Source organism: Oratosquilla oratoria, chromosome 19 (genome assembly GCF_046742065.1).
Source record: "Oratosquilla oratoria isolate Oo_2021 chromosome 19, ASM4674206v1, whole genome shotgun sequence".
NCBI lineage: Eukaryota > Metazoa > Arthropoda > Malacostraca > Stomatopoda > Squillidae > Oratosquilla > Oratosquilla oratoria.
The window spans coordinates 25,908,904-25,980,992 of record NC_134795.1 but is presented as its reverse complement, the minus strand read 5'-3'; the positions used below and the strand labels follow the sequence as shown (position 1 = coordinate 25,980,992).

General features: G+C 38.6%; 2 protein-coding genes across 4 annotated transcripts in view; one reads left to right on the top strand and one right to left on the bottom strand.

Annotated features, from left to right (window-relative positions):
• Positions 1-2,219, top strand: part of scu (hydroxysteroid 17-beta dehydrogenase 10) — a 13,528-nt gene extending 11,309 nt beyond the window's left edge. The window contains exons 3-5 of the mRNA XM_076202789.1: positions 1,200-1,364; positions 1,474-1,711; positions 1,893-2,219. Of these exons, the coding sequence (XP_076058904.1) occupies positions 1,200-1,364; positions 1,474-1,711; positions 1,893-2,083 (594 nt within the window). The 3' untranslated portion in view covers positions 2,084-2,219. The remainder of the gene's footprint in view (positions 1-1,199; positions 1,365-1,473; positions 1,712-1,892) is intronic.
• Positions 2,220-14,445: 12,226 nt separating this feature from the next.
• LOC143035810 (protein SCAI) lies at positions 14,446-52,912 on the bottom strand. 3 transcript variants are annotated; one of them, XM_076202792.1, is made up of 12 exons: positions 52,715-52,912; positions 40,540-40,722; positions 38,987-39,097; positions 37,691-37,787; positions 34,816-34,973; positions 31,294-31,387; positions 23,069-23,188; positions 20,325-20,511; positions 19,274-19,522; positions 18,278-18,451; positions 16,060-16,160; positions 14,446-14,591 (listed from the first exon to the last, which is right to left on the bottom strand). In XM_076202792.1, exons 1-12 carry the CDS (start codon positions 52,831-52,833, stop codon positions 14,448-14,450), a joined length of 1,737 nt encoding a protein of 578 aa, XP_076058907.1. In that variant the 5' UTR covers positions 52,834-52,912; the 3' UTR covers positions 14,446-14,447. The 3 variants fall into 3 exon arrangements, with proteins under 3 accessions (XP_076058907.1, XP_076058908.1, XP_076058909.1); XM_076202793.1 differs by having other exon boundaries at positions 20,325-20,508; XM_076202794.1 differs by having other exon boundaries at positions 31,294-31,381.
• Positions 52,913-72,089: the final 19,177 nt, after the last annotated feature.

Sequence of the window (72,089 nt, the reverse complement as noted above, 5' to 3'; positions counted from 1 at the left end):
AACTAGGGACCAGTGTGTCTGTATTTACCTAGTTGTATTATACGGGAAGGGAGCTATGCTCGTGGTGACCCATCTTTGTATCTTTCAGCATCAAGTTTGTTCTTAAATTCTTGAATAGTGTTTGCACATACTGTTGTCTTATCTAATTTATTCCAGGTATCCACCACTCTGTGTGTTTGTTTGTTTATATCTTTATACCAAGGGCATCTTCCCCCATGTAAAGGAGGTAGCCAGCCAAGGCATGCACCCACCCCTACTCAATTCTCCAGTCCATTACTCGCCTTATATGCAAAGGGGGACGGAGAGGGTGGGTCGCCGATTAAATGAAGCGGCCTCGCTGTGGATGTACTGTGTCTTGCGACACTGCTTCTGACCCAGGGCGGTGGGCAGGGTGCAGGGATGGCCCGTCATCTGGGAGGTGCTCAGATGAGAGGAAGGGTGGGAGGGGTGTGGAGTGTATTTAGGGATGAAATGGGTGGGAGTGTTTTTATGCCTTTCCCTTTTTGGCTACCTCCCGTGGAAGGGGGAAAAAGCCTTGGTATATGTATGTATGTATGTATTACTCATTTGTTACCATCACATCTTGGCTCCTTGTAGATGAAGGGTTGTTCTCATCTCCCACATGCTGCATGGGTCAGAAGCAGTGCACCAAGACACAGCACATTCGCAGCAGGGCCAGCAGTTTCATATACATGGTGACCTTCCTTTCTCGTCCCCTCATGTGAAAACTAGGGAAGCAGAAGTTGGGGGAGGGCTGCATCAAATTATTGTCCATTCATCTGTGTCCCCTACCTTCTCCCTTCCCTGTTCAACAGACATTCCTCTTTTGCTCAAAGCCCCTTTCACCTCATCCATCCATCTCACTTTTGGCCTTTCCTTCAATTTTATTCCATCCACCTTTACTTTCCATGCTTTGTTAATTTTTCATCACTTGCTAATTCCCACATGCCCAAAAAGACCCGATAATCTTTCCTCCGCCTTATCTCCTCTCCAACCCTGATCTCAGTATTTTGTACTCATCTCTCAAGGGATCATGGTTAAGATTGGTATGGTTAGTAAAATTGTTGAAAATACTGTATTGAGTTTTGGTGAATATTGATCATTAGAATTGTAGTTCATGTAAGTGTGCTTTGTTATTTGAAAATATCGGTGTTAGATTAACTCCCAACATTTCAAATTAATTTGATTCTACTGTGCAGGTGACTTCAGAAACAGATGTTGCAAATGCATTGGCCCTGTGCAAGGACAAGTTTGGTTCCTTGAATGTTGCAGTCAGTTGTGCTGGCATTGGTGCTGCAGTGAAAACGTACAACTTTAAGAAAAATATCCCACACAGTCTTGAAGAATTTTCTCGTGTTCTAAATGTATGTATGTTTTGAGAAATTTATGATTTTTTTTTTTTCATGTGTCAAATTATAGAAAGCAGATTTTGTTTATTGAGTATAATAAAAGGGTATTGAAATTTCTTAACAGGTGAATGCTTGTGGAACCTTTAATGTAATTCGCCTGGCAGCTGGGGTTATGGGTGAAAATGAGCCAAATGAAGATGGTCAACGTGGTGTCATTGTGAACACAGCCTCTGTAGCAGCCTTTGATGGTCAGATTGGTCAGGCTGCATACTCAGCAAGCAAGGGTGCCATAGTAGGAATGACTCTCCCTATTGCACGGGACCTTGCACCTACTGGTATTCGTGTTTGCACGATTGCTCCAGGTAATGTACCACGAGATTTCACGTCACATTAGATTTTTGTATTCAACTTTACATAAATTTTGTTACTGTTGTTTCTGTAAATTTTGAATTTGGTATTCAGCTTAATTTCATAATAAGTGGCTGTTATTGGTATGGATAGCATATGTTTATGGATTGATTTTTTTTTCTCCCAATTTGACAGGTCTTTTCCTTACACCTCTGTTAATGAATCTTCCTGAGAAAGTTCAGGCTTTTTTAGCAAAGACTGTACCCTTCCCTCAACGCCTTGGGCATCCTGATGAATATGCCCAACTTGTCCAAAGTATCATCACTAATCCAATGTTCAATGGAGAAACAATTCGTCTGGATGGTGCCATTCGCATGCAGCCTTGATAGTTGAAGAACTTGACAGTTGATCTGAAGCAGTGTGTATTCTATATTGTATCAAGATTTTTGTAAATAGAATTGTGGTATTTTTATAGCAATAATGTACTTAGTATTACAAATGGGTAAATATGAAAGAAGGAAACATTGTATTTTATTTAGCCTTTATAAGTGCATTAACCACTTCCATACGGTGACGCCTATGTAGGCGTCATGAGGAGCAAGTGGGTACGCGATGATGCCGACGTCGGCGTCTTGATTATATTTATTGTAGTCGTACCTATGTAACCTCCATTCTCTCTAAACTGGCTTCATCATATTTTCTATGGTTATCAAAATTCATGGGTGAAAGAGAACGAACGATTGAGCACTGACTTTATTTTTTATAATGCGATTATTATGACGCAACATCGCACATCGGGCAGCTAATGCTGCCAGACGTGCGATGTGCCCCGGAGTGAAGAGGTTAACCAAATTTTGTATGAAGAAACTTAAAATACTGTCAGTTATCATCTAAAATGTTGGGGGAAACGGGTGGATTTCAGGCCACCTTTCATTATCAGATATCTATCAAGAAGGTATGGGGATATACTGGAAGTCTGCCTGGGAATCTGTCATGGATCTGTCATTTCTTCACAAACTGCTCATAAATCCTTCTATCCCTGATAACAATATTGTGCTGGTGCCAATCGTAATGGTGCTACAGAGTAAGGTGGTAGGTGTGGGTTAATACTGTAGATTGTAAGGTAAATATGGGAGTTGTTATGGACAGTGATTAATTGGCATTTCTGTCTTTGTGGACAATCTTGTGCCAGTGTCATACATTATATATTGATCTAGGTGAGGGTGCCTATAGTTTGGATAACTTTTTTGTAAGTTGTATAGAAATGATGGAGGAATTGGTGTTTTGTTTCCCAGTATTTTGTGGATTGTCAATGTTGTTTTGAGGGTTAGATACCAGAGTAGGTGATTATTGCAGACTTTTGCAAGTTAGTCACAGCATCACGACACATCCCTGATGCAGTCCCACCTTTACCTCAAACCATTCACTCTCTCCAGTTCCAATTCCAACACAGGCTCTTCTTACATATACCAAAGGCTTTTCCCCCTTACAAGGGAAGTAGCCAAAAAACAAAGGCATAAAATCCACTTCCACCCACATACTCCACTCCCCTCCTTCCCTCCCTCCCTCTTATCTGGCCTCTCCTGGATGGCTGGTCATCCCTGCATTTCACCCATTGCCCTGGGTCATAAGCAGTGTTGTAAGACACAGCACATCCATAGCAAGGCTGCTTCATGCAAAAATGGAGATGGAGAGAAATCCCTTTGGGATGTGTCAATTAATTTTTTACACATGCTCCCCCCCCCCCCATCCACTCCCTTTCATGCATCACCGCATCATCCATACACAACCATTTTCCATTCACCCCTATCTTCTGTCTTCTGTTCTTCCTCAACAGACATTCCCCTCTTTCCCAATGCCCCTTTCACCCCATCCATCCATCTAATCCTTGGTTGACCCCTAATGTTTACTTTCTACCTGTGCCTTCCACACCTCCTTAACAAATCATTCTTCACTCATTCTTTCCATGTGTCCAAACCATTCCAATACTCTTTTGGAAAGTTAACCCTATCTCCCAACTCCCTTTCCACCCCCACTTTCCTCCTCGCCTCGCTTCTCACTCTGTCCAGCCTAGTAACCCCTGTCATACTTCTCAGGCACTTTATCTCAAACACATTCAAACTCTTTTCTCCCTCTATTATGGTCCTTCATACAATCTCCTCTTAGCATCCATTACTACTCTTGTAAAAACTCTTAACTGCTCCTAACAGCTTTTTGTCACTACCATATATCTGGAAAACCTCCCACAATGCCTCCCTGTATACCTGTCATGAGCCTTTTTGAAATACATAAATGTCCCAAAAAACGTGTTTGAAATGAAATGTCAGAGAAGTATGGTAGGGTTACAAGGTTGGATTGAGTGAGAGGCGAAGAGGATAGCAAGGGTGGAAAAGGATATGGCAAATAAGGTTGATGAAAGAGTATTAGGATGGTTTGGACACATACAGGGTGCATATGGTAATTGTTTAGTTTTTTAGGGTCACAAAAAAGTCATAAATTAGTTGAAAATGCATTTATTAAAAAAAAAAAAAAAAAAAAAACTACTCTGTATCAGCACATTTCTGGTGTCCTGTTACTCATTGAATCTGCCCTTGGCATCAATAATGTCCTCAACATGCCCTTGATACCTGGCATAGGTCTTCTTCACGACCTTCTTGGAGAGATTGGTGAAGACTACCTTGGTCTGACTGGTCAGACCATCCTTACTCTTGTATGGGGTGCAGTTAGTATCTCGTTCAACTGCGCCCCATACAAAATAATCCATAGGGTTGAGGTCAGGTAAGTTAGGGGCCCACACATCAGGGGCAACAAAGTAAAAAATTGTCAGAGAGCCATTTCTGAGATTTTCTAGAGGTGTGACATGGTGCTGAGTCCTGTTGCCACACATAGGGTCTACCAGCAGCTATTTCCTCAATCTGTGGCTTCACATGGGTCTAGGATGTTGATGCACACTTATGTGCTCACCCTGAACCCCTGGGGAAAGATGAATGGGGGTATGACATGGCCCTAGTTGCAGACTACCCCAAACACCATGACAGTTGCAGGAAACTTGGTCTTCATGACTGGCACATCCTTGAGACAGACAATCTGTTGTTCTGAGAGTTGTGGGTCTGGTCCTGGCAGAAGTTCTTTTCATCTGAAAAGAACCAGAGCATGTTGTTCTCCAGAGGGTACTTCAGTTTGTTAAGCATCTTCGTGCTCTTCTTGAAGCAGTTCTCCATATGCACATAGTGTATAAATTAGACATTCTAGTAATGTGTAGTATTGTGAAGGGAGCTTTAGATTGGCAGGTGGGAGAAGGGTTTACTGTCATGTGGTGACAATATGTGAGGTGGAAATATGTTGTTAGGCATAATAGTGATGTTTAAAATTTTCAGTTATGTTGACTTGAGGAAAGCCATGGGGGGAGTGATTGCTTTTAGGTAGCTTGTTGGGTGTTCCCTGCATGTTTAGCATGACTGGGTAATAATCTGATATGAAGTTGGTATCTGGATCATCCATAAATGGATTTTGTGGACCAGTGGGTGAAGATTGCTTGTAGGGGATTTTGTGAATCTGATATGATTGTGTAATAGGCAGAGGGAAAGTTATGAGTAATAAATGAGGCAGGGTGGTGAAAAGTTCAGCAATGATTGAGGTGGGGGGGGTGGAGGATCCAGATCTTGCTTCAACTGGGAGAAACTGCTGTATAACCCACTCCATGGGGGCTACCAGTATATGTTATTTATTGAATACATTCATGGGTGGGAGATTCCTGCTGGATGACTTCAGTTGACAATTTATCTTTTGATAAAATGGTTTAAGTGATGCAGGGGTGTATAGAAAATAGCCGGGGGCTTAGGTTTGGGAAGTCCATGTTTAGGGCACCTATTCTAGCCCCCTTCCCATATGAGGTGAACAGGGTGGTCCTCAGATAGAACTGCTCAGTCATGTAGGCTGCTGCCAAACTGTGGTACTTTCCATCTTTATGCAGTGCTATCACTGGTCCTACACTGCCTACTGTGTGGGTTGTGACTAAGGGCTTCCAAAGATCACAATCATAAAGAAAAAAAAAAAAAAAAGCTTTTCCCTTACAAAGGGGTAGTCAGTCAAGGCATGCACCTATCCCACTCCCACCTGTCAATCAGTTCCCTTTTATCTTAGTTCCTTGTGGATGAAGGGTCATCACTGTTTCTTGACCACTGCCTAGATCAGAACCAATGCAGCAAGATGCAGTACATCCATAGCAAGGCCAGTCACTTAATTTACATGGCAACCCTCCCGCCTCATCCCCTCGTGTGAAAATAGGGACAGGTAGCAACCCCATCAGGTGGCCCATGTGAATTTATTTTCCATTAACAACCATTTTCCAATCACGTATCTCTTGCCTTCTCCCTTCCATGCTCAACAGACATTTCCCTTTTGATCAAAGTCTCTTTTATCCCATCCATTCATCTTATTCTTGGTATAACTCATAGGTTCACTCCATTCACCTCTGCCTTCCACATTCTTTTTTGCTAGTCTTCATTCTTTGTACTCAAACCATTCCATTATTTCATCTGCACTGTCAGCTACCTTTGCACAGCTGCTCTCCTTATTTCTCATTATCCATCCTTGTAATACCCATCATACTTCTCAAACACATTTAAATTTCTCCTCTCAGCCTCCCGTAAATTCCAAGTCTGCCTTGTACATGTCATAGGCATAATCACCCCTTCATACAGTGTTCTTATCCCCAGAAATCTTTTCTCAAAACACTTTTCATTCCCCTTAGATATTTATTTGCTTCCTTCACACTACATTTTACCTACACCCCCACTTCTCCATTACCTGCTACACAAAACCCTAAATATTTAAAACTCCACCTCTAACCCTTCTTTTTTGAGACTTACCTCCAGCTTGCTGCCAGCCTCACCTCATGTCCACCTAATCAAATCATTTTGATCTTATCCACATTTACTTTCAAGGTGGATTTTAATTTTGGGAGGGCTGTTGCTCCCTATTGCTGTTGTATTGTCATTGTTATTTTTACCACATTTCAATACCCTTTCTAGGGGGTGGTTCTCCAGCCAGTTTAGGGCAGGGGGACCATATTTGGGGTACCTCTACTGGCCTCCCCATGGGGGCTGGAGAAGCTATCATGGATTTTGCCCCTAACTGCAACCAATTGTTCCAATGCCCCTATATCAATCCATAGCTGTACTACTGTTTGTTCACTACAAAACATTAAAAGTCACTGTTCTCTAGGAAAATTTATTAAGCATAATGGGAATAGAATCACAGCACTGAAAACTTTTCACATAAAATGAATAACTGCAAGGGCAGAACTTACATGTTCAAAATTTGATTCCAAATATTTCTTGTTCTTGTATAACAAGAAACAGTAAAGTTTATGAAGACATTCTTTCATCACAAAAAAGATAAAGTTACCTATTTACATGCTACAAGAGAAATTATTTGTACTAAAATCAGAAAGCATTATACCAAAACATCTTGATAACACTGTTGGCCCTCAGACCACAAAAAAATAAGTTCTAATGTATTCTGTTAAAAATGATATGCATAAGATATAAACTCATACTGATATTGGGACAACACATTCACATTAAAGCTCAATATAGGAGATTCCATACCAAACACAGTTGAGACACTCAATGGAGATGAAACACCCTCAGATGCACTACCAAGCACAAGAATCTATCCATAACATGTCAAGCACACCAAAAAACATGATTCATATACTTGCAGACATCCAATAGGTCAGCATGCTCAAGACAGGCTGTAACCATGCTGCAAATAGAAGCAGCTGGCTAGAGCAGCAAGACTAGAAGGCCTCCAAAAAAAGACCTTCAATTGGTATTGGCATGCGCAAACTTGCACAAGGGAAAAAGATGAAACCTGAACACAATATCACTAGAATCACTGCTACTGACCTTTGGCCATGACTAGTTTTAAAATTGTATCTACCAGTAACAACATAAGCACATGCTGTACTTGTTACCATTATAATTCTTAGAATTGTATTGCTGCCTCCAGACATACAAAACTTTTGAACGCGTGCTTCACATACCATACTCATCAAATGGAAAGAAAGTGAAAAAGAACTTGACATACTACGAGAATGACTAGTGGTGTTTGAGGTGGGGCATTAAAGGACCCCAATAATGGCAGTTAGTTCACCACAATGCTGCTCATTTGTTTAGCAACCTAAGCACACTTCTACTTTGTGTCACATGTAAGAATCTTGGAACTAGCTTGGAATAAAAATAAGTCTAGTAATTCTCGCTTCCCATGTGTTAATATATATATATATATATATTTATTTATATATTCATAATCATTTCTATATAGAAGACTTACTTCGCTTGCAACTACAGCTACTATGACTTTGTGCTCCCCATACCTTGTTGGCTAGTGTACTTGTTTGACTTTTCCACATGGGTTTTTACCAGTGACTTGTGCTATGACTGCTGTATAGGTAAGGATGGAGCATCAAGTTACAGCAGAGACTACTGTGACCCAATAATATAACTTCAACCTAATTAACAAAGACAAAGGCTGATCTACCCATCTTTAGCATCTTAGAATTATTTAGTTTTTTTTATTTACAGTAAAGAAAATGTACATTTTCCTACGCAAATCCATATTAAAAAAAAAAAAGTTCTAATCTTTGTGTACACACTTGTATTTCTTTTTTGTCATACATTAAATCTAAATGGGAAGTTGAAGTACTGCTCACTCTGATAAAGGTCAGTTGAGAAGGCGAAGTCATCAACAAGACAAGAGACAATCTGCCGAGTCACAAATACTAAAACGAAACAGAACTGAAATACTGGTTAACTCTCCTGATTTTGTATAAACTTAAATACATATATCTGATCGCGAATAAACTAAACAAACTTTTCTACAAGAAACTGATGTGACCCTAACAAGTGCGTCAAAGCAAGTCTTGCTGCCCCTGAGTGCGGAGGCTTGGCGTGGAGTTGAGGGAAAGATTTAAAAGAAAACGGAAAGGAAACAGATTCTCCTGCCAACCCACTGGTGGCATGAGCCTAACAAAATCCTCCTTTCTCTGGAACAAACCCTCAAGTCATCCAATAAAGATCAACCTAATCCTTTTTCCAAATCAATAAATCTCATCACTAACGTATAATGACTTACATACATATGCACCTTTGTCACTAGTCTGAAATATAAATCAAACTATTCATTTATAAATGAATACCTACTGAATATGAATCAAAATATTCTATAGCTATCACATAGTTTGAACAAAATATCTTGGCCAGAACTCCCCTTAACTGAAAGAACTTGCTCAAAAATAAACCCCTATCACTAAGGGAAGAAGTATTTTAAGTGCTAAGAGCATAGTATTCACAATGCCATACAACAAGGTGACATAAGTGTTACAAATTTTATAGATTTGCTTCACAAAAAATGAAAAATAAAAATATTTATTTAAAAACCTGAGATGTCTAAATACCAACTTAACTTTGAAAGTTAACCTTCCTACCCCACCCCCCAACCCCTACATAAAAAAACATTAAGTAGTGGCCAACTATGGAAATGCGGGGGCAGAAATGGCTCAGTGGCTCTGATGGCCTCCAAGATGAAATTGTCAAATAATCAATTGTTACTACCCTTTCAAGTAGCAGCTCCAGGAACTGCTCTTCAAGAACCAGAAATGCCCGAATGGTGCTTGTAATTTTTCTTAATAACAAATGATAACAACAAAAATAAATACAACACTAAATATCATTAACTCAAGGGGTGAAAATACTCTGTCATCAAAGTATCAAACTTGTCAGAATACAGAAGTTGGAAACACATAACAGTAAGGGGAGTAAAGTACCCCTTGTAAAACATAAAAGCTCAGCTAAACACCATCTTATTGGAACAAAAAATCGACTACATGCTCAAACATAGTTTTAAATGCCTTTAGTGATAGGTAAGTGTACATGGTTTCATAAAACCATACATGATATAAATATGTGCCAAATAATAGTTTCCTTGAAAACCTTGTTTATCTGAAGACCACAAAAATAAACATAAAAACATGAATACCCTCATGGGCAAATGACATCACCAATTTTATTTTCTTTATATATGTACAGTATTAATAGTATGCATAGTAATTACAACATTACTCACCCTCATTCCTTCTTGCCCATCACTACTGAAGTGGTACTCCTATATTCTTAGCCCCACCAATTAAGTAAACCTTTACTCAGCTGACATGCATATCCAAATGTACTCAATTGTCTAACATCAGCAATATAAAAGGTTTGTCTCGCTTCCTGTAACTGAGACCCAGTTACCAGCACCCAAAGTTTTGCTTTGCTGACACAATATTCCCCACAAAAGCACCATGAAATTCTTTGGTTCTATCTAAGCCATACCTTATAGATCTTTTCTCAAGACTGTGAGACATACATTTCAATTTCTCCTAGTCATTAACCTTTTAATCACATGTAAACCCAAGATAAATCTGATACTATTTGGATATTTGTTTACAATGTAATGATACCCAACACTACCAACTCTCTAAACTGCATTTCATCAACTTGTACATTGGACTTTATGTAATACTCTAGGGGACCTTCAGGCAATTGTGTGAAAATGGTGGAACAAGAGGGGTCAGCCATTTGATACACACAATGTATATACATGAATGCCCACTTTGCTGTCTTTTACCTCTGACCCCTCACAGAAAAGAAAAAAAAATACTGATGCTCTTTAAAACATTAGATCAAGATTAATAAATTTTCATAACAGTTGTATGTACATATCTATGTATATGTATGTGCATACTTAAAATATCCACACACATATCTGTATGTGTATGCACATGTTCATGGAGTCTTTGAATAGCGAAATTCCAATATTAAAAATGATCATAGCATATTTGTTCATATGAAAATTTAAGCTTAGCTCAGGAATTACAGGGTGATCCTGGGCCCTACATGGCCAAATTATTTGGTCTTTTGTAAAGTTATGACATATACAAGAAGATAAAGAAAGATTGAGAGGAAGCTGTACATTATGTTTGCAACATGAGGAAAATATGCACCCTCTGGCAGAGTCACTGCATCCCAAGTGACCTCAAGCTAATATCTACTGCCACAGTGATCAAACACCTATGTCACCTTAAATCTACCACCACTGCTCCATTGAACCCATATAACTGCACAACTCAGTCCATAACTACAGACACATGAATGAAAGCTTTTCGTGCTTTCCACTGAATACTCCTCACTTTGGTATGCCACCAGAATATTTATCCATAATCAAATATAATTCACTGTCAACACCTGATATTGCATTCAATCTTCATACATACTCAATTTGACACCTTGGAAGGAATTACTTATGTGATTAATGCAACAAACTTTAACACTGTCGCAGCAGTAGCAGAAGAAGAGATGAAAGAAAAAAGATGAAGAAGAAAGATGAAGAAAAAAATCAAGAACAGGAAAAACAAGGTGGAAGAAGAGAAAGAGATAGGGAGAGAGAAACGAAGAAGAAAAAGAAGAATTTCGTTGGCAATTATATAATTATTAGGGTTTCTATCCTTGGAGAGAATATTGTGTTTAAAAAATGGAGTTATAGAAATGGTAATGAAGAGAAAGGAGGGATGACAGAATTTACAAGAGACCAGCATTCTGTCTTCAATGGGGACAAATTTCTAATTACAATAGAATGCTACCTGACTGGATCATAAGAATGCCACTAAAGTTCCTAAAATATCAAGTATATAAATTTGATGTATTCAATACACTAAGGGTGGAAAGTCGGAGGAGGAGGAGGAGGCATGGCTGTTGCAGCACAAGAACAGCTCTTTTGCTCAGTGAAACAATGTCAATAAATTCCAATTTACATCTCAATAAAACCTGCTTTTGTGTCATCAAGATTTCTGGTTGCCTAAACCTAATTTGTCATCACTGCAAACTAACATCCAACACATGACCCACATCCTACATAAACCTGAAGCTAATAACTGTAAATCTTTCACATCAGTATGCACTTGCCAAAAATAAAGCTCTGCATAGAAATCCAATATTACATACATTATTCCAATACACTGAACAAATAAATGTACACATTTCTGTTTCAGCCTGGGACCTTGCCAGGAATTCACATCACGAGATGGCCAAATGCAACTATGCATTGTCTTGGCATCTGCTATTGCTTACAGATTTATTGATTTCAGGCTGAAAACCTAAACACAGCCTAATCCAACATTGATACAAACCTTATGCCAAAAAACATGCACATTCACCTACCCTATGTGCATACCTCAATCCAACACATTTCAACCTAACAGCCATGCTACGTCAACACAAAAATTATATGAAACTGGAAAGAAAAGAATTGGCATGTATTGAATGCTGTGGTGGTGCTAATCAGGTGTGATGATTATGGTGTGTGCTATGTTGTAGTGATGGTCCTTGTATGATGTCGCAAACAGGGTGGAATGACATTGATGGTATAGCTTCGCACTTAAATGAAGAACTGTGTTGTTAATAACAAGAGTGAAGAGGACTTGCTGTGATGGTAATATGGGACTGGCTGAGTGTGACAATCTATAGAGACAATTCTAATGTTGTTCAGTGTCTAAATTTACAGTGGGAAATGAAAAATAGCCATGTGTGGCATTGCCATAATACTAGCAACTAATGTGATTTAGTGGAACAATCTGAATACCAACTGGTAATTGTGAATTCCTCATACCATTTCAGTGATATGAGCACTATTTAGACCTGGTGCTTTTAAGTAGTGAATTCAATTACAATATGTAAGTTATAATTAAGTAGACTGGTTATTGAAAGCTTGTATGTAATAAAGTGCTTATGTTTAGCAATATGTATCATGACCTAGTGCTTGTAAGTACAGAAGTTGATAACAACACTGTGGGCGAGTAATAGTAATTGGTTACATGGTGTAACATAAAATGCTTATGTTTAGTATTACATAGCAGTCACCGGAGTGAGTGGTGAGGCAAAGATACATCTAGATATAGTGTACGTATTAATGGTATGTTAAATTGTGGTTCTATGCAACAATGATGTATCTGACAGTGGTGGTGTGCAGTGTAATGTTAGTGGCTGAAGTAATAGTAGGAAGCTGTGTGATACATCTGGGTGTGGTTGCAATGTCTGGAGATGAATGAATGAGTACTATTAAAGAATATGGTGGTGGTGTGCAAAGTAGTTGCATGTAATAGTATGACTCAACAATAAATACCTCACATTTGGTGATCCTGCGAGACAAATGCGCAGACCTGGCTGACATTCAGTCTCTCAATCAGGCCCATAATCTCTATCAACTCTGACTGTTTCTTTCACCTTTTCACATGAGAGCTGACAGCCAGCAAATATGCTCCTTCTCCTACTACTATAAGCTGGTGACATGGGAACAGATTCATACTCACGTAGCATAAACAACAATTCAATATTTCTTCCCGGAAGATGTATTGAAGTGCCCAAAGATCACTGCCAGCCAATGTGGAGCTGTGGATTTCCAGTCAGGGAAACTTGAAGCAACAATTACCATTATATGAAAAAAAAAAAAAAAAAAAAAAAAAAAAAAAAAAAGTAATGTGCACTGGTAATGTGCATAAGTAGTGGTGCTCAGTGATGAAGTTGTAAATTAATGGTGTATGATATACCCACAGTGAATGAAGATGTAATGTTGGTATGTAGTGACATGATAGTAACTAGTAATAACCTGGTAGTGTGCAGTGATGTGCTTGAAGTTTCTGGTAGCAGTAGTGGTAGTGGTGGTAGTTTGTGATGTGGCAGTTGGGCGCAAGAGAGGGTGTGGTCACCTGAGTGAATGGTGATGCAGGGAATAGCAGGCAAGAAGTACTACCATCAGGGTGAGGATGGACCAAATGACATGAACTTCCAGCACCACCTGGTCCTCAGGTTCCATACCATCCAGCCATTCTAAGTCATGGAGGGACTGTAGAGTAAGATCTGATGTTGAAACCTTGTGAAGGCGACGGCTTGGGGTAGCAAGAGCAGGGGGATGATGGGTGGGCGTGTCCCCAGGATTGGTGTACGGTTTCAACTGTCGGCAGGGATTCTCCTCCACACTCAAGGCACCACTCTGGGCATTGTGCAGTTTATCCTGAGAGCTGTGTGCCTCAATATAAGGTGGAAGATCCAAGCTCTGAGTTGGGCGACATCTCCTCCTCACGGATGTTAGTGGCGATGCTTCCAAGACATTCACCTCCCTTCCCATTTCCTCCACAAAGTCTTCATCCCAGTCATCATCACTAAACAGCACTGCACAGAAGTTGTCTGCTGTTGCTGCCCTTGGGGGCAATGGGCTCCAAGTGATACTTGGACTCACTGCACGGGGTGGACCAAGGCTTTCATGTGCTTGAAGGTTAACCTTGCCAGAGGTCTGACCACGAAGGTTCTTGAACCCTGCAATATGATTAGCACTGCTATACCTCAAGTTACAAGACTTGGGAACATAGCGTGGTTCACCTTGGGCTCCGACAGCACTTGGAGACCTCCCACGAGGGATAACATTCCCCATAACTCGTGTGTGTGCCAAGTAGCTTCCATCTCTCTTCACTTGTGTCATATGACTGGCAGCACATTGCATCACTCTCTCTCCCACCTGTGACTGCTTTACCCATGATGACCAAAACCAACTGGAGGCCCGGCCTATCTGACGCCCAGGAGAACCCATCCATGTATCGCCATCACTGCTAGATCCTTGTCCTCCTCTGCATGTAGGTCAGCAGGTGGCAGAAGGTCATTGGAGGTCGTGATTATCATAGTAGAGATGGGATACATCAAGTGTAGCAGCAAGGTCAAGGACAATAGAATAGAGTGCTGGATGGTCTAGTACCTCTGGCTCTGGCAAGGCAGGGTGGCAACGTGGGTAAAACTGTCGACCCTGAAAGGTACAATGAAGTATGTAACCTGATAGTTTTATTTGAGATATATATATATATATATATATATACATATATATATATATATATATATATATATATATATATATATATATATATATATATATATATATATACATATATATATATATATATATATATATATATATATATATACATATATATATACACATACACACACACACATATATACATATACCAAAGGCTTTTTCCCCCTACACAGGGGGTAGCCGAAAAGAAAAAGGCATAAAAAAAAACACTCCCACCCAATCCATTTCCTATATATTCTACTCCCCTCCACCCTCCTCCCTCCCTCTTTTCTTGGCACCTCCTGGATGACAGGTCATCCCTGCAACCTGTCCATTACACATACATATACCAAAAAGACCCCCTTATAGGAGGGGTGGCCAATTCAAAGCATACACTACTCTTTACCCATCCCACACCTTTTCAAAACCCATCTATTGTCCCTTCCATCTTAGCACCTCATGAGTGATGATCCATCCCTTTCCTCTTTCACAGAGCTCAGGTCAAATGCAATGCAGCAAGACAAAGAACCTTGACAGCCAAGCCTGACAGTCAGAGCCGGTTTTTCTTCACTGTTTCATTACACAGTGATCCCATCCCCACCTTCATCCACTTATAAAAATATAAAGGACAAACCAGTAGAAATCCTTTTGGGCCACATCAATTCCACTTCTATTTATAACCATTTTGGGCCACATCAATTCCACTTATATTTATAACCATTCTCCATTCACATCTATTTTTTACTCTCTCTTCCTTGCTCACCAGATATTCTTCTTGCATTAAAAGTCTCCTTCACACCATCCATACACCTTATTCTTGGTCTTCCCTTCAGGTTCCCTTCATTCACTTCTTCTATACTCTTTTTGCTAGTTTCTCTTCTCATTTTTTCTATACACCTAAATCATATACGTATTCTTTGATCACACCTACATGCCAGCTCTCCTCCTCACCTCTTCATTTCTTACTCTATACATCCTCATAACCTCCACATACTTCTTCATTTCTGCTTCCTTCAAATTCCAAATCTCTACTACATACAGTGCCATGGTATATAGATATAGATAGAGGTTCTCTTTGTGTGTTTTCCCTATACTCCTCTTACAACCTGTCAGGATGTCTTCACTTTCACTTTTAGAAATACTTGTACGGCCTTCAATGGACATCCTCATTTTCTATATATTTGTAACACTCCACAAACCTGTCAATCCAATCACATAAATTCTCAAAGTCCATGAAAGCCCAAACAACATCCTAACCTTTTCTTAGATACTTTTCACACACCTGTCTTACCACAAATAACTTTATGCACCTCTCTATGTCCCATACTTCTCTTCAATCATTCACTGTTTTGATCCTAATCTTCTCAATCATCACATGCTCATACAATTTACTGAACCCATACAAAACCACAATCCTTACCTTGAAGGCTCTGTGTGCTCTTAGAACTGACGAGCAGAATATAAACCTCAGTGTCAGTAGTCTTAGGAAATCATCACCAAAAAACTGCAAGAATACTGGATCTGAAAAGTGTACATGCAGAAATGAATACATACATACATACACACACCAAGGGCTTTTTCTCCCCTTACATGGGAGGTTGCCAAAGTCAAAGGCATAAATCCACTCCCACCCATTTCATCCCCACATACTCCACTCCCATTCACCCTCCCTCTTTTCTTGGCTCCTCCCTGCATCTTACCCTGGGTCAGAAGCAATGCAGCAAGACACAGCACATCCATAGCAAGGCCACTTCATTTAATCAGTTAGCCCCTCTCTCCATCCCCTCGTAAAGAAAAAGAGAAGACAGGGAGAAATCCCTTTGGATTGTGTCAAAATATCATTCACACATACTCCCTCACCACCCCCCTTCCCCCACCCACTCCCTTCCATGCATCACAGCATCATCCATACACAATCATTCTCCACTCACTTCTATCTTCTGTCTTCTCCCTTCCTTCCTCATCAGACATCTCCACTCTTTCCCAATGCCCCTTTTACCCCATCCATCCATCTCATTCTAGGTCGCCCCCTTATGTTCATTCCTTCTACCTCTGCCTTCCACACCTCTTTTACTAACCTTCACTCATTCTTTCCATGTGTCCAAACCATCCCAATATTCTTTCATCAACCCTATTTCCCAACTACCTTTCCTCACCTCACCTCCTCGTTTCTCACTCCATCCAGTCTGGTAACCCCCTACCATACTTCTCTGACATTTCATCTAAAACACATTTAAACTCTTCCTCTCTTATGTTTCATGTTTCTGCCTCATACAGTGCTGTTGGCACAATCACCCCTTCATACAATCTCCTCTTAGCACCCATTCATGCTTTTAAATCACCCCATGGCATTAACTTGCTTCTCTCAATCTACATTCTATCTCCACCTCCACTCCTCCCTTTTCCATCACATTTGCCCTGAAGTATTTAAAGCTATTCACTTCTTCCATTCTTTTCCCCTTAATACTCACTTCTAATTTGCTGCCATCTTCTCCCATTGTACATCTCATCACCTTATTTTTACCCATACTTACCTTCAACTTCCTTCTTTCACACACCTTCCCAAACTCTGTCACTAACTTCCTTAATCCCTTCCCTGATCCTGCTACAAGAGCAGTGTCATCAGTAAACAATAACTGGCTTATCTTCCACTTTCTTTTAACCATCTCCAATCCCCAGCCCATTACCCTTGCATTTACCTCTTGCACCACCCCGTCCATGTATAAATTGAACAGCCATGGAGACATGACACATCCCTGGCAAAGTCCCACCTTTACCTCAGACCACTTGCTCTCTCCCTTTCTAACTCTAACACAGACTCTACTACTGTAAAAACACTTGACCACTCTTAACAGCTTTCCTCCTATTCCATATACAGTCAAATCTCATTTGACGAGCACCTCACATAAAAAAAAAAGCTTTCCACACAGTGGTGGATGTCTGGAAATAACTGGGCAAAACAACAGTGTGTGCAAAAGCTGTACACGAATTTAAGAGTAAACTAGACACTGCGAGATACAAAGACGGGATACCATGAACGTAACTCCCCTTCCCGTAAGATACAACTAGGTAAATACATTCAAACTCTCACCTACCACTCCCAAACTCTGACTCGCCAACCCATACAATGTTTTATGATTATTGTAAATATCTGTCTCTATGAGTTTTTCTTTATTCCTTCCCTTAAAAAGGGATAAAAAAAGATCATAGAGACAGAGTGTCACATTAAGAGACCTAGGTGTACTTCCTTGAGTTACCTATAGGCCTGTTCAGTGGCTGTTGTCAGTTACTTGGGAACCATGGGTTTCCTGCAAGGGAGACCTGGGACAATGAAGTGATAGATAGCAAGAGGTATACACAGGACTGTGTGGCAGATGCTTACCTGTGTAAGTAGGTATGCATGTTACTGCACTGCATCAAAATGAATGAATTCAAATACCTCATTTACACAACTTTATACTGCCAGCTGTATGAATACTGACAAAAAGTGGTATATGGTAAGTCAATAACCTGAAGTGGAGTTCATAGTACATGCCAAAAACTCTCACCCCTTCTAAGGGATATATATATCTAAATGACAAAATACAATTTGTTTTTTAAGAAACAACACATTCAACATAACAATGTAAATGCCTTACCAACATTTCTCCCTCTTGAAACAAGCCTCGATGCTTCTGCCATAAAGCGATCTACTAACAGCTGGCATTTCTCCCACAGGTTCATGGGTACATCACAAACAGAGCTCACTAAACAGAGCCCCATGAGTGATGAGTGTAGGAAGAGTGTGAAAAGGCTGCCTCTATGATGTTGATCTGCCACAGGTGATAAAAAAAAAGCCATTTGAATACAAAAGGAAATGTTATCATAGTATATAAACATACTTAATTTTTCCCAACCTACATGGCATTTGTATATAGTAGAGCAAGTATGACTGAGAGAAGTTTCAATGCCTTTAATTCATATGTAACTTATCAAAATCACTCCTTCCTGCTTTAAACCATAAAAACAAGGATAAATTTTGATTAATGTATTCTATGTTGTGATTATGTTGACTCAATAGATCAGGTTTTTCTCTTAATTTTAGACATGGCCTTTTCAATATTCTCTCTGAAGATACTGCTGCAACATAACAGAACATACATACATATACCAAAGGCTTTCTTCCCCCTTACACAGGAGGTAGCCAAAAGATAAAAGCATAGAAACTACTCCCACCCATTCCATCCCCTACATACTCCACTCCCCTCTACCCTCTTCCCTCCCTCTTATCTTGGCACCTCCTGAACGAAATCTACTAATCTATTCTCAGTTTCTTTAACAGTGATGATGATATGGTTTAACATCACAAACTCCCCCCTATTGGAAGGCTAGGACAGTGCCCCTAAAAGAGGGCTTTGTAGCGTGGAATTTAATGAACCATGCCCTTGGTTCAACTTTGCTGGTGGCAGGATTCGAACCCCCATCCCCTCAACCTTTGCCACGAGTAATGACACCCTAACCCGCTCAGCCAGCGAGCTTCTTTACCAGTAATACCAGAATATTTTCAACATGCTTTGTGAAGCACCTTCAGAGTGACATACCAATTACTATTATATCCATTACCCTTATTATTTTCATGAACACAACTTATTCACCATGAAACTGTGTGGGGGTATCCTGTGGAGACATAAGTACAACCAGGGGCTGCCCAAAGAAGTGAGGCATGTTGGCAAAGACTGAAGAGTTGTCTGAATCAACTATGATGAAGAGTGGCTTGCGTGTGAAGGCGTACAGATCCCCAGGGTAGAAGCAATGCATATCCTTAAGCTGCATCACCCGCTGCTTGTTGGTTGGGTCTATGTCACGCTTACTGTTGGTCACCACACCTCCGTAGTCATAGCCAGCTGTAGGGGGGAACAGATTAATTTAAACTATTCCATATCATGTGGTATTTTCCCTTTTATTCTAGTTGCTGCCAAAGCAATTTCTTCATCTCCATGTTATTCCCTTAGTACCTAATGTGGGGGCATATGTGGCAGGGAAACAAGTGAAGGTAGAAAGTAGATTGAGAGAAGCAAGTATATGCCTTGAGGGATTAAAAAGTATAATGAGAAATAGACATTTGGGAGTGAGGGGGTAGGAGTGTCTTTTAGGAGTGTCTTTGAGTTTAATGTGAGTTAAGGTGAAACTGGGATGAATGACGTGGGTTTTCGCAAGTGTATAGGGTCTTTATGGTGATTAAAGTGAAGAGGAAAGGGAGGCTTTTTGGATTTATTTCAATGAATGTTTAGAGAGTTTTGGGAGGAATGTTAATGTAGTGTTGTTGGGAGATGAGCCAACAGATGAAGCAGTAGGAAGGTTTAGAGTGCCAGGTAAGAATCTTTGTGGAGAGATGATGTTGATGTGTTTACAAGGGAGTTGATGATTATAAACACAGTGTCTAAGAAGAAAGTCAAGCATAAGTACACATGAAAAAGGGTGGTGGAGGGAAGGGTTGTTTATAGGGCATTAGTGAACAATGTAGTGATACTCAAATGAAGGATTGGAAGTGTTCTGGACATTCATGTCCTCATGGTAAAGTGGGGGAGTGTTGTAACTTTTTGGTAGTGATATTGAGAATGGAGAAAAGTGGATAGGGAGGAAAAGGGAGGGAGGTAGTGTGTGCTAGGAGTAAACAAACACAAAATAAAACTTCTAAATACATACGATCATGAGGATGTTTTGAGGAAGTAAAAGCTCCATCTGCAGATATGTAAAGAAGCATTGCACCATTTGCTGGCAATTCTTTGAACCCAGATGCTAAGAACACCATCAATTGTGAGAAGGTTGGTTTGTATAAGAGATATTTGTGTGGATTCTCTCTCTTCACTGGTCTGCTGCTGTCCCCATTCTTCTGAAAATAAGGAAACAATTATTCATCTCAATATATCCTTACACACAAAGGAAAATTACTGTGGATGGAAAGGGGAAGAATATGAATGTTGTGTATTAATGTATGTAAGCGAAGGAAATGTAAAAAGCAACAACTAAGTCAAATATGAGGAAAGCCCTGGGTTTCATGGGATCTCCAACTGGATACTTGAGGAATGCAAAGAAAAATTACACTGGTCAACAACAGCAATTTTTCATCAGGGACTTTATGTGGTGTTTAATATGTAGTTTTGTCCGCTGATTTCGAAAATGTAATCGGTTTCCTTCTATCAGGCACAATTTTTCTGATGAGATAAGAGAGGCATATAACGCCGATCAGGATCATCGCTACATGTAATCGTCTTATACAGGCAAGTTCTGATTGGCATTTCATAACCAATTGTGTACATTATGTAATTTCATGTTCATCGTTATGATTTTAGATAGCTGGCCCCTGCGAAAATCATATGAACCGGGGGTTTCTAGCGTCCAGAGTAAGCCACTTGTAAACCCAGAAAATGTTCTCCTTCCCCCTCTTCACATAAAGCTTGGCCTCATGAAACAATTCGTGAAGACACTTGCCAGGAAAAACTCTGAAAGTTTTGAATACGTGAAGGCTAAGTTTACAAAAATCACTGAGGTAAAACTGAAGGAAGGCGTATTTGTAGGTCCGCAGATAAAGGAACTCCTGAAGGACAACAACTTCCTCACAACACTGGATGAGACTGAGCTTAAAGCCTGGGAATCTTTCAAATGGCTCTGTGAAAACTTCCTAGGCAACAAGAAATCTCCAGAGTTTAGAAATGGCGTGAAATGTCTTCTAGACTCCTATGCTGCAATGGGCTGTCGGATGTCACTGAAAGTACATTTTCTTGATTCACACCTGGACTTTTTTCCAGAAAACCTTGGGGCAGTATCTGATGAGCAAGGGGAACGCTTCCATCAAGATATTGCATCAATGGAACAACGGTATCAAGGATTTTGGAATGCAGGAATGTTAGCTGACTACTGCTGGATGTTATACAGGGATGACCCTCAGAAAAAACACCAAAGAAATTCCAAATCTCAAAAATTTTAAGTGGTAATCCTTTAGAGTACATTCTAACTTTGTTTTGTGCAAAACAGTTTTGATTTTGTACAATAAAATGCCATGGAAGTGTCATATCTTGTATTCAATATACCTTATAGATATGCTTTACATTCCCTGTACTTTAAAATAACAGGTATCTGTAACATTTAAATGTGACCTGATAGGGAAAAACGGACTTCAGATTCTTAATCAGCATAAAAAATTAACACAAAAAAGTTAGTTTGCAACTCTGATTATTAAAAAAGTTTCATTTTGTTGACTAGTGTTATGGAACAAGAGTCACAGATGCATTCACTACAAGAAGAAATAGTGCCTCAGGATGGGAAAAGGGTAAAGTGGATATACAGTAAGTCCTTGTTATACGGTACATATGCATTCCTGAAAACCTTACCGCAAATTGAAATTACCATATACCGAACCCATTATAACATGTAATAATAGGATATGGCAGACATACCTTCTCCCTGCTCTTCCTCTTCAAAATATCTAGCGGATACCGTATCTGTGAATTTTTCCTACCGTAAATAGAATCGAGGGTAGTAATTACCAAATACCATAACTATGAATTTACCAAATAAAGAATTACCATATAAGGAGGACTCATTGTACCAATCTTACCTCCATATGGAAATGTGGCCCTGAGGGGCTGGTATTTGGTCCCCAGACTGGGCACAGAAATGCACTTTACTCATCTTAAAATCTCTCCATGTATCTACCTTCATATCAATCAATCAATTGTTGCCTTGAGTTCACTTAGTGGACAACCCACAGCCCCTCAGTGGCTGGTAACAGTTCTTGGAACCTCCTACAGATTTCTTTGGGAAAATATTTTGGACTGTTGTCTATACTGTATCAGTGTGGAACTGTTTCTATGTCACTGGATCAAAGTGTTGGGGAGAGGAGAGCAGTTGCTGGTTGTCAGCTCTCCATATGTGAAAAAGTGCAAGAAATACAGTTGATCTTAGGCCAAAGAGACTGGAACTATGGACTAATGGATTGATTGATACATTAACTTTCAGATTCCTCCTCTAGTAAACCCTACCAAATTCACTCACTAACTTTTTCAAACTCTCTGTTAGAAGGAGTCTCATCTGTATATACTTGGCTCCTTAAAGTTAATTCTTGCATGTTTTCCCCCAATCTCCTTCTACTACTCATAATTATTGCAAGTCACCTTTCATATTTCCCACCAGATATGGGTTAAGCAGCCACAGTGGCACAAAAGACAACATTTAGCATATAGCTATAACACCAAAGGGCAAAGACTATGAAGAAAAAGTAACAATTGCAATATGAAGTGCATTTGAACAAATAAAATGTAAATTTGTTGAAGAATAAGCACAAGTTTGATATGAAAACCAGTAGAAAAATAAAGAAACTAAAGAGCTTAGAAGAAGAGTTTATCTCTTGTAATAGCTACAGCAGGCTAAGTTTTATTGACCCAACTTACAAAGGGAAGTTTGCTGGGTGCTGGTGAAGCATCATATATTTGTGCTACATCTTCCTGAGGCTCTCTTTCTAATGTTTGCAGCATTCTGAACATATCTATGGTCAATTCACTAAACTTCACCTGTAAGAAAAAGAGAAATAGTACAGGAAATTGTATCATATTCCCTTTTCTGTTGTGGGTGGTAGAGGTTAGCTACATAGGAAGAGGAAGAGATGGGAAAAAGTCTACATGGATTAGAGTTAAAAGAAGCAAGAGAATAAAAGGCTTTGAAGTTAAAATTGTGCTTATATATTATTCTATTTCATTTTGCCTAATTTATTTGAAGTAAATTGTAGACTGAAGGAATAAGCAAATACCTTGAGGGAATTAAAAACTGCAAAGAGGAGACTACATGAAAGGGTGATTTACTAACAGCACTGTATGGGGTAGAGACTTGGAATTTAAGTGAGACAGAAAGGAAAAGCTTAAATGTGTTTGAGATGAAATGTCTGAGAATTATGGTAAGGGTTACAAGGTTGGATAGAGTGAGAAATGTGGAGGTGAGGAGGAGAGCAGGGGTGAAAAAGGAGATGGCAGATAAGGCTGATGAAAGAATATTTCAATAGTTTGGACACATGGAAAGAATGATTGGAGAAAGATTAGTAAAAGAGGTGTGGAAGGTAGATGTGGAGTGAACTTGAGGTGACGACCAAGGATGAGATGGATGGATGGGGTGAAAGGCATTGAGCAAGAGGGGAATGTTTGTTGAAGGAAGCTGACGATATATATATATACATACATACATATATATATATATATATACATGCATACATATACCAAAGGCTTTTTCCCCCTTAATCGGGAAGCCAAAGACAAAGGCATAAAAACCACTCCCACCCATTCTATCCCCTACATACTCCACTCCCCTCTATCCTCATATATATATATATATATATATATATATATATATATACCAAAGGCTTTTTTCCCCCTTACACAGGGGGTAGCCAAAAAAGAAAAAGGCATAGAAACCATTCCCACCCATTCCATTCCCTACATATTCCACTCCCCTCCACCCTCCCTCTTATCTTGGCACCTCCTGGATGACGGGTCATCCCTGCAGGTCTCGAAAGGTCCACTGATCCCTACACGAGTGAAATCATCTCCTACATGTCCTGATGTCAATAAAAACATCTAGCTACGTATCAAATGGCTTCTTCCTCCTAATAAAGGAGGTAGCCAGGTAGCCAGCCAAGGAATGCACCCATCCTTGAACCATCCCACACCCATTTGTTTTCTCTTTTAACTTAAGTCCTTGTAGATGAAGGGCCATCTGCCTGGGTTAGAAGCAATGCAGTAAGACACAACATCTCCATGGTAAGGCCTAACAGCTGAAGTTGGTATACCCCCAACACTTCACTTACATGGCAACCCTTCCTCCTCATCCACTCATGAGTGAATAGAAAAGACAAAAGTAATTATTCTTTTGGGCTGCATCAAATCATCTTCCGTTCACGACCATTCTCTCGCACCTTCTCTTGCCCCCTTCCTTCTCTGCTCAACACATTCCTCTTTTACCCAAGTCCCATTTACCCCATCCATCTGTCTCATTCTCAGTCAATAAAATTAAAAAAGATAAATACATATACACAAGGGGAGGGGCAAGGCATCCACCCATCCAACACACACTTGTTGTGTATTTTTATTTTAACTCTTTGTGAATGAAAGGTTATCCTAGTCCTCTTCCCCACTGCTTTGATCAAAAGTAATGCAGCAAGACAACCTCCATAGCAGGGCTTGTGTATTTTTCATTTATATGTATATGTATGTGTATATATATATATATATATATATATGCACACACACACACACATAGGAGGAAAAATAAGGAAGGATGAGGTGAAGGCAGTTGTTAAGATGATGAAAGCAGGTAAGGCACCTGGTCTGGATGGATGCCATGCAGAATGTCTGAAAAAGGGAGGTTCAGTGATGGTGGACTGGTTGGTGAGGTTATTTAATGTTTGCTGGAGAGAGGGTAGAGTACCGGAGGACTGGAGAAGTGCCTGTATAGTTCCTCTTTACAAGGGAAAAGGGGACAAGTGTGAATGTAGTAGTTTCAGAGGGATTAGCCTGTTAAGTGTAGTAGGGAAGGCTTATGGGAGGATCTTGATTGAGAGGATTAGGAGAGGAACAGAAGGAGTAATTGGTGAGGAACAGTGTGGATTTAGGACAGGTAGAGGTTGTGTAGATCAGATCTTTGTGGTAAGACAGATATGTGAGAAAGCTATAGGAAAGGGGAAGGATGTCTTTTGGGCTTTTATGGATCTGGAAAAGGCTTATGATAGGGTAGACAGAAAGGCACTGTGGGAGGTTATGCAGATTTATGGGATAGGAGGAAAGCTTTTGGGAGCTGTCAAGAGTTTTTATGAGAGTAGTAGAGCTTGTGTCAGGATTAGAAATGGAGAGAGTGAGTGGTTTGAAGTAAAGGTGGGACTTCGTCAAGGATGCGTTATGTCGCCCTGGCTGTTCAACTTATACATGGATGGGGTAGTGCGAGAGGTGAATGCTAGGGTAGTGGGTCAGGGATTGGAGATGGTTAAAGAAAATGGAGAAAAGTGGGAGGTGAGCCAGCTGTTGTTTGCGGACGACACTGCGCTTGTGGCAGGGTCGGAGGAGGGATTGAGGAAGCTGGTGGCAGGGTCGGAGGAGGGATTGAGGAAGCTGGTGGCAGAGTTTGGGAGAGTATGTGATAGAAGAAAGCTAAAGATAAATGTGGGTAAAAGTAAGGTGATGAGATGTACAAGGGGTGAAAGTGGCAGTAGACTGGAAGTGAACATTAAGGGAGAGCGACTGGAGGAAGTGGATAGTTTTAGATACTTGGGTGCAAGTGTAGCAGGAAAAGGTGGAGTGAATGTGGAGGTACAATGTAGATTGAGAGAAGCGAGTAAATGCCTTGGTGGATTAAAGAGTGTAATGAGGAATAGACATTTAGGAATGGATGCAAAGAGGAGACTGTATGAAGGAGTGATTGTGCCAACAGCACTGTATGGGGCAGACACGTGGAACATAAGAGAAGAAGAGAGAAGGAGTTTGAATGTGTTTGAGATGAGGTGTCTGAGAAGTATGGTGGGGGTTACTAGGCTAGATAGAGTGAGAAATGAGGAGGTGAGGAGGAGAACAGGGGTGAAAAAGGAGCTGGGAGATAGGGTTGATGAAAGAATATTAGGATGGTTTGGACACATGGAAAGAATGAGTGAAGAAAGACTAGTAAAAGAGGTATGGAAGGCAGATGTGGAGGGAGTGAACATAAGGGGACGTCCTAGGATGAGGTGGATGGATGGGGTGAAGGGGGCTTTGGGGAAGAGGGGAATGTCTGTTGAGGAAGGAAGGGAGAGGACGGAAGACAGAGGTGAGTGGAGAATGGTTGTATATGGATGATGTTGTGATTGCATGAGGAGGAATGGGCGGGGGGGTGGGGTAGTATGTGGGAGTAAATTTTGACGCAGCCCGAAGGGATTTCTCCCCGTCCTCTCCTTATATGCAAGGGGGGACGGAGAGGGGGGGTCGCCGATTAAATGAAGCGGCCTTGCTGTGTCTTGCGACACTGCTTCTGACCCAGGGCGGTGGGCAAGGTGCAGGGATGACCCGTCATCCAGGAGGTGCTCAGATGAGAGGGAGGGTGGGAGGGGTGTGGTGTGTATTTAGGGATGAAATGGGAGGGAGTGTTTTTATGCCTTTCCCTTTTTGGCTACCTCCCTTGAAAGGGGGAAAAAGCCTTGGTATATGTATGTATGTATATATATGCTTAAAAGTGGCAGTCTGCCGACAAGATTGACTAGATAAACACCATATGAGGACGGAGCCTTTATTTGTAATAAGCGAAACGTCGTACAAATAAAGGCTCCGTCCTCATATGGTGTTTATCTAGTCAATGTATATATATATATATATGTATATATATATATATATATATATATATATATATATATACAGTACTACCTCTCATTAACGGACTAAAAGGGGGGTAACGGTGTCTGTTGATGTGAATAATCCGTTGATTTGGAGTGGTTTTTGGGTGGCATAGTGATTGCATGCACTAAACAACAGCACCAAAAACACTGAAAACACAGCGAAAACACCGCAAACACAGCTAGTTAACGTCCGTTAATGATAGTACTGTATATATATATATATATATATATATATACACACACATATATATACATATATATATATACATATATATACATATATCTCCCAGCTCCCTTTCCACCCCTGTTCTCCTCCTCACCTCCTCATTTCTCACTCTATCTAGCCTACTAACCCCCATCATACTTCTCAGACACCTAATCTCAAACACATTCAAACTCCTTCTCTCTTCTTCTCTTATGTTCCATGTTTCTACCCCATACAGTGCTTTTGGCACAATGAAATGAGGAGGTGAGGAGGAGAACAGGGGTGGAAAGGGAGCTGGGAGATAGGGTTGATGAAAGAATATTAGGATGGTTTGGACACATGGAAAGAATGAGTGAAGAAAGACTAGTAAAAGAGGTATGGAAGGCAGATGTGGAGGGAGTGAACATAAGGGGACGTCCTAGGATGAGGTGGATGGATGGGGTGAAGGGGGCTTTGGGGAAGAGGGGAATGTCTGTTGAGGAAGGACGGGAGAGGACAGAAGACAGGGGTGAATGGAGAATGGTTGTATTTGGATGATGTTGTGATTGCATGAGGTGGAATGGGCGGGGGGATGGGGGGTGAGGTAGTATGTGTGAGCAAAATTTGACGCAGCCCGAAGGGATTTCCCCCCCGTCTTCTCCTTTTATGCAATGGGGGGACGGAGAGGGGGGGTCGCCGATTTAATGAAGCGGCCTTGCTGTGGATGTGCTGTATCTTGCGACACTGCTTCTGACCCAGGGCAGTGGACAAGGTGCAGGGATGACCCATCATCCAGGAGGTGCTAAGATAAGCGGGAGGGTGGAGGGGTGTGGAGTGTATTCAGGGATGGAATGGGTGGAAATGATTTTATGCCTTTTCCTTTTTGGCTACCTCCCTTGTAAGGGGGAAAAAGCCTTGGTATATGTATACATGTATGTATATATATATATACATATATATATGTAAATATATATGTAAATAGCTGGAGTCCAGGAACCATTTTTTATGGGAAAAAGTATACGCTGGACTCGACGTTCGTCAATTTATTCCGACTGGCAAAACGCGGAAGTGAAATACGGAGGTAGTGGTAAAAGCACCAGGTTATTCTTGGAAGCTTGGTCAAGTGATGATAATAGTGTCAATAGATGCATCACTCTAAACCCAATTTATAAGGGGGCGAAGGATAGGCTGGAGAGGAAGCTTACTTCTTAATATGTTTATGTTGTGTGTTTTATTTGTTTTTGTTTCGACTTGACGGTAGTGTGTTTCTTGATGTGTTTTGTATCATTCCATTTTATTTTCATTTTTATGTATGTAATTTTATTTATTTATGAAATTTACTAAAGGTGGTGGCATGCGTTACATGACTTTTGTTCCGCGTATCGTTGTGGCATGCCACGTCGTACAGCTTTTATACCCAATCTTGGGGGACATTTTTTCATACTGCATTTCTTATTTATTTCAATGTGTACTCTTCCTTTTTTGCATGTTTATGATATTGATGGATTTTGTGTTCTTGTTCCAATTTCTTTTATTCGTGATAATACATGCTACGCGGGACATTTGTTCCACGGGGGTGCACAGTGGGGCGACCCATCGGTAGCGGGTTGAATTCTTACAACTTTCACTATATTTTCTTTATATATATATATATTTTCTATGGTAAACTCGGTGAATGTTTTCAAGGAAGTATTGCACTGGTTATTTTACAGTTTTATTTATATTTGTTTCTCATTGGTGTTTTTTATTTGGTTTAACTGCGTTGGATTATAACGGTTACTGTGGAGACCTGTCCCAGTGTACCAAATTCCCCCTATTTATGTACATTTCCATTGCTACCACTGTATTACCCTGAAGACGAACCCCGGACAGGGTTCGAAACGTCGGAATAAATTGACGAACGTCGAGTCCAGTGTATACTTTCTCCCATATATATATATATATATATAGATATATATATATATATATATATATATATGTATATATATGTATATATATATATATATATATATATATATATATATATATATATATACAGTAGCGAGCATAAGTTAAGGGACAGTAAAACACTTTCTGAATAAATCTTTCTTGTAACTTAAGTATTTAATCAAGAGACCTGTAAACTGACACAGATTTACATACACTTCCATTATGAATTCTGATGAAGTTTCAAAGCAATAGATAGACCGGTTAGTAAATAAGTAGAAGAATAGTATAACAGTTACATTTCCATGTAGTGCAAAAGTTAAGGGACACCATCAAAAAATATCAAGAATATCAATAATTGGTGAACATACCCTTGTTCTGAATAACCTCATTGCATCGTTTACCACAGGAACCTATTAATGTTCTACAAAACTCCGGAGTCAACTTTTTCCACTCTTCTTCCAAATATTCCCATAGTTTGTCCTGTTTTTCTGGATTTTTGGCTTCGCACGTTCTCCAATGATCTTCCATACGTTTTCTATTGGATTAAGACCAGGGCTTTGGGCTGGCAAATTCATAACTGATATCCCCTCGTCCCTCAAGAATGTGGTAAAGGACTTGGCTTTGTGGCAAGGAGCATTATCTTGCATGAAAATGGGTGGTTGTGCAGCTGCAGCTCGTAAACTTGGTAGCGCATGCTGTCGAAGTAGCTCCTTGTATACAGCTGCATTTACTGTACCATGCAGGCGAACAAGCGGTCCAGGCCCGGCAGCAGAAATGGCTCCCCACACCGTCACACTACCTCCTCTAAATTTCACTGTCTTTTTGACGCACTTTGGAGACAACCTTTCACCTAATTTGCGTCTGACATACTTTTTTCCATCAGACCCGATCACATTAAACTTGGATTCATCACTGAAATGAACTGTAGCCCACTGTGCGTCCGACCATACAACATGTTCTTGGGCAAACTGAAGACGTAGTTTTTTATTTTTCTTTGAGATCAAAGGCTTCTCAGCAGGGACACGTGCCAACAAACCAGCTTGCTTCAGTCGATGTGAAACCGTAAATCGAGACACTGTGCAACTGGAAGTTTCACCCATCTCGCGAGAAATTTCAGCTGCAGTCTTAAAACGGTCCTGCATGCTCTGTCTTACCATCATTCTGTCCTCCCTCGCATTGGTTTTTCGAGGTCTGCCGGTCTTTGGCAAAGTTTTAACGTTTCCTGACTGTTTGAATCTAGCTACAATGCGTTCCACGATACTGCGAGATCTCCCTATTGCACGTGAAATCTCTGAAAGTGATAATTCATCTTTGTGTAAAGACACAATGCGGTTTCTCTCTGCTTCAGACACTTGTTGACGTTTTGCAGGCGCCATGATGGATTTTAAGGCGTTCCAATAATGTACAAGCTTAAGCTATAATTGGCTTGATGCAGAAAGTCTTATAAATGCTTACAAATAAGAGTTAAATTGACATCAACAAGGTTTTTGGTTGCATTTTTTGATGTGTCCCTTAACTTTTGCACTACATGGAAATGTAACTGTTGTGCTATTCTTCTGCTTATTTACTAACCGGTCTATCTATTGCTTTAAAACTTCATCAGAATTCATACTAGAAGTGTATGTAAATCTGTGTCAGTTTACAGATCTCTTGATTAAATACTTAAGTTACAATAAAGATTTATTCAGAGAGTGTTTTACTGTCCCTTAACTTATGCTCGCTACTGTATATATTTATATACATATATATATATTTTTAGGAGAGTGGAGTGATAGGGATGGAATGGGTGGGAGTGGTTTTCATGCCTTTGTTTTTTGGCTACCTCCCTTGAAAGGGGGAAAAAAGCCTTGGTATATGTAAGTATATATTTATAAAAAATAAAAAGACAAATAAACAAGTATATACATAAATAAAACAAACAAATACGACCTGCCTCTAATCAGCAGGTGGAGATAAACAACAAATCAAATTGATACAATAATTGCACTAAATACATACATACATATACCAAAGGCTTTTTCCCCCTTACACGGGGGGTAGCCAAAAAGAAAAAGGCATAGAAATCACTCCCACCCATTTCATTTCCCATATATTCCACTCTCCTCCCTCCTATCTTGGCACTAAATAAAATTAACTAATATATTACAATTTCAACTCTATACCTGGTCATTACAATTGCCAACAATGAGAATCTCTTGAAGGGTTAAGTTCATTATGGGCGTCTTCTCTAATGGCGGTGTGTTGTGAGGACTTAATCTGAAAAGACAAACATGAATTAGTATACTTTTTATCTGGTTTCCTCACACATTTGCTGTCTTGTTAATCCATCTGCCCCAATAATCTATTCTACAGACTTAATTCATGCTAACATCTGGTGGTTCTATTTATGGTGGGGAATGTCATCACAGCAGAAAGATCACAACAATTTTAATTTAACTACTCACTATGGTGACTGCTTAAGCTTTATTAAAATGCTACACCACCAACAACCCCCCAGACATCAGCCTCTTAGAAAAATCCCTCTCAAAAGAAGTAAAAATGACATTTCTATGTTTACGCTCAGGACACAATCCAGCATTAAAATAATATCAACACAACACAGGCCTGGCCACTGAGAGAAACTGCCCTACATTGAACCATCACATGGAAGATAGTCAACACATCATACAACACACCACACAAATCCCAATACAACACAATATAATAGGGGTGGCCAAGTCCAAATACTCTTTCAATGTCTCTCCCATCTTAGCTCTTTATGGATGAAGGGTCATTTCTGTCCTCTATCACACTGCTCAGGTCAGGTCAGGGACCAACAACTAGAGAAGGTTTACCTTCACCACTTTAACAAACCCTCCGTCATCCACTTGGGAAATACACAGAACAGACAAGAAGAAATCCCTTCATTCACTCCTATCCTTTATACAAACCCTTCCTTGTTCAAGAGAGATTCCACTTACATCCAACACCCCTTCACCCCCCCATCCACATCATTCTTCCTCTTCTCTTCTAGTTCCTTCCATCCACTTCTGTTTTCTATTCTTTTTTCTTGTCTTTCTTCATTCTTTCTCTATGTCTAAACCGTCTCAGCATTCTATGATCAACCCTTCCTGCCAGTTCTTTTTACCTCTTTTTATCTCTGCCTCACCTCCACATTTCTTACTTCAGTTATCCTCATAACCACCTGCACTTAACACTCCATCTCTAACAGATTTAGGCTCTTCCCGTCTATCTCTTTCAAATTCCAAGTCTACACCATACAGAGTTATGGACACACTCAATTTCACAAAGTCTTCTCTTTGTGTTCATCTCCAGGTACCTACTTTTCATCCCCCCCCCCCCAAAAAAAAAAAAAAATATTAGGAAGCTCGCTAGCTGAGCGGGTTAGGGCATCGTTACTTGCGGCGAAGGTTGAGGTAAGGACGGTTCGAATCCTGCCACCAGCGAAGTTGAACCAGGGGCATAGTTCATTAAATTCCACGCTACAAAGCCCTCTGTGAGGGGCACCGTCCTAGCCTCCCGATAGGGGGGGAATGTGTGACGTTAAACCATATCATCATCCAAAACATTTCCTTCCTTCTAAGCACATATAGCAAAGATGGCTTCAATCACAGCATTGCACCTACTGGCGTAGGCTCATCTTATGCAATAATTCACTTCCACCAACACTCCTCCATTCCCTGCCACATGCGACACTAAATATTTAATGCTCTCCACTTCCTCCAGCTGCTCACCCTTTAAAATCACCTCCATCCCACTACCACCATCACCCTTGTAATCTCATCACCTTACTTTCAGCTTCCTCCTCTAATATATCCTTCTTAACCCTGCTACTGTTTCAGTCTATTTTCTAACTCGGTTACAATTGTAGTCTCACCTGCCAAAAAAAAAAAAAAAAAAAAAAATCCAACTTCCCCCCATTTTCACTGACTTCCAACACCCACCTAGCATCCTCACCACCCAATCCATATACATCATGAACAAGCATGGTGGTATCATGAACTTCAAGACCAATCATCAAACTCCTTAATCCATCAAACCCCTCCAGACATTAGTTCCACAACAAAATGCCCTCCCGAGGGAAACAAGAACCAGACTAGCATGACTATGTTCAGAATTATCTAGCAACAAGAGAATAGCGATGCAAAACAAGCCTGGCTACAGAAACAAACTGCCTCAGATGCAACCATCACTCATTCATGTTTACTTGTAGAGTATACTTTTGTGTTGGTGTTTTTGGGTACATATGTTATAGGAAGGCTGCAGCTCCAATTCAATTTGTACTGGTTTGTGACAAAGAAGCAGTGCATGTGAGGTAGAGCCAAGAATGGTTGTGTACGGTTGATATTCTACTGCAGCCCATAGGGATTTCTCTCCATCTTCTCTATTTTCTGAATGAAGGGACAAGGAGGCAGGGTTGCTGTGTAAATGAAATGGCCCTGCTGTGGATGTACTGTGTCTTGGTGCATTGTTTTTGATGCATGCAGTGGGTAGGAGACAGATGACTCTTCATCTACGAGAAGCTAACACGAGAGGGAAACACTCGGTGGTGGATGGGAGTGGAATGGATGGGAGTAGGTGCATGCCTTGGCTGGCTACCCCCTTTATATGGGGGAAGAGGCCCTTGTTGTAAAGATACATTATCATAACTATTATCATCATTGAATGAAGCGGCCTTGCTGTGGATGTGCTGCGTCTTGCGACACTGCTTCTGACCCAGGGCAGTGGACAAGATGCAGGGATGACCCGTCATCCAGGAGGTGCCAAGATAAGAGGGAGGGAAGAGGGTAGTGGGGAGTGGAGTATGTAGGGGATGTAATAGGTGAGAGTGGTTTTATGCCTTTGTTTTTTGGCTACCTCCCTTATAAGGGGAAAAAAGCCTTTGGTATATGTATGTATTACTATCATTCATACCTTTCCAAACTTAGTCACTATCTACTTCAGTCTTCCCTCAAAATCAGTCACAGAAGCAGTGTCATCCACTAATAGCAACTAGTTCTCTTCCAAATTCTTCCACTATCACTCATACATTCTAATCTGCCCAGCACTCATGTGTATTTTGACAAAATATGCTTTGAAACCTAGATACAAACGCTCCTCAACTTACGTTGTAGTTACGTTCCGAACGGCCGAACGTAAGTTAAAAATGAACGTAAGTTGTTACTGTACTATACATCCATAAATTCTATTACCGTATCTTATAAAACACCACTAAATCATTAATTATACACATAACATTGTAAAATAATAACATTAATTTCAAATAAATTAAATTCAAGCAACATAAATTGAGATGGTGGAGGAGGAGGGGGAGGAGGAGGATGAGGATGAGGGGGAGGATGAGGATGAGGATGAGGCAAGGCATGTTTAGTTTGTCGTTTGTGCAATGTAAACAATGGACGCAGCGTCATGCGCAAGTATCGTTTGAACTACGGAGAGCGCGCTAAACTAAAAAATTCACTCAATTTTTTTTTTTTTTACAATTTTTTTAGTCAGTTCAAACGTAAAATCGAAAAAACGTAAAATGAATGAACGTAAGTAGAGGAGCATCTGTATATAGTATACAGTGCTCATTCACTTCTTAATGTCAATAAATCTAATCTAGAAGTCAAAGACATGACACACACATAATAATATGATTGCCATACAAAATACAACACATGTAACATTGCTAAAACACCTACCTATGTGACAATACTATAGTATTAGAATCCATGTCCAACACATTAATAGAGTTGTCGGCTTCAATGAAAGATTTGATTTCTCCAAGCACTAGGGACCATTCAAGTTGATCTTCAGGTTCATAGGTACTTGTGTACTCATCAATCTGTTTTCCTAATTCCTGTATGGAAATACAGAATAGTCATTACACAAGTTACTTCCAAATAAAACCTGAAAATTAAACATTTCTGGAGTGGTTGGTTGGAAGGTAAAGGAGAGGCATCAAAAGATTACAGAATTTGTTTAGGGGCAAGAACAGTGGAATGTGTGATCATTATCTGTTTGAAGGAAGTGGAATACCAGAAAACCCAGCCTCTTATAGATTAATATCAAAGTTAATAGAAAGACTAATGGCAGAAAATACATAACTAATCTAACCTCCCCCTCAAACCAATATAGACTCAAGGAGCGTCACTCCACCAACACACTTCTCACAGACATCATCCAGCAAGTGTCAGAGTGATTTGATAAAAAAGTATCAATGGAAATAATAGTCATCATAACAACAGACATATATAAAGCATTTGATAAAATTCCAACACATACTATATGTCACGTGCTAGTGTGATTATAAAAACATTGTATTATATCGCACTGTTTATATATTTGTATGTGTATTGTAAATTGACATTATGTTCTCTGTTGCTTCTTATGTATTTGATGTATAGTTTATAATTGGATATGTATGCATATATACAAGACAGATAAGTGTAAGGAGGAGGAGGAGGAGGAGGAGGAGGAGGAGACCTTTCAAAAGTCCCTCAGTACCAATAAAAGAGGAGGTATGAGAGTGGAGGGAGGAGCAGACATTTCAAATGTCCAGAGAACTGAATATGTAATGTCCCAAATGTTCACGTCCTTGCTGGATAAATGGCATAGCAACAAGCTACCAATTTTTTCTTTTGTTATGTCGTGCCTGCTCTACTATATAAACAGCACCAAAAAGACACACTCGGGAGTTAGTATATTTAGACACCACTGATATACAACGTGAAGGTCCTTCTCTAGCTCCTTGGCTAAACAGAGATGACTGTCTCTCTTCACAACTTCATGACAATGTGACAGTCCCTCTCCTGCCCCTCAGATGAACAGAGAGGATTGTCGCTCGTTACAATTTTATGACAGTCCTTCACCAGCCCCTCAGCTGAATCAAGACAATTGTCTCTCATCATGACTTCACAACATCGTGTTGATCCTTCTCCAGTCCCTCAGCTGAACAGAGACAACCATCTCTCTTCACTACAATGTGTTGTTCCTTCTTCAGCCCCTCAGCTAAAGAAAGACAACAGTCTCTCTTCTCAACATCATGGATGTCCTTCTTCAGCTCTGCTGATTAGAGTTGTCAGACTTGGTCAAGAATATCAGACACTAGTGTGTCCTCCTCTGCTCTCACATCTTAGGTAAGTTTTTTTTTTTTTACAACTGCGAGTGTCAGGGGGGGGAGATTAAGGGAGTTGGTGATCGATTCTGGGAAAGTATAAGATAGGAGAAAGTTGAAGATAAATGTGGGTAAAATCAAGGTGATGAGATGTACAAGGGCAGAGGATGGCAGCAAGTGGGTAAGTCTGAAAGGAGAGAGGCTGGCAGAAGTGGATAGCTTTAGGTATTTGGGGTCATATGTGGCAGGATATGGAGGAGTGGAGGTAGAGGTAAATTGTAGATTGAGACAAGTTAATACTTTGGGGGATTAAAAAAATGTCATGAGAAATAGGCATCTAAAAGAGATGTGGAAGGCAGAGGTGGATGGAGTGAACTTGAGGGGACAACCGAGGATGAGATGGATGGATGGAGTAAAGTGGGTGGTAAGAGAGGAATGTCTGTTGAGTAAGGAAGGGAGAGGGCAAGAGGTAGGGATACATGGAGAGTGGCTGTATATAGATGATACCGTTATGCTAGGAAAGGAGGGCCTAAAGATGGGTGGTATGAATTGTGAATGATATTTTGACACAACTTGAAGGGATTCCCTGCCTTCTCTTTTTCTGTAAGTAGGGATGGAAGGGGGCAGGGTGCTGATTAAGTAAAGTGGCCTTGCTGTGGATGTACTGTGTCTTGCTGCATTGCTTCTGACCCAGGGCAGTGGGTGGGATATAGGAATGACCTGTCATCCATGAGGAGCTAAGATAAGAGGGAGGAAAGGGTGGTGGATGGGAGTGAAATGGGTGTGGGTAGATATGTGCCTTTGACTTGGCTACCTCCCTAATAATGGGGAAAAAAAGCCCTTGGTATATAAATATCTATACATACATATATATATATATACACACACACACACACATATATATATACACATACATACATACATATACCAAAGACTCTTTCCTCCTACACGGGGGGTAGCCAAAAAGAAAAAGGCATAGAAACCAATCCCACCCATTCCATTTCCCACACACTCCACTCCCCTCCACCTTCCTCCCTCCCTCTTATCTTGGCACCTCCTGGATGATGGGTCATCCCTGCATCCTGTCCACTGCCCTGGGTCAGAGGCAGTGTCGCAAGACACAGCAAGGCCACTTCATAAATTCAGCGACCACCCCTTTCCATCCTCCCATGCAGAAAAGGAAAAGACAGGGAGAAATCCCTTCGGGCTGCGTCAATTTTTTTTCTCATATATACTTCCTCATATATGGAGGGAGGGATCAGTTTGTGACATTTGTGTAGAGAAAATACATAAGAAAGATGCTTGGAGGACAGTCAAGAGCAGGCATAAGGGAAGTAAGACATAAATGAAGACATGTGAAACAGTGGGTGTAGGTAGGGCTGAGGGTCTTTCCTGAAATGGGCCTTAATCTTCTCAAAAAAGTATGATCATCTATCTTAGGCAATTATGGTATCACTTACTCTCACAAGGTCTCTGACTAATTTCATCCTCTTGAGCAATAGGCAGACAACAATGAATCGTGCATAGTAACGGAGTTTCTTGACCATCAAGTCTGACCTGTAAATAGAATTGTGTATCATTCTCATTACCATCAAAGAACATTCAGCTTCACACTATAGATAATACTTATCTCTATTTTTCAGGTTAGAAATACAGTGGATTCACAAGTTACATGTTGCTAAAGTTCCACATGATACCTTAACATAAGAACATAAGGCCTATACTAGGCAGTTCCAAGTCCATTACCACCTATCACCCCTATCCTTCACTTAAAACAATCAATTGTTTCAGTGCTCACTGCATGGTTACCAAGTCTTACATTTGTTAGCCATGGTAAACCAGTTCTTGCCTATTTCCTTCTTAAATCTAAATTTGCCCAATTTTAATCCATTACTAACAGTCCTGCCCTGCTCTTTTAATATGATGACCTTGTCTGTATTACCCTTTTTAAAGTCCTTAACCCACATGAATACCTCTATTAGGTCACCTCTACACGTTTGGCATATATCTTTTATATTGGCAACCATCATCATGACAAAGTTTCTGGACAACAAGACTACATGCCTAAAGGTTCAAATTAACAAATAACAACAAGTCTTAATAATACATTATTTTGGAATTTGTCTAGGTATTTTTTTTAGTTGTACTAGGCCTATGGTATATACAGTAATTTCCATTTCTTTTTTTTAATACAGTCACCCCAAAATAGTGGTGAAAATCACTTAAAAATTCTGATAGAAAAGCAGATTTGCAAACACACTTGTTTCATGCATGCCTGACTACATTGCTCTTAGTACTATCATAATATTACGAGTGATTATACCAATAAGCTCTTTTACCACACACCTGCTTCCTATGTGGAACAGTTTTCTTTTTGTAGTCATATAATGAGAGAAAATCATATAGCATTTTCTTATAAATCTACAAACAATATGAATAAAGAATTTACCATTTTTTTCCTTTCTCAAATTTCTATATTTCTGTTCACATGTTTACATAACTGAAGTACTGCTTTTTCAATGACAACCCTCTGTCAAGATTATATATATATATATATATATATATATATATATATATATATATATATATATATATATATATATATATATATATATTGATAAGTATTTAAATCACTCAAACACAGCAACAAACCAAATGTACAGATTCAATCTCCCAACCTATGTAATATAAGGCCTTCAACTCATGCACCTGACTTTTAAAGCAAATATATAAATAAGGCTTTTTCTTTTTCTTACATTTGAACAGACCGATCATCTTTGCTGGTGCGGGAATAGTAGGCTCGACCTCGGATGGCAGCATAAAAGGAAAAGGCTTCATTCAAGTAGTTAGTCTCACTTGTTCTTAAGCTGCAAAAGAGAAGATGTTGGTCCGTGTTATTACATAATAAAAGGCATCTACACATACATGAAAGGTTTGACTGTCAGAAAAGTATTTAAGAATAATAATAACTATAATAATAATAATAATGATAATAATAATATTAATAATGATAATAATAATAATAATAATAATAATAATAATAATAATAGTAATAATAATGATAATAATAATCGATCAATTGACCCAGGTCCATCTTGGAAGCAATCCATAGCTCCTAGGTACTGGTTATGGCCACTGGGGAGGCACTGAAGTCACTCCGGGAAGAAATACATGTTCTTGTCTAGGGATTGTTGGTGTGGGGCATTGTAGAACAAGGTGGTCTGTGTCCTCAGTGTGGTGGTTGCATCTAGGGCAGTTTGATTCTGTAGCCAGGCCTATTTTGGGATAGTACCTTGGCCTTAACACCTTTCTCCCGATGCTATATCTGCAATATCTCCCACAGCACCTTCCTGTCTATCCTGTCATATGCTTTCTCCATATCCATAAAAAAAAAAAAAAAAAATACAGACGCTCCTCTACTTACGTTCATTCGTTTTACGTTTTTTCGATTTTACGTTTGAACTGACTGTAAAAAAAAAGAAAAAAATTTTTTTTGAGTGAATTTTTTAGTTTAGCGCGCTCTCCGTAGTTCAAACGATACTTGCACATGACGCTGCGTCCATTGTTTACATTGCACAAACGACAAACTGAACATGCCTTGCCTCCTCCTCCTCCACCATCTCAATTTATGTTGCTTGAATTTAATTTATTTGAAATTAATGTTATTATTTTACAATGTTATGTGTATAATTAATGATTTAGGGGTGTTTTATAAGATACGGTAATAGAATTTATGGATGTATAGTACAGTAACAACTTACATTCATTTTCAACTTACGTTCGGCCGTTCGGAACGTAACTAAAACGTAAGTTGAGGAGCGTCTGTAAATAAAAAAATAAAAAAAATTCTTGTAAATCTGCCATTCCACAAACATTTTATTCATGCACCCTCTACCTTTCCTAAATCCACACTGCTCATCACCAATTATTCTCTCTCTTCCTCTCCTAATCCTATCAAGTAAAACCCTCTCATACACCCTTACAAATATACTAAACAAAACTACATCACATTGGTCCTTTGTTCCCTTGTAAAGAGGAACTACACAAGCACTCCTGCAGTCCTCTGGGACATGCCTCTCCCTTAGACACACATTAAACACCCTCACTAGCCAACCCACCATAACTGTACCTTCCTATTTCAGACACTCCTCATGACACCCATCCAATCCAGGTGCCTTAAAGCTCATCTTTTTTACCCATGATGCATTTTATTATTATTATTATTATTTTTTGTCACTGCTGCAGCTGCAGGATTCCAGTCAATAAAACTCAAGGCAACAATTATAAGTATTATGAAAAAATCACTCACTAGTAATGATAGTAAAGCTGCCCAATTTTAGAAGCAATCTCTCCAATCTGCCATCGCTTGAGTCCATATTTGGTATCTAAAACCTGCCGATGCTGCTGCTGAAATTTCCACAATTTGGTGTAGATGTCAAAGGTCCTTCCAAAGTAAGCCTGCCACTGCTTGTGCCCATACTGTGGCAAATCCCTGTATTAAAAATAATACTTCAATTAAGTTATAAAATGATGCAGAAATGAGACTAATAATAATAACAATGACAACTACAGTAACAATAATGCAGGTACATACACACACACACAGTGTCTCATCTCAAAAAGATCTAGACACTGTATGTAGCCAAGAATGAAAAAAAAAAATGAAAAAAGAAAGAAAAAAATGTACAGTACTGGGAATAAGCAATAGCTAAAAAAGACAACATTTAAACTTTTTGTCTCAAAGTGAATCCATTACAAAAGCAGATGGGATAAAATTGGAAGTGTTGATAAACAATCTGTCATATGACAAACATATCAGTAGGATGGGACTATCACCAGATAGAGTTTAATAATTACTTCTGCACTTTTGTTTGTACTGTAAGTGCCCTAACAATAACTCCTTATACCCTGTTAGCCCTATTTCTGGCACTAATGCACTGTTTCCTGGATTTAAGGTCCAAATTCACTAACACTCCATCCTTTTCACATTCTGTTTTCTTTAATATGGCATTATCTATGCTATCCATGTTATCTGGGTTGTGTAAGCCTACATTCAACAGACTGCACTTTGAGATTGTGAAGCCCATTTCCCATTTCTCTAACCATGCAAACAATTTATCAAAATCCTGCTGCAGTATTCCAGCATCTTCCCCCAACCAAATATGGCATTTGGGAATAGCTTGGGTGGCATAGTCTAAACTGGAACAATACATGAATTGAAACCTAAATATGATAATTTAAAATTAAGGATATAGACCAAGTTGGAACTAATCATGAATTTGGAGGTAGGTATAATAAATTGGAAAATACAAGATGGGATTCCACGAACATTGCTCTTTTCCCATATAACGTACTACAATTTGGTAAATATGCTCGAATACATGAAAACAACTGTGAAGGATAGGATGAAAGGAAATATGTAACTAGCAATCCTGCATGGGTCACTACAGGCACCCATAATTATCTTGATTTATGGAAACATGATGTAAGGAATAAGAAACTAAAATAATCAATTTGCAGACAATGCAAAGAACACCAGAAAAGAATATGATAAAGATGGCAATTTATTACAAGATGATTTTGTCAAAATTTACAAATGTGGAAAACAAATTTCAATGTTATGAATTGCAAAGCAATGTAAATGAGCAAAGTACAAAAAGGTCAAGAACAATTTACTCAATGGGAAACAGTAATTAGAAAAGCAAAAGAGAAGGAACTGGGTGTGTAAGTTACAGATGATTTGTTCCCTGATGAGTAATATAAACTGTTGATGAACAAAAGTAGTGTTTCACTTTATTCATGGAGATGATGAAAAACCTCAGAGAACCTGAACAGCACCAGATTAAAATATGCAGCACTGGTGCAGTTTATAAACAAAAAGAAAAGTACGAGATCAAAAGAACACGAGGAACAGCAGACAAAACAGTTCCCATCCCAGCAGTCAGATTGTGAGGAAAGGTTAGAAAAACCTGATCTTCTCTCCTTAAAAGGAAGAAAAGAGAGAGGTGACATGATGTTCTGAACAATGAGATATGAAGACAAAATTGACAGGGAAGATCTTTCTTTGGGAAAGAAGAGTAACAAGAGGCCATGGCAAATAAAATGAAAAAGAAGAGGTGAGTGAAGGATATAAAAAAATATAGCTTTCAATATAGATGTATCAACTTTTGGAACAACTTTAGAGGAAACAGATGAATACAAATTAATCTAAAATGAAGACAGAAATGGAACCCCATAAGTGAACCTTTTTTTCTTCTGTAAGTTACAATTTTAAAAATACAATCAGGTGAACACACATGAATGCATACAAATGGCAATAGAAATCTTAGCAAGAAAATTAGCAAAAAATGAACACTATAAAAATATATGGATAAAAAGACGTGAATGAGGAAAGAGAAAAAATTAAGACATTAAGAAATGAAGCAGACAACTAGGTTAAATACATATATAAATGGGATTATGAGCATGGTTCCAGCCCCATATATTACCATTGGATAAATATGAGGTAAATACACATTCTAAGAGATGATTCAAGTGTACATAATCAAGGATGTGAGGTAAGTACATAAAAAAAAGATGGAATGTATACTTTAAAATGCAAATTCTGGTCACAAATCACAGCAAACAAGGCAATTAACATGATGGCATACAGTCACTCTCCACAGAATCAAAATGGTTATATACAAGGATGAGTTGCCTGGTGAGTGTTGGTGTCTCAATATCCGTTATTTCATTGTGCATTAATCTAAGATCAATGGGCCCTTCAACATGACTTTTACTCTGAGACTACTGTCACTTATATATAAACCAAGCATGAGAGTGGGGTCTGAAGAAAAGAAAGAAAACTAGCACGGGAGTGAAGGGAGCGAGTGGGGATGGGTGTGGGAGGAACAATATTTTTCACAAGGCAACCAGTCTTTTTCATAATTGAATTAAATTCTCATCCATTGAATATGAATCCAGAATGGCATAAAATTATTATGAATAACAGTTATGTATAAGCCTATACACATTATTGTTTTCTTTACAGCTTGGTAAAAAAAAAAAAAAAAAAAAAAAAATAATAATAATAATAATAAAAATAAATAAATAAATAAATCCAAAATAATGCCAAACCATGAGACAGCATTCTTACAAATGTGGAATTTCACAGAAACATGAACATTTCATGTGCTTGATAAACACAAAGAATTTTATCTTTTATCAAATACAGTAACAATTTCAACTATATGATAAGGGACAGGCAGGGATATGCTGTGGCTGGCCCCCCAACTCTTGGGGGGAGGTCACACAACGAAGATGCTGCCACACCAGGACCTAATCTTATTAAGACATACCATAACACCCTACAGACCATACAAAACAAAGCCTTAAAGACAATTATAGGCTGCACAAACACAACACCTATGGACCATTTACACCAAGAAACAAAGTCCTCAATGTCAAGGATCACCTTGACATAAGAGGCACACAAACACTTGCTGCAGTCTCCACAAATATAGCACATCCACTACACTAGATCAGAACACCCACACATGCCAAGAAACATCAAAACAACACCCAAATACCTACATTACAGACAAATACTCTCCTTTCTTCCTCCACAACCACCAGACACATATCCATAATCATATCACTGTTCCATCAACAAACTGAAAGACAATATGCTGTTGCATACCAGACCTCCTGATGTCCATCCCTCTGAATCCTCTCTCCCCTGAAAGGACAGGGTCCACCTAACCAGACTGCAGTCCAGCCACCATCCGACCCTTCTAAGCAACCAGAAGAGGCTGGATGACTGCATCTCAGATATCTGTCCAGGATACAATGTTTCACCCCATACTGTACTACACATTTATGGAAAAATACATTGTACACAATCATGCATGCCAGCAACACAATATGCACTCTATACAGGATTTCTGGTAAAACATCATTCCAACCATGGCATTCCTCAGCCAGACAGTCTAGGGAATGACAACAACAACCATTTAATCATTTATCATTTCTATGTGAGGAATACAACTATCATATAATTCCTTGAATGACAACAAAAACATAAGGTGGCTGAGCAGTTCAGGCACTCGCAAACATGCAAATGAATATCTCTATAATTATCAACAGGTTACAATTGACAAACTTTACAGAATGGAGCACAGAATAGAGCACCAAAACCACCCCAGCTGGACACCTCCATACAGAAACCAAAATTCTTAAATAGTACACCCCATGAAAATGACAAACAAATAACAGGTTCTATGCCAGAACCCTCAACACCACACATCCATCATACTAAATCTCACACACCACCATCAGAATGCAACAAAATAACTACACCAGCAGCAAACTATCTCTCTATATACCATTTGCCACATCTAAAAGAGCAATGACTAAACATGAATTCATATCACATAGACAAAATGTTGTAGCACATTTGTAAATAATAATCACGAAGAACCCACTGTCGGAATAAAAGGAAACTTAGAAGAACGTATAACTTCTATATTTTGGCTAATAGCTATAGCCTTCTTCAGGAAAGTACAGATTACAAGAATTATGTCTCTGCAAATTCTTGTAATCTGTACTTTCCTGAAGAGGGCTATAGCTATAAGCCGAAATATAGAAGTTATACGTTCTTCTAAGTTTCCTTTTATTCTGACAGTGGGTTCTTCGTGATTATTATGAATTTATATCCTGAACTGGAGCATCTGAAATCTACTGTCCAATATCTCCCATTCTACATGGCTTCTAATGCCACCAGCTAGGAATAGCAACATTTGAATAAGGCAAAACTGTAGCAGAGGGAACTCTGAATATGAAGTCTTGGGATTGAAGCTTCATGACTGTCAGATTTGATAATTTGAAAGATCACTGCAACTGGTGATTTGTTCTATAATAGTTACGATGGCAATGGGAAAGCTTTGTGACTGCCAGGTTTGATTATTTGAAAGACCACTGCAACTAGTGATTTGTTCCATAATAGTAACAATGGCAATGGGAAAGCTTTGCGACTGCCAGGTTTATTTGAACGACTTCACTACAGCTAAATATTTGTTACATAACTGTTACGATGGTTAAGTGAATAATAACCTTGTTTAACTACTACTCTGTCTATCTAGTACCATTAGCTGTTATGAAGGGAGATATCAAATGGTAGATTTCAGATCTCCTGGAGGTGGATGTATCACATCCATGTAATCAGGAATTCATCAGGCTCCAGAGGTTTTCTATGGGGTTTAGATCAGGAATATTACCTGGCCAGTCCTTGATGTAGTAATACCCACCCATTTAATCCATTCATGAATCAGTTTGGCAGTATGAGCTGTTGCACTGTCCTGCATAAATATTTCATTTTCGTATGATGTGAACCAGTCCTCTAAGTGGTCAGCAAGAACCTCAAGATAACATTCTTTGTTCACTGTGAAGTTCTTTGGCAACACCCCAGTGCTGTGATACCCAAATGCTCCCCAGATCATCACACTATCTGGGTGTTTTACAGTCCCTTCAATGTACTTTGGAAGCTAGATTCAGGCCAGGATGGAACCTGACCTTCCCCCGTAGGCAGGCCATCACTGTGAAGATGGCCTCATCAGACCACAAAACAGTCTTCCACTTCTCCAGATCCCAGGCTAAATATTTATGACAAAACAGTAGTCTTTTCTTCTTTTGCAATGCTGTTAAAATGGGCTTCTTTCAGGGTGCACAATACTTGAATTTGAGGTCATTATAGATAGAGGCATTTCTGCATTGTCTGCACTGAGACATCCTGAAGGAGCCTTAGGTTCTTTTCCTTCAATTGTTTTGCACTGATGAGAAGCTCATTGTCCACCTGATGCTTCAGCACATTCTGAGTTCTTTCAGAAGTCACTTGAGGACATCCTGACCATTTATTATGAAGTGGTGGGTCACTGCTTCCTGCATCCCGGCTTTTTTTTGTCCACCTCTGCACACCACACAGTGCCACACCTGTGATAGCAGCTATTTTTTTTTTGTCTTTTCCAGTGTGGCTCAGAGACCATATAACTGCAGCCTCCTCTCCTGATAACTCTTTCCTTGGTCCCACTGTCACTTGATAGACATGAAGGGGATGCACTGTCTTATGAAATAACACAGAAACACTTACACACATCCAGTCTGTATGAAAGGCTGGTTCACACTGAGGCAACCAAAAGTGGTGAATAGCCTAAGGACACTTTCCTGAGACCACCATTTAAGCTCCAATAAAATCAGTGGATTTGAGCTGTTTTAGAGGGCGACTTTTTTTTTGTGCCATCACTTTAGGTACCGATTGTGAGCACTGTATATATACACTGACAATCATTAAAATGAATAAAACCTGTTCTTCTGATTTCCTACTGGTAAATTGAGGCACAGAGAAGGAATCAATGAATTGAAAGTGGACAGAACAATGTTTGATGATTTAAATAAACAGAAATGTTGAACATTAATTTCCAGTCTATGTTTACCAAAGAGAGTCATTTTGAAGGCAAAGAGGGAATTTCTAGAGGTGAGGGGGTTGAATAACATAAAAGTAGGGGTACAAAGGCTCCAATTTTTTTTTGGAAACAATGGATGTGAGAAAAAGCACATGTCCTGATGAGATCTCAAGTTGGAAAAAAAAAAAGTCAGAAATAACTGGTGTACAGTGCACACAATTTTTTTTTCTTTAATCACTAAGAAAAGGGAGCTCCAAACAATTAGAAACTAGCTAATAATGTGCTAATTTTGAAAGGCGAGGACAGAGAGCCTCCTCAAAATTATAGATCAATGTGGTAGCAAAAATGTGTGAAAGATTAATGAAAGAAATTACTAAAATATCTAGATGAGGATGAAATCTTAGTGGAAAACTAACTTTTAGGAAAGGAAGATCAAATGTTTCCAAATTGTCAAGTTTATTCAAGAGTAATAACTGTGCACCACAATGTTGGGTGGACTGTATTTTTTCAGATCTGGAACATTTTCAATAAGGTACCTCACAAAAAAATCATTATGTAAGATGGACATGTTGAAGGGCTTAAAGGGAATTTACTAAAATATCTGAGACTTTCCGAGGAACTTAATGAGGACAGAAGTAAAGGACAGCATGTCAGAAGTTACTAGTGGAGTTCCACAGGAAAGTGTTAGCACCATTTATGTTTTTGATACATGATTCTATCATGATGGATAATTTGACTAGTTATGCCAATTTATTTGCTGATGATACAAAGATCAATAGGAGGGTAAGGAATACAGATGATTGTAGGTTGCTACAAGAAGATCTTGACAGTATATTAATGAACCCAAGAGTGGAAAATAAAGTTCAATGTGAGGAAATACAAGATATTGGAAATGGCTGTAGGAATAGACCTATAGTGATCTATAGAATAGGTAATGACCAAAGCAAAGGAAGAGAGAGACTTGGGAGTGATGCTAATGTAAAATTTTTCCCCAGAAACATACATCCATAAGATCACTGGGGAAACATAACCTATTGAAGCCCATAAATCATTCTACTACATGGACAAACATGATAAAGATTATAAAAAAAACCCTGATCTTCCTTGGTTTAGAATATGCTGCAGTGGTGTGGTCATTACACAAAACTAAACAAATAAATGAGATAGAGAAAATTTGGAGGATCAACTAAAATGATTCCTGATTTTGTAGATAAACTATACGAAGAGCAACTAATTGCTCTGGGGCTGCCAATACCAGAAGAGAAGAAAGAGAAGTGATCTAATGACAGTGTTCAAAGCCATGAAAAGTGTGGACATATTTGATAATGAGAACTTATTAGTATGAGAACAAAGGAAATCCAGAAACAATGAGATGAAATTAAAAAGAGACAAGATGTTTGAAAGACATTAAAAAATACAGTTATCCATACAGAAGAATTGATGCATGGAATGGTTTGAATGAAGGTAAAATCAAACAGTTTGGGCCAATTGAAAGGTCATAGGAGTGCAAGATTTTGGACAGCAATTAAGCTTGCCACATCTTTATTTATTTTTTTAAGAAGCCATTTTCAGTAGCAAAATGTTGGATTGAAATAATAATAGCATTGTTCAATACTTAAAAGTATATAATTTATCTGTCAAGACTAAATGAAATAGCCTTGCTGTGGATGTGCTGTGTCTTGCTACATTGCTTCTGACCCAGGGCAGTGGGTGAGATGGAGGGATGACTAGTCATCCAGGAGGAGCCAAGAAAAGAGGGAGGGATAGTGAATGGGAGTGGAGTATGTGTGGATGAAATGGGTGGGAGGGTACTTATGCCTTTTGACTTTGCCTACCTCCCTTGTATGGGGGAAATTGCTGTTGGTATATGTAAGACTAAAACTACATGCCAATTGTCATCTATTTATAAACCAAAAGTTCTTTTTCTCCTTGCAAGGGAAGTAGCCAGTAAAGGCATACACCATCTCACTCTCATCTGTCAATCATTTCCCTTTCTAAGGGACATGAAAGAAACGGTGAAATTAATTACTATCAGAAAATAAATAGCGAGTGTCACATCAGTTTTTGTTTATGTAGAAATTCAAGAGCTGTTACCCTTTTTGACACCCTACTATTGAAAATAATTTCAGAAAAAACAGATCCCCTGGTAGTACGTATATATATATATATATATATATATATATATATATTTATATATATACATATATATATGTGTATAAATATATATGTATATATATATGTATATATATATATATGACAAGGAAGTACAAATGGTTAGCGAGAATGAGTGATGAGGAGAATGAATGAGTCATAAATCAATAAACAAAAGCTCACTTCATACCTCTAATACTTTGATGGGTGGCCTTTACATGCAATGATCTCACGAAAGCGGTTTGGAATGGAAGTGGCGTACTTGGCAAGATGTGCAGTGGTTATACTAGCCCAGGATTGGCGAATGACTGCCTTGAGCTTGGGCACAGAGCTCGTATCTTTACCCTGCAGGTCTTGTTTAATGTGGTTCCACAGGTTTTCTATTGGGTTTATGTCAGGACTATTGCCTGGCCAGTCTGCTATGTAAGGTATATGACAGTCTTTAAGCCACTGAGTAACACTACAAGCAGTGTGGGCTGGGGCGTGATCTTGTTGAAAGATGTTAGCACCTGAGCTATTAAAAGAATCCTCCAGGGGGGTAAATGATATGGACAAGGAAGTGCGAACGGACAAGTGGGCGGAGCTAAGGGTAGGGTTTATGACGCATGCTATCAATCATCCCTCAGTTGCCTCTTAGCCTTTGTGGGGAGGCTTTTTGTTCCGTGAGTGTTCTGGTGATGCCACCTAGGCGGTCAGTGTTTTTTGCAGACAGAGGTGCTTTCTAGCCTTAATATGGGCAAGAACAAGTATTTATCACAAGAGACAATAACCCAGATCATAGCTTTACATAAATCTGGTCACCAAACAAAGGAAATAATAGAGCAGGTTGGGGTTGGCAAGACGTCTGTGTGCAAGTGGGTTGCCATTTTTAAGATGGAAGGTGGCTGTGACACACCCGGTTACAAACCAAGGAAAAAGTATGCCCAAAAAGACATCCCCTCGTGCTACTAATGTTATCAAGAGACAGTTAGAGCATAATCTACGTGTTACTGCCAGAAAAATAAAAGAAAGTATCCCGGGACTCTTTGGGGAGGTTAGTGTACGAACAGTTAGCCGCCGCATTCATGACATTGGGTACAGAAGCCACCGCCCAGTGAAGAAGCCTCTTCTCACTCTTAACCAGAGGCGCTGTAGGGTTGAGTTTTGCAAGAAATATCTTCAGTGGGATGATGACAAGTGGCTGGATATTCTCTGGACCGATGAGTCCACCTTTACTGTGACTGGCAATAGGGGTGGAAACGTGTATCGGCGTGCGGGTAGCAACCCTCTTGACCCCCGGTACGTTCAACAAACAGTGAAACACCCTGATTCTCTCATGGTATGGGGAAGTTTTAGTGGAAGAGGACTTGGGAGCCTTGTTGTACTACCGAAAAATGTAAAAGTGAACCAATATGTTTATTATGAACTCTTAAATGACCACCTGGAGGATTCTTTTAATAGCTCAGGTGCTAACATCTTTCAACAAGATCACGCCCCAGCCCACACTGCTCGTAGTGTTACTCAGTGGCTTAAAGACTGTCATATACCTTACATAGCAGACTGGCCAGGCAATAGTCCTGACATAAACCCAATAGAAAACCTGTGGAACCACATTAAACAAGACCTGCAGGGTAAAGATATGAGCTCTGTGCCCAAGCTCGAGGCAGCCATTCGCCAATCCTGGGCTAGTATAACCCCTGCACATCTTGCCAAGTACGCCACTTCCATTCCAAACCACCTTCGTGAGATCATTGCACGTAAAGGCCACCCATCAAAGTATTAGAGGTATGAAGTGAGCTTTTGTTTATTGATTTATAACTCGTTCATTCTACTCTTCACTCATTCTTGCTAACCGTTCATACTTCCTTGTCGAGCACTGTATATATAAAGTAAAACAGTATTATTCCAGAAGTGCACATCTAAGCAATATATAAAAAATTAGATATAAATTTTGTAAAATAAAATACAACATAATGTTTTTGTTGGTGGGAACCATTAACAACGGACTTTGCTAAAAGTGATATACTTCTAATAATTTGGATGTTGGCAAACTATGAGATGCCATGTTTGTTTCTGTTTGTTGTGGATGACGAACTAATGGAAATTTAATAAATTGGTCTAGTCTAGTCTGATGAGCTCTAGGGATGCTAAATCCATACCCAACAGAAGGTTAGGTTAGACTAGACCAGACTTCTGTTAGTTCATCTTCAATAACAAACAAAAACAAATATGGTATCTCGAAGCTTGCTGATGTATGAGTTGTCACTAGTATATCACTTTTAGCACCTTTTTTGTTTTTGATTTCCACCAAAACATATATTAAGTTGATATATTATAATTTACAAATATCTAATTTTCTATTGATATACTTCTGAAGGTTTACCAGTTAAACTGATTATAAACTGATAACTTGTGTTATTGATTTCCACCAATAAAAACATATATTATGTTGATGTGGTATACTTTACAAATATCTAATTTTCTATTGATATACTAATTAGGTGTGCACTTCTGAAGGTTTACCAGTTAAACTGACTATATACTGAAAGCGGTAAATTTTTAGAAGTGCACACCTATGTGATATAGATATAGAAATTTAGATAATAATTTTGTAAATCATAATACATCAAAGTAATATATGTTATTCTTGGCAGAAGCCAATAATAGAAACAGCTGCTTAAAGCTATCAATAAACATAGCCACTTTGACTACTTGAGACATGTTTGTTTTGGTAGAGGTGGAGGTTGAAGAAATTAAAGTACCGGTATGCTAAATTTGTATATTCTAACCCAACCTAACCTAACCTGTCTACTTAACCTAACTTGCATTTAATAATGTGGTACCTGTAATTCTAGAGGTCATTAGGCTGTTGTCGTCTCTGACCTCTGAATTTGTCAAAACAAAGATGGCATCTAAAGGAGTCTACGTAACTTTGTTTATATCTTTTAGCAACTGTACTATTGATTTCTGCCAAGAATAATATATATTACACTGATTTATTATAATTAACAAAATTTATTATTTCTCTATTACTATATTATGTAGATGTGCAATTCTTTATAAAAAAAAAAAAAAACACTCTAAACATCATACGAAAAAGCCACTAAAATACAGAATGCATAAAACTTAGGGTCAATACCCAATACAGGGTAATTCTTTCAAACGTTCTAACAAGCATAACCTACTCATCTTCCGCTCGAGTGCCATTTGAGTGCCTCCACTTCACCATTCACATCAAATGTTTATTAATTTTGCCAAACACTACAGCTATTATCATTCTTTTGGCAAGTAAACCAAGTAATTTTCTAATGAAAGTAAATTCATTTAATGGAAAAGATGGCTTCATAGCAAAAAAGGAAAACAGGTTCTTGCAGGTGGGAAGATATAGAAATCTAATGTATGAGCTGATGAAAACTTCCTAATAATTGAATGACTTTAGATGTAAATACAATTATAATATAATATTTACATTTAACATATCATTTTGATCAAGTCTGTGAACACTGATGTTTTGATACAATGTATTATTTAGGGCATTTTGAAATGATATATACAATTTTCCTGTAAACAGCATGAATAATCATAGCTTTCTGTAGATAAAATGATCATTCAAATGTGAGCATTATAATTTGTAAATTATTCAAGTACTCGAGTTGGGTGTGGTGGTTCCTAGCTTGAACTCATAACATAAATATACATCTTCCATGTGAAGTTCTTACAATCTTCAAATAAAACGAAATAGAATGGTAAGGTTGTATTTTCCAAATATGTCTAAATTCCTTAGAAATGCTTTGCATAAATCGCTTTCACAACAATTGTGATGATTTGTTTGCGATCCGGAAAAAAAAAATGTAAACATTGCAGACGAAATTTGACATTTCGGTGGTGTTGCTTTACACTATTTCATCATGCCCTTACCTCAGTCCATTGAATAGTTGTTTTGATTTTTCTAGAAGATGACAAAACTCATTCACGATTTTACGTTCGTGTTCGTCCATTTCAGCCATCTTCGAGGCTTCAGGAGGATATTCAACCATTTATGACTGTACCTCCCCAAGAGATGGCGCCAACTGGAATTAGGAGAATAGTGTTATGTTTCCTCCACTTCTACACGCCCCCACCTCTATCGGACCTACTTACGAGGGAATCAGATAAAAAAAAGAATAACGATAAAAACAGCAATAATTTTAATGACAAAGGTAACTTCATTGAATGTAAATGGTACTTATGAGAAATATCAGAATCATGCTTCAAATTACCACAAACTTAATAAAAATATAAAATGCCAATAGCTGACGCCGAGAAAATGTAATCAGATAAGGCAAAACAAGTTGTATATTCAACACATATTTCAATATTTTAATACGATAATCATTTAACATATGTTTTAATACAAGGTGTGTCAGTAACATCGCTAAGAAAACTGGAGTGCAGGCCACTAGAGACGAAAGTTTTGGTCTTTTAAGGCAAGAAATTCATGTAGACTGTTAAAGCATTTGGAAGTCAATAAGTAGTATAGAATAAGACACATATGATATACTAACATAGTTTATGTCGTATTTGCTTCTCTTAACAGTTGTATATTATACTTTCCGATTTATTAAAATAATTTTGGAAATAAATAGGGCCAAATGCAGATATTGAGACCCACGAACATATATCGTAATACGCAACTATTCACGTGTTTTTTACAGAAAATCACGGAGCTGGTGAAACAAATTTTGCCTGTATTGACCCTTTCTTGTGTTGAACTTCAATACTTATGACAATCTAATTAAATGTTACACATTAGAGGGATAAACTTTATTACTGATACCACGTGGGACAAAAATTCACTGAACCTCTTTGGCTACATGCCCATTTATTATATGTTCACTGGTATAAGCTATACTTTACTTCAGTGTAAAACTCAGGGCCCCGATAAGGGGAGGGGCAGGGGGGGCAATGCCCCGGGGCGGCACTTTTTTTTTGGGAGGGGGGGCGCCACTATTGGTGAAAAGAAGGTAAAACAAATTCCCCCTGATGTACTTTTAAGGCATGATTTATCTATCATGAGTTGTGTGTATGAATGATGTGTGTATAAACGTTGTTTTGTGGATGAATGTTACATGTGAATCGTGCTAGTGACCATCAGATGTGGAAGGTGGTGGTAGTCGTGGTGGTGAGGGGGGGGGGCGGTACTTTTCGACTTTCCCCGGGGCGGCACTTATCCATGTCGGGGCCCTGGCAGAACTACACACAGTTAAGCTCTTCCATGGTGTAACTAAACAAATTTGTAGTGGAGCTTCCATTAGCGGCTCCAGTTTGTATCCAGGTTCTGGTTAGATTGGATGTTTTTACCTAAATATAGCATACAGAGAAGGAGGATGGACCACTTAGAATCCTGCCTTTTATTCTCCAATTTATCATATCTAGCTTCAAGTTCATATTTGGTTTCAAAAGTTCTTTTTCTGTCCTGTTCAGCATGAATATAGTCCTAGAAGTTGTTTTTAATTTATGTTAATTTCAACGTTGTTCATTTGAGGAATATCTGCTCGTCTTGCAAATGCTACAAGTGGGAAACCCAAATGATGAGATGTAGTGTGCTTACCTCTATTGGTGTGGCTTTTGTTTCTGGAACCAGGAATTATCAATGCTCAGCCTTCTGGACTTTGCAAAATTCAGAAGAAAAGAACTGTTAGTGTTCCTAGCTTTGGATCCATGGTGGGTAATGCATACTTCATAGCCAGTTCTGTCGGTGCCAATAACCACATTGAAGTCACCATAGAAACTTGGCATAGAACATCTTCCTCTCTTCAAGGTTATACGCCTAAGCGAGAGCATGCATATAGCAAATACTCTGTAGGTGCATATACATATATAGGAGAGATGAAACCCAAGGCCTGCTCCAACCTCACCAACATCACGAGCTCATCAACGGGAGTAACTTTTATAACGGCGTGCTGTAGTCGGATAGATATGCCTACAGCTACTTTCGGTGCGGCCCGACAATAAGTAGGTGTAGCCTTCACTACTGATCTCATCATTGCCTGGTCTTCTCACTTCTGAGAGAGCAAATCTAAGTTTTCTAAGTTCCGTCGATGAAAAGGTTCAATTGTCTTGAGAGAGGGAAATGATGTTCCAGGTGCCCCCACGGAGAGCCCGTTGAGGGTTCACCCTGAGCCTGGTTCGAGGTGTTTGTGTCTTATTTGCAACACCCCCGGCAACCTGGAAATCAGGTTGCAAGCCCACCCCCACCATAAGAGCCATTTATGGATATCATATACATATGTCTATAATTATACTAATGACCCACTTTCTGAGAAGAATAGGCGAAAGTAAAAAGATCCGTATATTTCAATCACTATCTGTGACGCTCTTCATCTGCTGAAGAGGATCACAGATAGTGATCGAAATATACGGATCTTTTTACTTTCGCCTATTCTTCTCAAGAAGTGGGTCATTAGTATAATCTTACCAATGCGCTACGACATTACTTTGTTGTGATATGTTTATAATTTGCCCTCCTACACACTATACTCATCTCCCACGGAATCAAACAAGGGGAGACTAGGATTTGGGTACATATTTTAGCTCAATAGCTCCTGGGAATCGTGGGAGAGTATAGGTATTGTGTGCAAATTATTACTGGGATCAATATTGGATGGAATGCATGTAGTCATAAAAGTGGTACAAGACAGATTAAAGGAGATTAGTAGACTGGAGGGTTCTTTCAGTATTCTTTCCTGTGTAGAGTGGAAACTAGTTTTCGACCATAAAACAATATTGAGTTATTTGGAAACTAGTTTTCGACCATAAAAACAATACTGAGTGATTTGGAAACTAGTTTTCGACCATAAAAACAATACTGAGTGATTTGGAAACTAGTTTTCGACCATAAAAACAATACTGAGTGATTTGGAAACTAGTTTTCGACCATAAAAACAATACTGAGTGATTTGGAAACTAGTTTTCGACCATAAAACAATATTTAGTTATTTGGAAACTAGTTTTCGACCATAAAAACAATACTGAGTGATTTGGAAACTAGTTTTTGACCATAAAAACAATACTGAGTGATTTGGAAACTAGTTTTCGACCATAAAAACAATACTGAGTGATTTGGAAACTAGTTTTCGACCATAAAAACAGTACTGAGTGATTTGGAAACTAGTTTTCGACCATAAAAACAATACTGAGTGATTTGGAAACTAGTTTTCGACCATAAAAACAATACTGAGTGATTTGGAAACTAGTTTTCGACCATAAAAACAATACTGAGTGATTTGGAAACTAGTTTTCGACCATAAAAACAGTACTGAGTGATTTGGAAACTGGTTTTCGACCATAAAAAATACTTAGTGATTTGATTCTCAGGAATGTCACCGAAGTCTCTGAAATGTTGGCTGCAGAATACTTGTGCAGTCTGGTGGATAAGTGAATATGTGAATAGGTGAATGGGTGCATAAATGAACAAACGAATAAGTGAATAAGTGATTGGATGAATAAGCGATTTAAGTAAATAAGTGAATATATTAATGAGTGGATAAACGGGTCAGTAGATAAGTGAATAAGAAAACAAGTGAATTGGCAAATAAATGAATATATAAGTAAATGAAAGGACATGGAAGTAAATGAATAAGTGCATAAGTGAACAAAGGAATAAGCAAACAAGTGAACAACTGAATAGACCAATAAGTTGATAAGAAAATAAGAAAATAAATGAGTAGAGAAATAAAACATTACATGAGTGAGTTAATAGGTCAATAAAAATAATAGAAAGAAGCTTTCCCAAGCTAACACAAGTAATTCTTAATTCATCGTGTTACCGGGAAAATATCCCGGCATAACCACATTTCCTCTCTCACTCGCTTCTTCCCCCTCCTTCTCGCTCTCTTCTCTCTCTTTCCTTCTCTTCTCTTTTCTCTCTTCTCCCCTCTCTCTTTCTCTCTTTAAAGGTTGAACACAGTGGGTTATCATCTGCAGCATAACTGTATTGCCATGAAAACTAACGACCTGATATGCGATCTATATAGATAACAAAACTAAATCCATGGAATTTATTCGAGAACAGAACACACACATTCTCTCTCACACACAGTACAGTAACGATGGAACGCGTAGGTATGCATCGTCATTCATATAAATTGATAAAGTCCTACGTGTAGGCTGGTCGTTCCAATCCCCCAATCATTCTGGACACTAGTGCCCCGACCCTCATCTAATTCGGGGCAGAAATTAGCTCTCACCCTTTCTAGACGACGAGTTTCTGTAGAGTCAGTGTGCATCCTGGATATAAGCCAAGTAAGGCCAAGAACAGATGACTCACTGCAGGGAAAAGGGGGTTGGGGGGTTCAGATGTCTTAGGGTAAGGGATCTTTTAAATATGCATTACATGCAGAAATAATATTGTTATAAGAATCACGCTTGACGAAAAAGGGAGAAAAACAAGAAATGTTGTATATCATATCATAGAACATATATCATATATCATATCACATCATATCATATCATATCATACCATAAATCATATCATATCATATAATATATCATATATCATATAATATATATCATATCGTCATATCATATCTATCATATCATATCAAGTCATATCATATCCTATCTGTCAGGCTGGTTGAAGAAAAATCTGATGGAGTGTTAGTGTTATTTAGCCATGAATTTGGGCGCCAATGTTATAATAGGGCTCGCTTCTAAGGGTGAAAAACAAAAGGAAAGGACCAGATGGCGAGGGAGGTGACGATTGTTGTGTTCCAAGTCGTGTCTCAAGGCGATCTGGTTGCGGGGGACGGTGGAGAAGGTGAGAAAGCAAGGAGACAGTGAACCAGGCTCACAGTATGATGCTTAGAGGCGATCTGAATCTTTGGTGTTTGTCTGGTCTTCATATACACGATCAAGTCATGACCCATGTTCCTAATTGGCGTGAGGTCAAGTGTGATGCGTGGGAAGTTGGAGGCAAAACGTTCTTACGCAGCTGACTCAATGGATCCAGTGTTCATCATCACGTGGCTCACGTGGCTGGCCGAGGTGCAGGTTATTCATCGCTGGCCGGTGCTGGTACTGCACGTGTGTTTCCTCAAGGAAGCTTTGTCCCACCCGTAGGCTTCAAGGAAGCTTTGGGCCGAGTCACGTGGCCAGGTGGCACATGAATCACACGGGTGACCCCACGAGCGATTCCATTGGGGGGCCTCGGGGGTCAAAGGTCGTGGGACGGCAAGAGAAGAGGTGAGGACGGGAGGAATGAGGACCGAGGAGTGAGGACTACTTCCTAACAACACATTCACATCGTATATTATATCATATGAATCAATTAACATATATCAATTCATTAGCTAGTATCCTGATGATGTCTGGATAGAAAAAAAAAGTTTGAACAATTCGTCTTTTCCAGTATTTATAGCGAAACATACACACACACACACACACACACACACACACACACACACACACACACACACACACACACACACACACACACACACACACACACACACACACACACACACACACACACACACACACACACACACACACACACACACACACACACACACACACACACACACTTCAACGAACGGACGGCTTAGAAGACGTTCTGAAGAAAATTGAAGTTTCGTGGATCCCAACGCAAAGAGAAGTGCCTATTGTATTTACAGGGTGGGGGGACATTGCTCGTGGGGTAGTGGGAAAGTAGGGAAAGAGAAGGGGAGGGATTGCTGGGGGAAATGGAAGGAAATGAGGAAGGTGAGGACTTGGCCCAGGCAGACAGGCGAAATGTAAACAAACGGCCCCCCCGACCAGCTGAGCGACGATGAAATGTCTAATAAAAATGTAAAGATTAGAAGTATAGATAAGAGCAATACAGTAGAAAGTGATGAGAATATTTTCCAGGGATTTAAAGAGGGTGGGGGGACCCCCCCCCCCCCCGACTGACAAGACTAGAAGAGAAGGTCGATAAGATGATCGAGGACTTGGAGCGTAGGTTCGGTCATGTTAACAACATTGTACGGAGGGTTGAAAAATTGGAAGAACTAGAGAAGGCGAACAAAAACTTAACTAAGGAAATTGAAGAATTAAAAAAAAAACAGTTAAAAGAAGTAAAAGAAGAGAATAAAGTCTTAAAGGAGAATAATAAGGAGAACAAGGAGGGTTGGAAAAAAATCCAAGAAAATAGCAAAGTGGCATTCACTGACATAATCAGACAGCAAATGAATGAACAAACTGAAAACTCAGTTATTAAAGTGATGAGACAGAAGGAGAATATAGTAAGAGACTTAGCAGACAGAAAGAAATGTATAATTATATTAGGAATGGAAGAGAAACATAACCCAGATAGAACCACAAGAATCAAAGAGGAAAATGAAAAAGTAAGAAATTTACTAGAATTAGTTCAGGAAGATGAACCAGAAATAATGAAACAAATCGAAGAGAAATTCAGGCTCGGGAAATATAGTACAGACAAGACCAGACCAATTAAGATTAAATTCAGGTCACAAACTACGGCTGAGAATATCTTATCCAAAACAGGGAAAATAGCAACAAGTGAACAATATAAAAAGGTATGGATAAAAAGGGAAATGAATAAAGAGGAAAGAGAGGAAGAAAAACAGAAAAGACTTGAAGCTAAGGAAAAAAAACGAGATAAGAACGGAGTCAGAAAAAGAGAGATTCTATTGGAGAGTAGTGAATATGAAACTAAAGAAAGTCGACATACAAGAGAAAAACAAAAGGGAAACAGAGAACACAATGGAAGTGGCAGAAAACTAAAAGTGTCTTACACAAATATAGATGGATTAATAACAGGATTGAATGAGCTGAATGATTATTTGAAAGAAAAAGAACCAGACATAATGGGAATTGTAGAAACAAAATTAAAAGGTCCACTACCACCCAACAGTGTAGGACATGATGCATATAATTATTGGATTAGAAACAGAGTGAAAAAGGAAGGGGGTGGAGTTATGTTCCTGACTAAGAAGGATATAAACGTGAAGTGTGTCACATATGGAAAGAATACAGTAGAGATGATAATGATGGAAATAGAAGACAGAGATAAGAAGAGCAGAAAGTTTGTGATAAATTATGTGCCCCCGAAAACAGCCTCATGGGAAGAGAGTGAACATAAAAGTATGTTAGAGGACACAAAGATAACATTAAACAAGATAATGGAAGAGGGAGGAAAATAGTTATGATGGGCGACTTTAATTGCAAAGAAATCTGCTGGGAAGAAATGACAGTAAAGGGTGGAGACGGCTCATGGGGAAACGCTCTACTTGAGATGGTTACTGACCATACAATGACACAATGGATACAGGAGAACACTAGGTATAGAAATGAAGAAGAGCCATCGAGACTAGACCTAATAATTACATCCGAACCTAGAATAGTGGACAAAATTGAATATAAAACACCAATAAGTAAAAGTGACCACATATTGATTGAACTGGAACTTAATGAAGAAAAATATATGAAAAGAAATGAACAATATAGAAAAGGAAGAATGATGTATGAAAAAACAAACTTTGATAAAATAAGAGAATTCTTTCAAAAGGAAAACTGGGAAGAAATATACGAAGAGAAATGGAATATTTTGACAAAAATTTACAAAAAAGGAGTGGAAAAAAATGTCCCAGGACAAAAACAAGAAAAAGAATATGTAAAATGCTGGTACAACAAAAGTTGTAGGGAGTTAAAAGACAAAAGAGACAAAACCTGGACCAGATGGAAAAAAGACAGAAGACCTGAAAAATGGAAAATATATACCGGTTATAGAATTGAATATGTACAAACGTGCAGAGAGGAAAAAGAGAAAGTATGAAAAAGAAGTAATAGAAAAGTGTAAAGATCAACCAAAACTATTCTACAGATTTGTAAACAATAAACTGCAAAACAAACAAGACTTGGAGAAATTAAGACAAGAGGGAGTTGAATACACTGAGGAAATGGAAATGGCGGAAATTATGAACAAACATTTTAAATCAGTGTTTACAAGGGAGAACATACAACCTGAAGAGAACGAATGGAAAGAGAAAGTCTCCCCTATGGAAGAAATAGAAGTAACAAAGAATGAAATATTAACACACTTGAGTAATCTTGATGTCAGAAAATCGCATGGACCAGATGAAATAGCAAACTGGATACTGAAAGAATGCAGGAATGAACTGGCAGACAAAATACATAGCATACTAAATAGTTCCTTGAAAGAAGGAAAAGTTCCAGAAGATTGGAAAAAAGCAAATATAGTACCTATATATAAAGGAGGAAATAAAGAAGAACCTACCAACTATAGACCAGTCTCTCTAACAAGTACAATAGCAAAAAATTGTGAAAGAATTATCAAAAGTAGATGGGTAAAATATTTAGAAAAAAACAGTGTTAAATCCAAGGCAATTTGGATTCAGACAAGGACGATCATGTGTCACCAATTTAATATGTTTCTATTCAAGGCTAATAGATATAATACAAGAAAGAGATGGATGGGCGGACTGTGCATTTCTAGACCTAAAGAAAGCTTTTGACAAAGTACCACATAAGAAGTTGCTTAAGAAATTAGAAACTGAAGGAGGAATACAGGGCAAACTAATAAATTGGATGGAAGACTTTTTGCAAGAAAGAAAAATGAGAGTAGTGATAAGAAACCAGCACTCAAAATGGGATGAAGTAATAAGCGGTGTTCCGCAGGGAACAGTTCTGGCCCCAATAATGTTTGCTATATATATTAATGATATGGATGAAGGAATTGAAAGCTATATGAGCTTCTTTGCAGATGATGCAAAACTACTGAAAAGAGTGAAAACTGAAGAAGATTGTGAATCACTACAGAGAGAGCTAAATAAAGTACCGGAATGGAGTAGGAAGTGGGAGATGGAGTTCAATACAAAAAAGTGTAGTATAATGGAATTTGGAAAAAGCAAAAACAGAATAACAGGATCATATAATTTGGGAGAAGAAGGAATAAAAAAAGTAGAAAATGAGAAGGACTTGGTAATCATTGTTATGAATAATATGTCATCTGAGAAACATATAAATAAGATTTTTGGAGAAACTTATAATCTAATAAGAACAATCAAAGTTGCATTTACATACCTGGATGAAGAAATGGTGAGGAAAATCCTAATCACCCTGATAAGACCAAGATTGGAATATGCAGCAACGATATGGTCACCAAGTACAAAAAAATGTATAAAAAAACTTGAAAGAATACAAAGAGCAATTACAAAATTGGCACCAACACTCTCAAAACTATCATATGAAGAGAGACTAGAAAAACTTGAACTACAGACACTAGAGCAAAGAAGAGAGAGAGGAGATTTGATAGCTATTTACAGAATCATGAAAGGCATAGAAATTACTGATAGAGAGAATCTGATAAAATGGGATGACAGAAATACAAGAGGACACGGAAAGAAAATAAAAAAAGACAGCTATAGAAGAGATTTTAAAAAGAACAGCTTTCCTCACAGAGTAATAGACAGTTGGAACAAGTTAGATGAGAAAGTGGTGTGTGCAAAACAATACATGAATTTAAAAATAGTTTAGATAAAATGAGATATGAAGACGGGACCCCACGAGCATAGCTCCCCTTCCCGTAAAATACAACTAGGTAAATACAACTGGGTAAATATACACACAGGAAGCAGGACAGCGTCTAAGTAGCTTGATTAATTTGGAAACCTATTTGGGGAAATGTCAGGTCCCTCTCAACGTAAACCTTTATAAAGCGACTCGGGATTTTCCCGTCGCTTTCATCGTGGATTATTTTCTTTTCCGCATATGTTTCAAGACGGTATTATTTCTGTCACTTTTTCTTTTAAGCTGGCAGATGATCGACATGCCTTCGCAAAGGGATACCTTTTGAAAGAGTTCACGGAAACCGTCTACGTGCTTCAAGTCACATTTTGCTTTGACGTGAATATTCTCCCGAGCTTATCAGTACAATAATTGTTACTCCCGAAATACGGAAATGGAAATGCTAGATCAGAATTCAAATGTAAGATGATATTACATGATTTCCCTAACAAATGTATACCTATACATTCCGTATATTAGATTGCACATTCCAGGCAGAGGTGCCATCTGGTGAAATGTCACGTAGGCACAGATAATTAATTAATCGCAGGTGGCGAATTTATTATTCACATCACCACCAACTCACGCCCACACTCACTGGAGCAATTTTGTGTGGGCGTGACGCTAGGCCCTCAAACAGGGTGTATCAAAGGTTGCGACATAGCTTCAGTTACAATATTTACTCGTGTTTTAATCTCATTCATGTAAAAATCGCACCCTAAATATAGTGTTAGATTTTGGTACACTTTTTCCCTTAAATTCTAACATGAAGTTATCATATTAACCTTTTAAGTGTCAACAAAACAAATGCCATGGTGAAATAGATTTGTTGACGCACAAATTAAATTACGAACAATACTATGTAAAAATAGATAACATAGAATATCAAAGTTACAACTAGGAAAAGGAGCACTATTATTAGTTTTTTTTAATGAAGCCTTGTTTATGTGATCGGTTTTTGTTGTAAATAATCAATATTTTATTAGCAGTGCGTAACTAAGGCACTCTATCAAAGCAGTATGTAATTGGCAATATCACAAACGAATATAATCATAACAACAATTCTATCTTGATGCTGCTTTTTCATAGTTAGATAATTTCAAAGCTAAACGGGCACTTAGTAAATAAACGAGCACATTTTCACTGTTATCTAAACAGTTGGCATAATCAAAGGACAAACTCTGCTTATAATTTTTCATACATTAATATGTACAGTAATTAATCCAAGATGGCGGCATTCACATAAAAATTACAACATGGAGCCTGAAAGCAATATCAAATGAAGAACGTTCCTTCTTAACATCAACAGTAACTATTGTGATAATGTTATCTGAAAGATTTGCTAATGTAAGCTGTTTTTCTTTGTTTTTGTTGTTGTTAATACTTAATTAGCAGTGCGTTGCTAAGCACGCTATCAAAACAGTATGTAATTAGCGGTACCACAAAGAAACATCATAACTGCCAACTTATGTAAACACCGTTTTTTGCTAAATAATGTTACAGTTAAATGTTTTTTTTGTAAAGAAAATAATTTTTTTTATTGTATTATAAAACACTCCCCATAGTTCAAAGACAAACTTCGACGATTACTTATTCGTATATTGTGTACAGTAATTTATTCGACCTGACGTCATTCGAAGAACTTTATATCGATCATCGTTACTTTTCTCGGTGTTATTCACTGACGTTCAAAAACAGATAAAGGTAAATAATTTATAAAATATTTGTGTTATTGATAACAAATAAATATTAATTCAATAAAATGTGAGTAGATATAATAAGTTGTTGCTTGTAATACAATCAAACATAACAAACCCTGGTAACGATCAACAGATAAATCAGGTTACATCCGTGAGAGTTTCAGCGTTGTCTATTGTACAAATCGCACTCAATATCGTCATATAAAACCAGGCATGAAATGGTGGGACTTATATTCAAATCATTAGGAGGTTATATTTTTCTGACATCTTAATTTTTTTTTCTGACAAAAGATCGGACGCTCCCGGGAGACGGAGGAGTAAAGACGTAAGTTTCATGTTGAGGCAAACTCAGTGAGCAGATAGAACAGTTGTAACATGTAAAACATTTTAAAGGCACAACCTTCATCATCACAGAAAAATATGCTAATAATTTGAACAATGACTTGAACGTACATAGTAAAATAGGAGACATGAAAATAGTACTAAGAGAAACAACAAGGAAAATGTGAGGGATACAAAGTGTACTGTGTCTCACTCTTTATATCCTTTTATCTCCTGGAGTAATAGGACGAGAAGAGTGTCTGACAGGAAGTAGAGAGAGAAGGACATCGTTTTGCATATTCATCTTTATGTTGAGGATTTCTAAAGTTGCAGATCGTTTAAAGTAACTTCCACTTACTGTAATTGTAGTTAATTTTCTTTGGTGTTCACGAGTGAGAATGAGTTCTGGGCTGTGTGATTCAGTCACATCATTCTGGAGGTGACAAGTAAGGCGATTCGGGATTGATGTAATCGGTCAGTCAATTATGGCCTCAAGTTCTGATGGAAACCCACCGCGCCTAAGCACCCGCCGACGATCCTCAAACCTTTTCATACATCTTTTCAGGAAAGAAAAAAAAATATTGTTAGTACTGTATGAGTATGGATTTATTTCTATGTTATTGGATTAGGTCTAAAACGAGGAAGGGGGGGGTCAAAGTCGGGGTGGGGGTTTTGTTCCCATCGTGTTAGAGTTTTAATCCTCCGGAGCTTTGGTGATTTAGAATCCCCCCTTTTTATGCAAATTAACGTCCCCCTGCCGCCCTTCTAGAATTCTAGTTAAGACCCTGACTGATAATTAGGAAGCGAAGGATAGAAACATTCCCCGATTGTCAGCACTTCTTATGTAGAACATGGGATAAAAAGTTATTGGAAATAATTGTAATCGGTCCGGATCCCGAATATCAGCCCAACGAGGCCTATGACGTGGAAGTGTCTACTGTCCCCCCCCTCCCCCTCCCCCTCTCTCTCCTCCCCTCTTGCTGGTTACAAGGTTTGTCTTCGCAGCACCCCGGGTCCCTTCTTCAATAGTTTCTGGCATGCAGCCCTTGCGTGTCACTTTGACGCATTGTTATTTGGTCCCCACTTGTAAACATTCTGGTCAACGTTCAATTGCCAACGACTACCGAAGACTGCCACATGGTTTGGCTGTCTGAGAACAAAGGGCAATTAAAATGCTGTTATCATTCTAATATGCTTTGGTCAAGCAATCAAGCGTTAAAAGTGCTGTGCAAACAAAAATCTACCAAGTTGAGAAAAAATAGACAATAGTGAGGCATTAAAGAGAAAAAGACTTGTGTTTCAGAGGCAGAGCGAAACATTAGACAAGGTCCTCTGCGCCGCCGTAGCTTCCTCAGGGAACTATTGAACCATGGTGATACTTTCCCGTAGACTTTTCTTCCACGAATGTTTTACGTCTCCGTGCCACTGCGATCATGTGAGCCTTCCTCCTTTTTTTATGAAGTTTATTTATTTATTTATTTTTTTTCGAATATCTGTTGTTTCCCCCGAGGGATGTCCGGAACTGGATGATTGCTCGGTGGGAATGTTTCTTGTAATCTGGCGTCTGCCAGGTCTTCATTCATCCCCATGGCTCCTCTCCAGTGGTGAAGGGGTTATGATATCAATCGTTTCGTGTCTCCTCGTAAGCCGCTGAAAAGGTTCTTGGAACCCATAAACGGAAATGTTCCTGCAATCTCGGAGGAATTACAGGACTCCACCGGAGCTACAGGACTTCACCGGAGCTACAGGACTCCACCGGAGCTACAGGACTCCACCGAAGCTAGAGGACTCCAATGGATCTACTGGATCTACAGGGCACCATCGAATCTACAGGACTCCACCGGGTCTACATGACTTCACCGGATCTATAGGACACCATGGGTCTATTGACAAAATGTCACAATTTGCTTATCTTATAAAATGAGATTTCTTTTTTTTCAATTATATACATATACATGCATACATAGATACATACACACATATATATATATGTATGTATATATATATATATATATATATACATATATTTATATATATTTGTGTGTGTGTGTGTGTGTGTGTGTGTGTGTGTGTGTGTGTGTGTGTGTGTGTGTGTGTGTGTGTGTGTGTGTGATTACAAAGGTGGAGCATGCCGACAGGAGACCTTTTGGTCCATAACTAGGTCGGATACAAAAAATATAATAATGATGAATAAACAGATAAATCAAAATTATAATAATAATAATAATAATAAAGAAAATAAGTAAATAAATGCATAGGTATGGTTAGATAATAAACAAACAGGTAAATAGTAAATGATAATAAATTGACGAACAAATAATAATAAATGAAAATCAAGCAAATAATATGTATATATACATATATATATATATATATATATATATACATATATATATACACATACATACATATATATATATATATATATATATATATATAATGTGTGTGTGTGTGTGTGTGTGTGTGTGTGTGTGTGTGTGTGTGTGTGTGTGTGTGTGTGTGTGTGTGTGTGTGTGTGTGTGTGTGTGTGTGTGTGTGTGTGTGTGTGTGTGTGTGTGTGTGTGTGTGTGTGTGTGTGTGTGTGTGTGTGTGTGTGTGTGTGTGTGTGAAAGCAAAGTTTGAGCTAATGTAGTATATTTTCCTTTAAAATGCTTGGATTAACCAACAAACTTTGTGTCGAGATGCCTCTCGGATCATTAATGGCTAATGAAGATAAGTTCGTAAAGTTGCGTATTATACAACAAACAAACGCTGATGGCCTTGCTGACGTGAATTTCTCGGTTCTTTTCTCAAAGTGTTGCCACATCCATTTATTGTGTAATTATTGTGTAATTATGTAACTCAATACAATTCGAATACTGAAGCCGAGTTTAGATTCCCTCCCCAACTTCTGACCTACAGACATGACGTCATTTTCTAATATTAGCTTTAGTTCTAACGAATCGTTTTCTATAAATCATAGACTATTTCTGACCAGTGTTTTTCTTTTCATATATTCATTTTAGTCTATTGGATTTCCTGCCAGACCTTTTAGAAAATGCAAAAGAGTTTGTTTGTTATGAGGGATACATGAAATGGTGAAACCCAGTGTGTGTGTGTGTGTGTGTGTGTGTGTGTGTGTGTGTGTGTGTGTGTGTGTGTGTGTGTGTGTGTGTGTGTGTGTGTGTGTGTGTGTGTGTGTGTGTGTGTGTGTGTGTGTGTGTGTGTGTGTGTGTGTGTGTGTGTGTGTGTGTGTGCGTGTGATTAGATTCCACTCATAAAGGATTACTGTTTTTTCTATTCCTCCTTTTTTTTTTAATACTTCTTTAAGTCTCCTTTGGGATCCCCTACGACAACGACTCAGCTTTCCTTGGTCATACAACTCTTGATATCTGGTGCTAGAATGGCGTTATTTAATTCAGCTCACCATCAAGTAGGTTAGAGTACCGCCCAATGACTTTGCAGTCTATCTTACAACCAAGGTTAACACAGAGCACATTGTCCTTGCTGATAGTAAACATATGATGTAACCAGCGTGTACGTGCACCTCACACAAAATTCAGAATACTTATAAAGATAACCTGTAACCCCTGAACTCTTATAGGATACGCTAATGGTAATCAGAGATAATGCAAGCGATTTGACGTTCCTACTCGACCTAGTCAATCATACTTTGTCAGCTTTGATTCTTTCATGGTCGAACTCTATACCGCATTTTGCTTTAAAGTTAGAACATTTGATGTGCCGTGCGTTTCATAAATATATAATCAGCATTTGTTCCTGGAGATATACTAGCAAAGAAAAATATACTAATTGATAGAGTAACAATCTTGGCAAAAGGCACAGTCTAATACAAAAACAAACAAACTATTGGTCAATGAATTTGGACAGTTACAAATCAAATTCTCAGCAATAAATGAGAGGAAATATTCCCCAATTCAAAATAAATGAAGTGTAGTTAGTGACCATACCTGCTAATGAATGACGTCATAGGCGCTGTCACGACTACGTTTTCACTTTAGTGAGAGAGTAATAAAAAGATAAAAAAAATTCAAATAAAAGACTAACAAATAGACAAAAACATTATTAATATACTTGGTTATTTGTACCAGTGTGGAAACTAAAAACGATGAGCCACAAATTAACAGGCTTACAATAAGGTTGCTGTCGAGTGTAAATTCACAAGATGAGATACACATTTCAGGGACTCGAGATTAAATAGTAAGAGATAACAGATAACAACGACGTGGTATTCCCTTGCACACTTGAATTATTTGTCAGTGTATAAATGTTTGATTACGATAAGAGACTACCAGATAATAAGTATTGGCTTCGATATCTATATTTACAATTTATGGGTTGCAATTATAATAACATACCACGACGACAAGGGGACCTTTCGGTCAGTCACGTGGTCGGATGCAGAAAATATAAGAAAGCAGACAAACAAATAAACAAACAAATAAGTAGATCCACTTGTAGATAAAATAAATTTATAAATGAACAAACAAATAAATAAATGAATAAATAAACGAAAAAGTAAATAAAGAGATAGATAAGTTAATGGATGGATAAACAAAAAAATAAAAAATGAAAAAGAAAAAATAAGTGGGTTAAATAACACATCAATGTATATGTACAATATATATATATATATATATATATATATATATATATATAATAATATATATATATAATATATATATATATATATATATATATATATATATATATATATATATATATATATATATATATATATATATTGGGAGGAAGCCATTTTGAATACAGGTTTTGTTGAAGCCTACAGAAGTAGTAAATAATAAGAAAATAAATAAGTGGGTTAAATAACACATCAATGTATAAGTACAATATATATATATATATATATATATATATGTATATATATATATATATATATATATCTATATATATATATACATATAGAATTAAATTTGACCGCTGCTTGTGCAAGAATAAGCTTCTTGTTAAAGGATTCAACCTTTCTAATAGTGCTTCTTTGTTCTTCATTAAGTCAGAATAAAAGATTGCCGAAGTTCATATTGTATATTATACGACATCTAAATGGAAATAGAAACAATTTATATATATGACAACAGGTGAACTGGGAAAGCTTATACAAAATAGTGAAGAAAGATCAAAGGTCTTATGTGGGAATTATGTCCGTGGCGCTCCGTGGGGTGCTGGGAGGGCCACTTGTCCACCCAGTGAAGCTAGAGCCACGGAGGTTGTACCTCCCTGTACATTTATGGATGGAGCCTTCTCTCGAATATGGAGGGCCTCCAGGATCTCAAGACGATGAAAGTTGTGTGCGGAGTCGATGATCTTTGTATTTTCCACCAGGATCTTTCTAGTCAGGGAGGAGTTATGTTTTTCCGAAAAATCTTTCTTCGGGGCACCAGCTTGTAGATGGCACGTTAATCTTCTGGAGAGAGAAGTCGTCGTCATTCCTATGTAAGACACATGACGAAGCTTACAGTCTTCGTGCGGGCAGATGAACTCATAGATGACATTACTCCTCCGTAGTGGGTTGAGGTTACGGGTCGGGTTATTCCGCAGGATGAGGTTTGACGTTTTAAAATTCTTATAATAAATCCGAAGCTCCAGCTTTTCTCCAGGGTCGGATGGTTGTACACCGCGTTCAACAATTTCTCTGAGGATTCTTTCGTCCGTTCGGTAAGCCGTACCCATGAAAGATCAAATTTAATTTTATATGTATTAAGGAAGATCTGCTACCTACCTTTACGACTATATATATATATGTATATATTGGGAGGAAGCCATTTTGAATACAGGCTTTGTTGAAGCCTACGGACGTAGTAGCATTGTTCAATTTGTATGATGTACTCTCAATATTCCTTATGAGAGAGAGAGAAGGTTGAAGGTCAGTGTATTGATAAAATATCCAAGGTTCATGTTGCTTTACTCAACACGTCTTTCGCCCTAATTATGGGTCATCATCAGGAGTTACGGTAACACAATAATACAATGATACAAAAAAACAGTAATGAAATGTATAGCAAAACGCGTGGAATTTTACCCACAAAGACTCCTGGGAAAGGATGTCGGAAGTGGCTTCCCACGGAATTCCATCAAGTTGCCCGTAGGTTGCTTGGGCAACTGAAGTCGCCCAAAACGATGAGTGTGTTTCGTGGCGGGCGTTGCTCAACTATAGAATCAAGCTTAGCATAGAACAGCTCCCTGTCTTCAAGGTTATGTCCCTCATTAGGAGCATATACAGCAATAAGAGAGATGAAGCCCAAGATGTGTTATAGCCTTAACAGCATCATACGCTCAGTTAACAGAAGTGACATTTAGAACGACGTGCTGTAGTCGGCTTGATACGCCAAAAGCTACTACCGAGGCGTGAATCCCATCGTTTCGGCCCGACCAGAAGTAGGTGTTACCCTTACTACTGATCTCACCGCTGCCTGATATCCTCACTCCTGAGAGAGCAACTACATCCAATCTAAGATGTAAAGTATGCCTCAACCTCACCACGTCGACAACCGGGGTAGCTCCTAAAAAACGGTGATACAGTTGACAAGACGTACCTATTGCTAACCTCATGAGTTCGACCTAATCGCTGTGGCTCAACCAACAACAGTTGCAAGTTTCATTACTGACCTCAGCACTGCTTTGTCTCCTGAAAGATGAATGAAAAGAACAAATGAAACAAGGAAAAAAGAAACACAACAAAAAAGGAATTCGGAAAACAAAGAAAATAAGAAAAAAAGTAAAAATTAAACAACAGAAGAAAGAAGTGAAAGTACAGAAACAAAGAAACAAAGAAACGAAAAGACGAAGAGGCGAAGAGACGAAGAGACAAAGAAACGAAGAAACAAAGAAACAATGAAACGAAGAACGAAGAATGAAGAGACGAAGAGACGAAAAGACGAAGAGACGAAAAGACGAAGAGACAAAGAAACGAAGAAACAAAGAAACAAAGAAACAAAGAGACAAAGAAACAAAGAGACAATGACAGAGAGACAAAGAAACAAAGAAACAAAGGAGCATAAAAGACAAATAAAGAAAAACAGAAATACATCAGACTGTCGTTGGCATTGACATTTCTGTCCTAATTTATTTATTTTCCCAGCTGCCAATGCTAAAGGTTGGGACAGACCGACGAAATATACATGAAGAGATGCAGACCCAATGAGATAATTGGAGATATGTTGCACTGGATTTATGGAAGAAAAATATCGAAGAGAAAGAAACTTAGTTAATGCATAGCAAAAGGATTATGTAAGCAAATGGAGGACGAAAGAAAAATATTTTGTACCTGTTCGTATGAAAAATCTCGTGCGGAAATTTAGCTCTCGACAAAGGATACTGAAACTTGTCTCTTGGTCCGTCCGTCACTCTTTATGAGTAGTTCTGCACTCGTATGTCAAGTATTTCTTCACTTGTACCAGCTAGGTAGACATGCAGGCATACTAAGCATCTCGGGGTCGTTACGAAAAGTATTCTTTGCGAAACCATTTGACCTCACCTGTTCGATACTTTTCTCATTAAACGCATAAAAGTACCACCGCCACTTTTTTTAATCCTTTTTAATACGACGACGTACTCCGCACATTTGTTTCTACTTGATGTTATACGATTTTGTTCAGTTTACGAAACTTACTATAACAGAGGGAGCAAAATTTGCTTCAGTTAATCGCTCGTTAATCTAACAATCGCATAAGTTCAGTTAAGAAAAT

Coding starts and splice junctions, on each gene's coding strand:
- LOC143035810 (XM_076202792.1), bottom strand. CDS start 52,833: ATGGTTGAATATCCTCCTGAAGCCTCGAAGATGGCTGAAATGGACGAA. Junction 20,512..23,068: donor CACCCAGCAAACTTCCCTTT/GTAAGTTGGGTC, acceptor CCTTATTTTCAG/AAGAATGGGGACAGCAGCAG. Junction 19,523..20,324: donor CTCAAAACATCCTCATGATC/GTATGTATTTAG, acceptor TCCCCCCTACAG/CTGGCTATGACTACGGAGGT.